Below are 72,089 nucleotides of genomic sequence, written 5' to 3'. Positions count from 1 at the left end.
ATTTTTTTTAATCTACAAGGGGAGCCAATATCTTTATATAAAGAAGTCAATCCATCCATCTAGGCTTTTTACAACAAATCCAAAGCATATCCAATCTTCAGCAAATTAAATATTTCCAAAAACAAATCATGCCAATTTTGTAGCAAATTAAATCTCTATTAAAGAAATATTTTCAAAACAAATCATGGATATTCTAAACGAACTAAATCTATCAAAAAATAATCAAGCGATAATTGGAATTTAGAATCATAAATCAAGCAGAGTCTTTCCAAAAATAGTGCACCAATGGATAACGGAGCCAAAAGGTCTTAGAAATTTTTGTGGCATATTGCTTATCATTTTTCAATAAAAATAAGTCAATTCATATCTAATAACAAATTTCCCCTTTATCTATTTTTAGGCAAAATAAGATTTTGCACTTTTAGCATAGAGAAATCAACAGATAAAGCTAACAATAAGATTCAGGAAATCAATTAAGAAAAAACAATTCATCATACAATTTACTGAACCATAAGATTCATAAAATCAATTAAGAAAAAACAATTCATCATACAATTTACTGAACCATAAAGTGCCAATACCATGAATGTCTTTTCTCCCTCTATTTGCCTCAAGAGAGCCAAGGGAAAAACAAAATACTAGTAGTATAAACATTCAAACCACCAATATAGGAACAAATTCAACCAAAGTGATAAAAAATAATCTACAAAACAAAAACCAACAAACCATATAAACAACCAAACCAAATCAAAACAACAGAGTAGCATAGCCACTGTTAGATACATCTTCATGTATAGCAACATCAAATTTTTCATTTATATAGTTGCACACATCCTCATAGTCAAAATATCATTTCCATTTCTAGGAACAATAGGTTAAGATTAATTAGGAAGCTCTAATAGACCGAGGAGCTAAAATATTGATAATTCCTTTTCACGCATTCTTCCTTGAAATGGACTTGTGGATGATCTCTTGTAAAGCCTTTGCCTCATGAATTAAAGCTAAGAATATGGTTTCTCACATGCCAAAATCAAATACATCATGAGTTCCTAATTGGCATAAAAGACCAACAAGACTATGGATGATACCTAATCCATGAGAAGATGGAGGTAAGTTAGTCACTCCAATATTGTATAGGATAACATGCTTCACACCCATGTTGGAAGCCACTAAAATACCTTTTGAAGGCCAGTCTTCATGAACATTACTAATAATTTCTCGAGCTATGATCTTCAAAGAGGAAATATGATTAATATTTATTAGTTTTCCATGACCAAGATACTCATTTATGACTGTAGGTGAGAATGCAAAACAATGACCTCTAAAAACTAAGACAGAGATTTTATGACTAGTTTATCTCATGAAGCAAACTCAACCTCTCAAGAGTATCACACTCTTACGAATTAAGCAACCAACACAACAACTTACAAACTCTTCCTCGCAAGTAAAATTTCACTAAAAGAACTAAGGCAACTTAAGTGACAAAGAAATATTTCTAGATAAAGAAAGATAGAAAATAAATATTGTTCTGGACTCGCCCAATGGCTGAAAATTGCCCAATCCACTTCGGAGTCAAGGGCGACGTAAAAGACTCTGCCCAATCGGTGGGAACAACGAAGGGCGTATTTCCCCTTCTGCCCTTACGAGGGGCACGCGTGGTCGGTTGGCCCCGAGGCTAACTAAACCACTGCTGCCCTTGGACTGTATCTCTGTCCGCACCAACGACTAGTTTTCACTCTGCCCGGGCAGCCTTCCAAGATGACGGGAATGGTCTGCCCGTTCCTGATTTCACGCAGAATTCTTGGCAGTTACCTATTTTTGGGCCTAGATCCTGGATGACTAACCTAAAAATAGGGACCAATGGCCATGCGCTGGGGGTACTATAAATACCATCTCATTTAAGAGAGTCAGGAAACTCAAATCTTATCCTCTAAAACACTCACGTATCTGTGCAATCTTATTGGCTTTAGCATCAGAGTGCCTTGTAGATACGCCCCTCCTCCTCGATTCCAGCATAGCATTGTAGACGAAGTCTCTAGCCACTTCAGGTTCTAATCAACCGGTAAGATCTGTTATATAAATTCCAAAGGAAATGTAAAGCTTTGGAAAGTGTTGTGTAATGAAGAGGAGGCAAGCCTCATTTATTTAGGAGATGTAAAAACTTGAAAATGAAATGATTTGTGGGCTGAGTTGATGAGCCAAATGATTGGCATAACGCTTTAATCAATTGAATGGCTTATTTTTAATCAATCTCCTTGCTTAATATGGAAATATTTGATAGATCTGTTTCAGGTCATTAAGGTGTTGTCCCAATTGACTGGATAAATGTTTGACCCATCTCTAATCAATTGGCTTAATGACTTAATTGATTTACTAGCTCAGAAAAGTTTTTATCATCGATAGGCTTCTGTTCTCAATTGATTGGCTAGTTTAAAAAATCTATTTTAAAGATATGGGACCGTTTATTAATCACTTGGCTTGATTTTGAAAACATTTTGAAGTTGTAAAAATTTGGAAAACGACTTTTTTAAGTGTGTGTGTGTGTGTGTGTGTTACTTGCCTTAGAATTTAGGAGCTACTCCCTTACTTTTACAAAATCTGGCCACTCAAATAAACATAACCTGGCGAGCTTTCACACTTCCTCTCTTTCATTTTTTTTAGGCTTGAAGATTATTTGTCATATGTAATGATCATATAATCACTTCAATCTTGAATCTCTTTTCGTGATGAGGCTTGAGATGTTTTTCTAGTTGGGTCACCATCATCAAAGAGTTGAAAGCTATTATCACCAACTTCGTCATAATAGTTGACGTTGTCATCATCAAAAATTTAGAGGGCATCTTTTGCGTGATTATCAACTTTATACATGCAAGCATATAGATAATCAAGAACAAGCTTTCATACTTTATTCATCTCAAATTGGACAAGAACTTCCTTCATAGCATTGACCTATAACCCATCATTGAAGGATTCTTTCACATATATGGGTTCAATTTTTGAAATAAAACACATATTAGATATCATCTCTCTATAATTAACTTGTTCTTTTCTTCATCCCTTAACTTCTTCATCCAGGTTTCCTATGATGACGTCGATAAGATGATTCTTTTTTACCCTTGATGATTGTTCTTTTCTTTTAGAAAGAATATTCTTATCATTATCTGAATCATCATTCTATTTGGCATATTGTAAGTTGTTTTTCATATTTTGTGGCACATATTTCTTGTTTTTTGAATAGTAAGCCCATAATCTTCATCTTCATCAGTGATCACTTCAGATTGCTCTTCATTGACATTAACATATATATGGACTCCATCATTGATTTTGTATGGTTTTTAAATACCAATATGACCTAATGTTAATGTAATATCCTATAAAAATGCATTCATCGCTCTTTGGATAAAATTTTCTTCTCTATTTACGATCGATAAGAAGATAGAATGCACTACCAAACACATGAAAATATTTAACATTAGGATTCCCACCCTTTTTGTAACTCATAATGATTGACCACGACACCCGACTAGATTATTACTCAATTGTGAATATGACAAGCAATATTCATTTCTTTATCCCAAAAGTGATATGGATTATAACTCTCGCCATTTCTTGCAAGGTACGGTTCTTCCTTTCCATAATCTTATTCTGCTAAGGTGTGATGGGGGTAAATAATTCATGAGAAATCCCTTCACTAGTGCAGAAATAAGAGAAGTTAAAGTTCTTAAATTCTTTGCCATGATCTCTTCAAATACGAATGATCTTTCTAATCTCTCATCCCTTTATGAATTTTAAATGACAACACAGAGTTTCAAAAACAATGAAGGTGTCATACTTCTCACAAATAAGCGCAACCGTAGTGTATCTAAGTAGTCCCTAACACAGACAAAAACATATCTCATCCTTCCAAGACTCTCAACTTATATTGTTCATATAATATCCATATGAAGTAATTTAAGAACATAAGTAGTTGTAGGATGTTGCACCTTCTTGTGAGAATTCTTGATTTACTTCCTAACCTAACAGTTTCCACATATTTTATCTTCTTAGATCTTGAGATCAAGTATGCCAAAAATAGCCTTTCCAACGATAATTTTCCCCATACTTCTCAGATTCAGATGCCCAACCTTCCTGTGCCACAACTTAGTTTCTCTAACTTATGAGATAGACAAGATTGAGGCTAATTCTCATCAAAGGGTGACTACATGTAGAAGCTGTTAGTGGATCTAGAACCCTTCATGAGTTGAATGTGTTGTTTATCTTTAGAATTACAGTCTTTAATAGTAAAATTGACACTCAATTCTTGGTCACATAATTGTCTAATACTGATGAGATTAGCAGTAAGGCATTCAACTAACAACATATCATTAAGAAAATGAAGACTAAGACATCCCAATTGATCATTTGCAACGTTTTTTACTCTAGCACCATCACCAAAAGTAACATAGATGTTGGAATAGGGTTTGATATTCTTCAAAAAAATTCTTTCACCAATCATGTGCCTAAAACAACCACTATTGAGTTACAACTCTCGTCTAGATGAAACTTTGAGAGAGGTGCAATCAATATTGACTTGATGCTTAGACTTGACACACCAAAATTTTTTAGGATGGGTGTGAGAATACATACTCCATTATGGTTATAATTAATTTTGATGAAGATTTTTCCCATACATTCTATAGCAGAAAGAACGGATGTGAAGACATTAAGCGCATTAATGACATACCCAAGAGGGTTCGTTGATATGAGTCCTGACATAGGCATAAGAATGTTGGTAGTAATATGTAGTAGGTTTTTGATACATCATATCAGATATCTTGGTTTCCACTTTCTGTGTATGAGGAAAAAACTTAGTCTTTAGAGTGGATGATTCGTCAATATATCTAAGTCCCTTCGTGTTCTTTGCAAGTTTTCTAACATTCAAAATAACAGTGAGATTATCAGCTCCAGAATTTAGCGTGCGCACATATCCAGCTTCAACTAAGATATAATGAACACGTGTCTGGTTTTATCTTGAAGAAGAGTTTCAATTGTTTCCTTCTACTTTTCAATCACTTAGGATTATTGAGTCCATTTCAAATAAAGAGTTTTATGCGATTCAACAAGTGCATTATCATATATCTTATCTTCATCACTTATATTCCTATTATCATTAAGAAATACATTATCACTAGGTAACTCAATATTAAAAATCTCAATGGTGCGAGTAGTAAGTGCCCCAAAACTACTTGTTTGGTCGAATTCACTTCCTTCATCAGACTTATCATCTGAAATGGTGGCATTCTATCTTTTCCTTGTTTTCTTAGAAAATTAGGACATTCAACTTGGATATGCCCAAATCATTCATATTCACGACATTGAATTCCTTTAGATCTATTAGGATATCTAAAATGTTTCTTTCACCATCTCTACCTTGACGTTGAAGGTTACCACTTTTTGGAACTTAATGGAGATTGTCTTTGAAATTTGAAGATATATTGTTCCTATAACTTCTATCAAGTCTTATCATAACCTTGCTAACTTTTTTTTAACAAGCATAACAATATATTCAATAATATTTTCATTAGTGGTGTTGGATACTTGGTCTTTATGATTAGCAGTATTGAATTTAAACATTACTCCTTTACTATTCTTTTATATTTTTTTCATCAATAGGCATCTAAGAGGTGAGTAAGGAGTCAAACAATTTATCAAATTTAATTGTGGAAATATCTTTGCTTTCTCAATGGCCCTAACCTTTATGTCAAACCTCTTCAATAGAGATCTTAAAATATTTCTCACAAGATTTTATTTCTATGAAATATTTTCATTGAGAGCATATTATTTATTAGAAATGTCACGGAGACGACCATTGAACTCAATAATAATTTCCTCCTTTATCTCAATTCCAAAAACATGTCTAACTTGAACAAATTTTCTACTCTGATGCCAATTAAAACTTAGTATAATCATAAATAAGATGTCACACACAATGTTGAAACAATACTTGAGACAGTGATTTGAATTAAGAGATAAACAATTAAGAAAATAGTAATTAAAATACACAAGGAATAGATAACCTAATTCGATGTAATTGTCACCTACGTTTGGAGGGAATTAGCCAAGTGGAAAGGAAATTCACTAATAATAAATAATCAATAGTATACAAAAATCTTAGCTGAACTCCCCCAATTAATACTCTTTCCTAATACTACTTGTGAATTTCAATTCAGACTCCCCCTGAATCCGAGACCCCCTCTCTTCCACTAAAAAACTCTCCCAAGTGTTTGTAAGAATAAATGATATGAACTTAAAAAATTTCACGTATACAAATCAAAACTAATTTTTTTCCTAAGTAGAGATGAATAACAATGGACATATTTTTACGCAAGTAAAACACATTTCAAGACTTGATGTTTGATCTCTCATAATGTATGCATTTTTTTCTTATCTTGTTAATTAATAAAGGGAATCAATATCTTTATATAGAGAAGTCAATCCAGCTAGAAAATCCATTAAGGGGGTCACGGCAAATCTAAAGCATATCCAATCTTCAATAACTTAAATTTTTTTTAAAGAAATATTTCCTAAAACAAATCATGCAATTTATGTAGCAAATTAAATATTTCTAAAATAAATCTTTTCAAAACAAATCATGCATATTGTGTACAAACTAAATCTTTCTAAAATAAATTTTTTCAAAACAAATCATGCATGTGTCCAAATTAAATCTTTCAAAAAATAACCACTTAGCAACTGGAACACAAAACTGAGAATCAAAATAAATCTTTCAAAAATAGCGCAGCAATGGATAACAGAGCCAAAATGTCTTAATAATTTTTGTGACATCTTGCTAATAATCTTTCTAATAAAATAAGTCAATCGATAGGTAATAAAACTTTTGAGGTTGTCACTATAAGAGACACAATATCCCCTTTTAAGAGTGAAAACAAAGAGGATGTTCTTGTCTCTAGTCATGTGCTTTGAACAACTTTTGTTAAGACACTATTTTGAGTTTGGGACTATAAAGCACGCCTGCATCAAAATTTTAAGCATTAACCTTTGATATCCAAATCATTTTGGACCCTCTAGTGTTAGTGTAACGCATGTTACCTTTTTAAATCTATTTTCTTGAGACATTTGTTTCATATTATTTTCTTATATAACATAACGAAGAAGCGTGACAAAGTTTACCATGATAAAAACATTTGGTTGCATTATTATTAGAGGTTCTATTTCGGAAACATAATTTTCTAAAAGATTTAGCATTAGTTTTTGTGATATCCCAAACCGGATTCAGTATAAGTGTCTCTTTGATTATCTAAAATAATGTTCAAATTTATCTCCCTTTTGTAAACTTACCAAGAGTGTCATGCAAGTGTTCAATTTCATTTTTTATGACTTTGCATTCATCACACTTGATATATTTTTCTTGAACACTTTTAGAAGGAGTGGAATGAGTGTTTTTACTTAAGAATCTCTCTCTCTCTCTCTCTCTCTCTCTCTCTCTCTCTCTCTCTCTCTCTCTCTCTCTCTCTCTCTCTCTCTCTTCTCTCTCTCTCTCTCTCTCTCTCTCTCTCTCTCTCTCTCTCTCAAGTTATATTTCCTTGACCAAATTTTTATTTTCCATTTTAAGAGTGGAAATAGATTTTTTTAGAGTGGAACCGATATTTCTTAATTTACTTGATACATGAAAGAACTCTTTCGTACCAACAATAACTGTTATTAAATTATTTTTCTTCTATAGTCCAAAGAGATATAGTTTTATTCACCACTTTATTATTTATAGAATGAGTCGGAATATATGGATCATTTTATTCAGAGTTCCACAAATCAATATCAACAACATTAAGAAATTTTTCATTCTTTCTTTCCAATAACCATGCCTTTCACCACTAAAAGGCGAGGGTCTGATTATAGAATATGTCCTATTATAAAAAAAATTGAAGTCATCATTCCTTTTGAGAAAATTAGTCTATACAAACTATTTAGGTTCTGATGTCACTTGTTTATCAAATGACTTCAAATACAAGAGGGAATAAGTGAATTGTGATTTAGAAGTTTTTTTCAAAAATTTAAAGATAAAAATAGATTTTCAAGTTAAGTTTTAAGAAGTAGAAGAAGAAGAAGATGATGATGATGATGATGATGATAATGATGATGATGATGATAATGATGATGATGATGATGATTATAACAAAAAATGAACAAAATAAATAACATAGTCTAAGGATAAAGGAAAGTACTCACCAAAATCATGAGGCCTACGTCTAGTCATACGATAGCACAATGAGATTGTTCACTGTCAATCAAATTTTTAATAGAGGTTCAACTCACAACCTTTACACCAAGCTTTTATCATGGGATAAGCTTGCAACATTTATACTAATACTTTATTAGTAGTTAAGCCTGCAACCTTTATATTTTACAATGTTCAAGGTAATAAGTCACTTTTGGTTTTACAATGATATCAAAATAACATCAACAATTATAAAGTATTATATATAGTGGTTTTTCTCTCAACATTAAGATATATTTCCGAAGTGTATGAAAATAAAAAAAATGTGAGGGAAGAAAATAAGACTTTTGAAAGGTTTTTGGATTTTTAGTATATTTTCAAATGAGCACCAGAACCCTTTATATAGTAAATCATTCATAAAGATTCACAGAAAAGAAACAATGGAAAAAGTACGAAATCAATTTATAATCGATTATGGCAAGGCTATAATAGACTATGCCAAGGCATTTTAGAAATTTTTTGCTTAGATTCGAACCATAATCAATTATACTCAATCCAAAATTAATCATGTTGTGAAAAACGATACCAATAACAAAGTATAATAGGGAATTATAGGGGAGAATAAGAACACAAGAATTGGTTATAACTGCTATTCTTTCACTTTCTCTTAAAACAAGATTACAAGTTTACAAGAATAACAAATAACCTCTCTCACCCTAAATTAGGATTTGCAGCTTAGCAATGATGAGAGACTAGTATGCTATTTATAATAAAACCTAACATACTAACTAATGGGCTTTTTCCACAGGGCCCATTACACAAGTCAACTTAATAAACAAGCTAACTTAACAAATTAGGGTTTAAACACTAAAACCTAATTTAACATGCTAACAACCCTAGCATCTTCGACACAAGCATGTGAATAACCTTCGACTTCATGCTTAACCCTGTCGAACCAAGAAGCTACCCTTCGGCCATACTAGAGTTCGATCCAAAATCTCACAAATCTCCACCTTGGATCTAACTCTACAACATCAAGGGAACAAACTAGCTTTCTTCATGCAGCTTTATCAACTGCATACAGTGGAAAAACTTGCAACTCGGCAATGTCTTGGTGATCATATCAGCAGCATTGTCTTCAGTCGAAACCTTCAGCACTTGGACTTCTCCACGCTCGATTACTCCTCTGACGAAATGCAGCCTCACATCAATGTGCTTAGTTCGCTCATGATAGGCTGAATTCTTCGACAGGTGTATTGCACTTTGACTATCACATTTAACAGTGATACCTCGACCTTGAAGTTTCAGCTCCTTCGCAAAACCTTCAAGCCACAATGCTTCTTTCACAGCTTCAGTTAATGCAATGTACTCCGCTTCAGTGGTTGATAGAGCAACAACCTTCTGAAGTGTTGCTTTCCAACTAATTGTTGTGCCAAACATAGTGAAAACATATCCAGAAATAGATTTCCTGGAATCCATACAACCTGCATAATCAGAGTCGACATATCCTTCGATTACTGCTTTACCATCTTCACCCAAGGCTCCACCATAAATTAGGACTCTATTCAGAGACCCATTTATGTACCTTAAAATCCACTTCAATGCTTGCCAGTGAGCCTTTCCAGGATTCGCCATGTACCTGCTTACAAGACTTACTGCGTATGCTATGTCGGGTCTAGTACAAACCATAGCATACATCAAAGAACCAACTATATTAGCATATGGGATGCTATTCATATAGGCTCTTTCCACATCAGTACTGGGACACTGATCAATACTCAGCTTGAATTGAGGGTTTGTTGGAGTCACAACTGGCTTCGAATTCGACATACCAAACTTTTCAAGAATCTTCCGTAGATATGCCTCTTGAGATAGGCATAACTTCGACTTCTTTCTATCTCTTCGAATGTCAATTCCAAGAATCCTGGAAGCAGCTCCCAGATCCTTCATATCGAACTCCTTATTGAGTTCAGCCTTCACCCTCATCACATCTTCGACACTGTTGCTTGCTATGAGAATATCATCCACATAAAGCAACAAAATAACAAATGAATTACCAGGTCGAAATCTGAAGTAAACACAGTGGTCGAACTGACTTCTAATGAAACTTACGCGTGCCATGAACTTGTCGAATCTCCTATTCCACTGTCGAGGAGATTGTTTCAGCCCATACAAGGATCTCTTTAACTTACACACATAATCATCCTTCCCCTTTTCGACATACCCTTCAGGTTGCCTCATCAGGATCGTTTCATCTAGATCACCATACAAGAACGCAGTTTTCACATCCATCTGTTCCAGTTCAAGATCGAACTGTGCCACCATGGCAAGCAGCATTCGAATGGACCTATGTTTCACAACAGGAGAAAACACATCATTGAAGTCGACACCTTCTTTCTGAGTGAAACCCCTTGCGACTAACCTTGCCTTATATCTTTTCGACGTCACTCCTTCAATTCCTTCCTTAACTTTGAAAATCCATTTACAGCTGACTAACCTTGCCCCAACAGGTTTCTTGATCAGTTCCCAAGTGTGATTATCATGAAGAGATTTCATCTCATCATCCATGGCCTTCAGCCATTCAGTCTTATTTTGACTCCTCATAACTTCCTTGTAATCTCTAGGTTCATCATCAAGAACCTCACTGGCAGAGATTAATGCATAAGCTATAAGATCTGCATACCCAAGTCTCTGAGGTGGTTTGATGACTCTTCTCGACCTATCTCTCGACAATAGGTAGTCATCGTCAGTTTCCTCAACTTCCTCAGCATCTTCTGCTTCTTCTTCGACTTCATCAGGGGCATGTAATTCAGCATCAACATGCTCCACCTCAACAGGAATCTCTACCTGTTCCAGCTCTTCGTCAGATGTTTCTGTACTTCGATCAACATCATCAGTTTTCTTAAAAGCCATTTCAGCTTCATTGAAAACAACATCTCGACTGGTGATACACCTCCTATGACCTGGCTCTAGGCACCATAGCCTATAAGCTTTGACTCCTTCTGGGTATCCCATGAACATGCATTTCAGAGCTCTAGGTTCGACCTTGTCTTGCCTAATATGAGCATAGGCTATGCAGCCAAATACTCTCAGTTTGTCGAGATCTGGTGGATGTCCCGACCAAACTTCTTCAGGTGTCTTCATATCTAACGCTGTCGAAGGACATCTGTTTATCAGATATGTTGCTGTCGCAACAGCCTCAGCCTAGAACACCTTCTTTAACCCCGCACTAGTCAACATACATCTAACTCTCTCCAAAATAGTTCGATTAAACCTTTCAGCCAAACCATTTTGTTGTGGAGTACCTGCAGTAGTTCTATGCCTTGCAATACCTGAGGTAGCACAAAAACTGTCGAATGCCTCATTGCAAAATTCAAGGCCATTGTCGGTTCTCAACCTCTTGACCTTTCTGCCAGTCTGATTTTCAACCAGAGTCTTCCAACTTTTGAAATTCTCAAACGTTTCATCCTTAGTCTTCTGGATGAATACCCATAATTTTCTGGAATAATCATCTACTATGGATAGGAAATACCTTGCCCCAGAATGTGATGCACACCTTGCAGGCCCCCAAAGATCAGCATGGATGTAATCAAGGGATCCATGTGTTCTTGATTTGCCTTTGTTGAACTTCACTCTGCAAGATTTTCCAAGTACACAGGGTTCACAAAACTTCAGCTTTTCGACTTTGTCTCCACCAAGCAGATTTTGTTTCCCTAATTCGACCAGACCCCTTTCACTGACATGGCCCAATCTCATGTGCTAGATTTCAGTTTTCGACAAAGGTTTCGTGGATGCAACATTTGTCGAACCACTTACAACTTCAGCCTCAAGGGTATACAAGCCTTGTTTCTTCACGCCTCTCAAGACTTCCTTCGAACCCTTCATGACTCTTAGGATACTTTTCTCTCCTTGGAAAACATATCCTTTCTTGTCGAATTCACCAAGAGAAAGCAGATTTCTCTTCAAATCAGGAACATACCTGACTTCAGTCAACAACCTTATTGACTCATCATGGAGCTTGAATCTAACAGATCCAATACCTGCAATCTTGCAAGTGTTGAAAGTATTTGTGGGTAAATATTTTCTGTAATATATCGTATCCACAGGGATTGGTTAATATCACTGCCGTTCTATAGTTGTTTATTTTGAGTTAAGAAATTTGGTTTGGTTTGTTTTATACTAATAATAATATCAAAAGCAAATAATAAAATAAAAGCAAGTAAAGGACTTTGTGTTAACAAATAAAGAAAGATGTTGAGTCTTTAGGGTTCATCAACCTAATCCTATACAATTATCAATTAATTCACAATAGAACAATCCTTTGAATCATTATCTTCACTTATCCTCAAATAAGATTCCATGTCTGCAAATCAAATTAGATAACTTTTACCGGTATGAGATTCGATCTCTCCAAATCACAATAACGATAATAGTAATTAAGAACGATAATTATGAAAACCCAATTACAATTCCATCTCTGCAAATTGCAATTGAATCAATATAGTAACCTAGGGCAAAAGTTAAATCCTTTCTTTCGATCAAAGATTCAACAATGATGTACATTAAAAGCAAGGTTTCTTATTGATAATAAATTCAAACAATTGTTCACAGGGATTAATCAATGGTAATGTATATTCATAGGTTAACTACTACCTTAGACTCAACAAGAGGGATTTAGCTCTCCATAGACATGAAGAACATACAAGAATCAATGGAGGAATTCATCTTCATCAATAGAATGCCTTCAATTGGTAAAGAATCCACCTTCTATTGTTATTCTCAGCTTCAGAATCAGATAGCTCTCCTAATTTCGCTCCCCCAAAGTATCCCTAACCACTTGGAAACTAGGGCTTTAAAACAGAACTTTTGGGCTTTTAACGCCGAGGCCGCGGCGCGGCAACGGGCTGGCGCGGCGCGCCCCTCAAACAGAGATATCTTCGCGGCGCGCCTAGGAACTCTCGCGGCGCGCCCTTTGTACTTTCCATCTTTTTCTTCAGCCTTTGAGACTTCCAGCTTTCTTTCCTCCTCATGTTCTTCTTAAGTTCTTATTCAGCTCAAAACCTGCAACAATAACACCCACAAGTGATTCGATTTGCTTTACGCACGAACTAAACTTATTCAGTTCAATTCTTAATAAAAACCTATGGATTCATCACATTTTTGCATTGGTTTAGAGAAGAAATCACTTATATTAACACATGAACTTACCATTAATTTACTCCTAACAAACTCTCCCAACTTAGAGTTTTGTTTGTCCCTAAACAAAATTACTTACCTCCAACAAAGTCTACCGACAATCATGCAACAAGTTTTTCAACACGTTTTTCTTAAGTGGTTCAATCCAGTAACTAAGTCAAATACTCCTCTTCCACCTGCAAACTCAGAACATACACATGAAACAAACTTTGAAAGCAAATCACCTCCAGAAGTTCAAAACACTACACAATTGTAATTGAATCAGCACTAATCACTCTCATCAAAAAGCATGATGAATAAACGAGGGGTTAAACACTCATCCACACAATTAAATCAACAAAAATCCATATCATACGTTTACCGACTTGCTAGCATCAAGTCCTGTGAAATCTGAGAATCAGAAGGTCTTTCTCGGGTTGTAATGCGGTTTAGATTCAAAGAAGAGAAGATAATCAAGGGTTGTTCCTAATCTAGGGAAGCATCCAAATCATAACTCATTCCTTCTTTTCTATAACTTTAATTCTCTCACCCGTTCATCCTTTTCCATTCGTAGCTTGGTTTTTCTCTCTCACTTTTTTTTCAACAACTATTATATTCAAACGTTGTTCTTTTTCCATCAATTTTCTCTTTTTTTTTTCAAGCTACGAATTCTTTAGCCTTTCACCAATTACCACATATACTTACTCTTCTTTTGAGAGTGAATCTCCCCAACTTGGAGATCAACCTGTATTTAGATTATATGAATGCTCCCCTACTTTCTAAAAAAAGTCAAAGAGAAAACACATCACCAAATTTTATGGTTGATGGTCCAAAACAAAACTTTTTATTGAGATCAAACTCACCAGGTATTTCCTTGGTGCATATTATGATACTTACCTTGACCTCAGGCTCAAAGAATGGTTAGCAAAGGATCACACTCTCACAGAAGAAGATAATTTTTACGGTGGAGTCGGCTCAAAGAACTCTCAAATTCAAACAATTGCCTAAATCACTTCCACAAATTTCCACAGACGATGCAACAACCGGTTTAGCATGATACGAACACGTCAAAAATAATTGATGGTCTTCCTGCATATAGTAAACAATGGAAAGCTTTCCTCACAATGGTTAAGGCTAAGCTGATCCAATAAACAATGTACCATAAAGAACTTCTGTTAAGAATTTACTAACACCTTAAGTTTCATTGCACACATTAAGAGTTTGAGTTTGAAATTTCATACCTGCTTTGTTACTTATTGAAAAAAGAGAGTGAAACTCAAAAATTTTGAACATTCACTTACTACCACTTTCATACATGTTGCTTCATTGTTGATACTTCGCTTGAGGTTCTCGCTTTGTTATGGGACTACTTACTCTAACTGGGAGTACATAACAGACATAAAAACATAAAATTGAGCAAAAAAAATGCAAAGAGTAAATCCACCCCCAAACTTAAACTAAACATTGACCTCAATGTTTCGTAACAAGCCCGAGAGGGTTGACTCACAGAGGGTATTACAATATTACTTGCCTCTTCCTAGCTTTCACCAGAAAGGTTCCCTTATTATTTCCTGAAATAAAAATAGACAAAAATAAAACATTAGAAGTGTGGGTTACCTCCCACAAAGTGCTTCGTTTAACGTCGCATGGCTCGACGGTCCATTACCTCTTGTTTTATGGAGGGTATTTCCTTTTCCAACACTCGCTACTTTGTACTTCCATACCCACAAACTCATGAAGATAAAAAGCATGGATAGCTTTTCTCTTCACTTTATCTTCCCCATTCTTATCACTCTCCTTAGCCCTCTTAGGACTTTTGACATCATCATAATTTGGTTTCATTGGAGAAGATATGTTAGAGACTTTTTCTTGGAGGTTTTTGAGATTTTTGTTTTCTTGTGCACCTTCCGGTATACCAGTTGAATTTTTCTCATTTACCCCTGACCTGTGTTTCTTGACTCCCAGCATCTTCAAGGTTACTTCTTCATCAAATGATTTTAGCGTTAGCGTCCCCTTTTCAATGTCAAGATTACAGCGTCCTGTCGACAAAAAGGGTCTCCCAAGAAGGATCGGAGTTTCTTCATCTTCCGGAATGTCCATGATGTGGAAGTCAACAGGGAAAACAAACTTATCAACTTCTACTAGTACATCTTCCGCTACTCCATAAGATTTCTTAATAGTGTGATCGGCGAACCGTAATTGCGACTTACTTTCACTAATCTTGTCTAATTCAAGCCTTTTGAAAATGGATAACGGCATTAGACTCACACTAGAGCCAGAATCGAGAAGTACCTTTTTAAATGATATATTCTTGATAGTGCATGGTATCGCCACCGCCCCAGGGTCTCTTCTCTTAATTGGGATTTTTCTTGCTGCAGCGACTATACTACATTTTTCGATTGCCATTTTTGGTTCTCCCTCTAGTGATCTTTTTTTCGCCGATACCTCCTTCATAAATTTCTTATACACAGGTACGTGTTCCAGTGCTTCAAAGAAAGGTAAATTCACTTCTAACTTTTTGAACAAGGACGTAAATTTCCGAACGTCTTTCTCTTTTGAATCCTTCTTTGTTACTCGCAAAGGGAGGGGTGGTTTAATCACCTGTTCAACATCTTTCTTATTTTTTTCTTCAACTGGTTTCATTGGTAGTATTACAACTTCTGGCTCTTTTAGGTCCTCTCTTATTTCCAGATCTACCTCCATCGCCATAGGGTCACCTATCTCTTCTTTCTCTTTTTCCGATTCTGAACCCCTTTAACTCCTTGTTGTAACAGCATTAATTTTCTCCTGGTCTTGCGGTTTTTTTCCGGTTGAGTTTGGTAAGGCTCCTTGTGCCTGTAGAGTAAGTTGATGTGTTATTTGTCCCACTTGAGTTTGCAGGTTTTTAATTGCCGCTTCCTGGTTCTTCTGATTTATTACTGATGTTTGAATGAACTGATTCACTGTCTCCTCCAACTTGGATTGTCCTCCTTGCTGTTGTTGTGGTGGTTGAGTGTATGGTTGGAATGCTTGTTGTTGATACCCTTGATTCGGTGGTCTTTGTTGGTACCCTTGGTTGTTGTATCTTGGTGGATAACCTTGTTGGTATGGCTGATTCTGATATTGATTCTGCCTTTGTCCTTGGTTATTATTCATGTAATTCACTTCTTCTTCTTGCACTGGTGGACAGAATCCTGTTTGATGATCTCCCTTGCACAATTCGCACCTAGCAACTTGATATGAATTAGATACCCCGTTCAGCTCCTTGATTTGTTGTGGTGGTTTAGACATTTGTTGTGTCAAAAGTTCCACTTGTGAAGTTAGCAATTTGTTCTGAGCAAGTAGAGCATCACTGTTGTTCAACTCTAACATTCCGGGTTTCTTATCTCTTACCGTTCGATCATGATTGCCTTGACGATCATTTAGAGCCATTCGCTCTATTATCTGAGTAGCTTCTTCAGGTGTTTTGGACATGAGAGAACCACCAGCTGTGGCGTCCAAAAGTGTCTTGTTTGTAGCTGTGAGACCGTTACGGAACATATGGATTTGGTCAACGTCTGAAAAACCGTGTCCTTTGCACTTTCTCAACATAGCTTTATACCTTTCCCATGCTTCATTCAAAGATTCATTACTACCTTGAGAAAATACTGCTATTGCTGTTTTTGCTTCGAAGAATCGGTTTTGAGAGTAAAACCTTTCCAGAAATTTTTCTTCCAATGTGTTCCAATTTGTCATCACTACCTCGGGTTGATCCAGATACCAATCCTTTGCCTTAGATAGCAAAGAGTGTGGGAACAACCTCTTAAATAATGCTTCCTCATCAGCTTGAGCGACACCCGTAGTACCCGCTAACTCATAGAATCGAGTAAGATGCGTGTACGGGTCTTCATGGTCCAATCCGGCGAAAGGACTTGCACAAATCAATTGTATGATACCGGTCTTCAGTTCTGTCGGTTGCCCGTTGGCGGCAGTTCTCGCGAATTGAGGATTGAGTCTTGGACTATTAGCACATGGACCATTAGCAGCCATGTTGCCAACAGTAGGTTGTATAAAAACTTTCGGTTCTTCCTCCGTGAATAATTCGTGAAAGAAGAATCCTTCTTGCGACTCGTCAATGGTTTCAAGTTGTTGTGACGATGTCGCGGTTGCGTTGTCTCTTGCTTTTGCTATGTTCGCTCTTTTTCGTGCTTTGCTATTTAACCTCCTAGCGGTCCTTTCGATCTCGGGATCAAAAAGAAGTTGATCGCTAGAAACTTTGCTGCGCATACACAATCTTCTGCAAAACTAGCAAACACGTGAAACAACCAAATAGAGAAAATAAAAATTAAAACTCAAAATAAGAACTATTGCAATGCATGCAATATTGACACCAATCCCCGGCAACGGCGCCAATTTGTTGAAAGTATTTGTGGGTAAATATTTTCTGTAATATATCGTATCCACAGGGATTGGTTAATATCACTGCCGTTCTATAGTTGTTTATTTTGAGTTAAGAAATTTGGTTTGGTTTGTTTTATACTAATAATAATATCAAAAGCAAATAATAAAATAAAAGCAAGTAAAGGACTTTGTGTTAACAAATAAAGAAAGATGTTGAGTCTTTAGGGTTCATCAACCTAATCCTATACAATTATCAATTAATTCACAATAGAACAATCCTTTGAATCATTATCTTCACTTATCCTCAAATAAGATTCCATGTCTGCAAATCAAATTAGATAACTTTTACCGGTATGAGATTCGATCTCTCCAAATCACAATAACGATAATAGTAATTTAGAACGATAATTATGAAAACCCAATTACAATTCCATCTCTGCAAATTGCAATTGAATCAATATAGTAACCTAGGGCAAAAGTTAAATCCTTTCTTTCGATCAAAGATTCAACAATGATGTACATTAAAAGCAAGGTTTCTTATTGATAATAAATTCAAACAATTGTTCACAGGGATTAATCAATGGTAATGTATATTCATAGGTTAACTACTACCTTAGACTCAACAAGAGGGATTTAGCTCTCCATAGACATGAAGAACATACAAGAATCAATGGAGGAATTCATCTTCATCAATAGAATGCCTTCAATTGGTAAAGAATCCACCTTCTATTGTTATTCTCAGCTTCAGAATCAGATAGCTCTCCTAATTTCGCTCCCCCAAAGTATCCCTAACCACTTGGAAACTAGGGCTTTAAAACAGAACTTTTGGGCTTTTAACGCCGAGGCCGCGGCGCGGCGCGCCCCTCAAACAGAGATATCTTCGCGGCGCGCCTAGGAACTCTCGCGGCGCGCCCTTTGTACTTTCCATCTTTTTCTTCAGCCTTTGAGACTTCCAGCTTTCTTTCCTCCTCATGTTCTTCTTAAGTTCTTATTCAGCTCAAAACCTGCAACAATAACACCCACAAGTGATTCGATTTGCTTTACGCACGAACTAAACTTATTCAGTTCAATTCTTAATAAAAACCTATGGATTCATCACATTTTTGCATTGGTTTAGAGAAGAAATCACTTATATTAACACATGAATTTACCATTAATTTACTCCTAACAGCAAGCCTTGTTGTTTCCCAGCAATACTGATCCACCATCTTGATCACATAATTCCTCGAACAAGTCTTTGTTTGGAGTCATGTGCCAAGTGCAACCTGAATCCATAATCCACTCTCTCTTAGAGTCACTGCTTGAAACCACAAGAACATCAGATGATTCGAAATCATCTTGAACAATGGCAGCGTTGCCATTATCCTTACCTCCATGATATTTCAGGCGTTCAGGGCACACCTTTCTTGTGTGACCCTCCTTTTTACAATGGTAGCATCGAATGCCAGATGCTTCGCCACTGTAAGACTTCGACTGGCTTTTGCCTTTCTTCTTGTCGAACTTACCATCCTTTCGTAAGAGTTTTCCTTTAACGGCCAAACCTTCGCCAACAGTCGAAGGTTTATGCTCCTTTCGTTCATTCAAGTCCTTAGAGTACAAGGCTGATTGAACTTCTTCAAACGTCAGGGACTCCCTTCCATACAAGAGAGTTTCTTTGAAGTGAGCATGTGATCTAGGCAAAGCACACAATAGTAACAGCGTTTGATCTTCATCATCGATCTTCACATCAATATTTTCAAGATCAAGAATCAGCTTGTTGAACATATCCAACTGCTCAGCCAATACTTTGTCTTCAATCATCTTGAATGAATACAAAGCTTGCTTCAGGTAGAGTCGATTTACCAGCGATTTGGTCATATACAAACTTTCAAGTTTCACCCATAACCCTGATGCCGTCGTCTCCTTTGATACCTGTCGGAGAACCTTATCACCAAGGCTCAACAAAATTGCGCTGTGTGCTTTCTCGATCATAGTTGTCTTCTCCGCTGCCGTTAATTCAGCATTCATGGCTGCCTCTCCCTTCAACGCTTCCAAACAACCCTGCTGAACCAGTAGGGCTTTCATCTTCAAGCGCCACAGACCGAAATCATTCACTCCGGTGAATTTTTCAATCTCATACTTTGTTGACGGCATCTTCTCCACGCTCACCGCACCAATTTGTTGTGAAAAATGATACCAATAACAAAGTATAATAGGGAATTATAGGGGAGAATAAGAACACAAGAATTGGTTATAACTGCTATTCTTTCACTTTCTCTTAAAACAAGATTACAAGTTTACAAGAATAACAAATAACCTCTCTCACCCTAAATTAGGATTTGCAGCTTAGCAATGATGAGAGACTAGTATGCTATTTATAATAAAACCTAACATACTAACTAATGGGCTTTTTCCACAGGGCCCATTACACAAGTCAACTTAATAAACAAGCTAACTTAACAAATTAGGGTTTAAACACTAAAACCTAATTTAACATGCTAACAACCCTAGCATCTTCGACACAAGCATGTGAACAACCTTCGACTTCATGCTTAACCCTGTCGAACCAAGAAGCTACCCTTCGGCCATACTAGAGTTCGATCCAAAATCTCACAAATCACTTAGCTTGACACACCTCATAATCGATTATACCACAATCATAATCTACTAAAGGGGAAATTCTTTATAATCGATTATCTATACACCATAATTGGTTGTGCTCTGTTAAAAAAGTTTTTGGCTTTTCCAAAGAAGTTTCTAAAAGATTTTTTAAAAGGATGAAGTTGGAAAACCGTTTTTGTGAATGTGAGTATATATTTTAGAACTAAGAGAGCTACACACTATTTTAAAATATGATTCTAATAAGATAGGTTCACTTATGCTTTGGATCACATACACACTTTAAGATTCAGGTTCATTATTTTATCGATATTCATAATATTTGATGTTTGTTAAGTTAATCACTAGAAATTCATCTCACACTTTTTCGTTCATGTCCATTATTTTATAATGTTCATAAATATTTGATCTTTCTATGTCAATTATTAAATCATGTTTACACATATAATCACCAATTCCACTTAATCATACACTGGATATTTAACACCACATTATAGGGTAATAAACAAGTGACAAAGATGCTCTACAGGCTCACCACACAACCCACTCGAAAGACCGTAAAGGTTAAGTAAGACTCGATGCTTAAACATATTATTTTCCATAGAGATTTATTTTGAATGAGTTGCTAATAGAGGATCGCCACTTTAAAAGGGGTCATTTGCACCAAATTGAAGGAAAATATGTTCCAGACTATTAGCGGAGGTATTGGCACCGAGATCTGCCTAAATAAGAGCATTGTAAAAAGTAGACATAATCCTTCCCATGACATCAACTCCAGTAATTTCTCTTAGACATAAGATAGTTCTCTTAATTGTCATCCAAATACCCATCCTCATGCTCGAACTCATGCTCATAAACTAAAAGAGATCTTCTCCACTAAATGTCCAAACCAGAAATCCATCCTCCCAAAAACTAACCTCACTCACTTTTCCACCTTGTTAGTTGAAAGTAAGATAAATTCTATGAAGGGGGCATCAATTTTAGAACCTAAAAGAGAGACCCCTTTCCACTAGGTAGAAAAAGACTAGAGAGTAGAAATCACACCCCTTTTGAAAGAAGAAACAATCAAATTTTCATATCTAACGAACAAGATATCCCTCCACTAACTAAAAGCATTAAAGATCAGCCTCCTCTGTCACCTACCTAACAAAGTTAGATTAACTAAGTGGAGATCACAAACACCAATGTCACTTCTTTGCTTAGGTTTGCAGACATCAACCATCTAACTCGAGAAATCTTAACATCACCTTTTACCCACCACCATCCACCACAAGAACCTTATCTGAATCTTAATTATCCTCTTCCACACCTTAATAGACATTTTAAAAAACAAAAGATAATAAGGATTACATTAATAACCGAATATTGAGAAAAATGACTCTACCAAGAAAGTTAAAATATGTGACTCCAAGATTGTAAACACCTAAAAAGAATAGTAATTAAGGGCTTCCACATGATCTCAAGGATGAGTTAGCACCCACGGAAAGGTCAAGGTATTTGAAGGGAAGGGTTTGATGGTAATAATGAAGTAAATTTCTAACTAAATCTAGAAAAGTTGGGTCGATATTAATCTCAACGAGACTACTCTTTACAAAGTTAACACGGTGCCTTGAAGCAACCTCAAATTCGCCAAAGATATCTTTAATAGTCTAAAAATTCTCTATCGCTTTGCTAAGAATAAAGTATCATTAACATACTGCTAATAAGAAATGATTGAGTCAAAAGAACTAACTTTAAAATAAGAAGATAAGTCCAACTCTAGTTCATGTATAATTAATTAACTTTATGGTTACAGTGGTATTTCCTAGAATAAGTAAAAATAACGTTTTTATAACGAAGGTTGTGAAAATATATGTAGTCATTATTTTTTCCTTAAATACCACATTTTATCATAAGAATGATTGTTGAATATTAAAAAGAAACTGATGTTGAATATCAACCAAGAAGAGTTGTCCTTATACAAGTTTTCAATTTTCTATTTCATTTAGGCAATAACTATTTATATAGAGAAAACTTAGAACGATTAATGACCTACTAGATACATGCATATGGAACCACTAGTATATGTTTGAGCTTGACTTATAAGAATTGTATAAAAAATTTGGCCGTTTTATGCACCATGCATATGCATATTATATGCTAACATGTCTCTTATCATTGTTGTATTTAGATTATCCTAAACTTCAATAAATATCAATATCACAAATTAAGGAGTGATGTAATACTTCGCTACACTTTGTAAGTTTATATGCCACACATCCATAATAATAATAATAATAATAATTGAAAACCAATAAAAAAATGGAAGCTTATGATGAACTAGTCACGTCGTTGCCAGCTAGTTTCTAACGATAAGAATATAATTAGTTTTTTTTTTTTTACAATAATTTAAGGCTAATTTTAAAACATTATTTTAATTTTAGTTTTGTTTTTAGGAAAGTGGATGACCTGCATGGCATGACGGATAGTCTTTTCAATTATTTAATTGTTCTTACCTAGTTTTGTTTTGAAGAAAATTTAATTAATAGGCTTTGATAATATAATTTACAGGATGTAATGTGGTATCAAATTTTACACACAAAGTCAAACAAGAATTCGAACTATGGCCAGGCTAGATATTTAACCACCATATCACTTTACATTTTTGAATTTAATTTACAAATTAAATATATATTGAAATCTTGATTATTAGTAAAAAGAAAATATTCAACCCAACTAATACTAAACCCAGAAACATTTCCATCTCCATCGCTTCCATCTTCTTCCAAACCCCAAAAACCCCAACAACAACAACAACTACAACGATCTCAACCTCATAAACCCTTATCCCCATTCAAATCCCCAAACCTCCAAGACACTAAAACCCTTTTCAATTTCATCATTAACAACGCTTATGTCCCTAACGATTTCTTCTTCCATCTCTACGAATTGGGATTAGGGTTTATCTTAATGCCCCTAACGATTAGTATATTCAAGGTAATTACAGTTCTGAAGTTGATAATGTTGAAGAAACTCCAACAGATTCTTCATTCATTTGTTAACTGTAAATTCCTTTTTGAACTTCAATTTTGTGATGTTCATTGATATGTATTGTTGAATTTTTTAATGTAGAAGCCGTGAAGGATCTGTATGATAAAATGCTCCGGTCTGTGAATGTTAAACGATCCATGCCTCCAAATGCTTGGTTGTGGTGGTGGATGATTGTGAATTGTAAACACAGTCAGGATATTAGTCTTCTCTTTGACGTGTTGTAGAACCTCCGCAGATTCGTTAGTTTCTATTCTTTTGTAAAATCTCTATCTGTATATTGATTCAACTTCTTTGCTATGGTGATACTGCATTCATCTTTCCATCAATCAAACGAAGAAGAAAAGGCTTTTAGCAAAGTCAAAAGGTAGCGTTAATTTTGTTCTCTGGTTTTTTATTACTTGAAGTTACATATTTCCAGTGTTTGTGCTTTAAGATTTGATAGTTAATTAAATATGAGAGTTACTTAATTAATTGATAATAAACATGAATGAAATAATGAACTTCAATTGTGAAGTAGTGTAGTGGTAAATTGCTATTGCTTGCAAGCAAGATGCCCTGGGTCCGAATCAAGACTAAAGCAAAAATTTTAGAATGTTTTTTTAATATATTATGACCTTAAAGATGAATGTTGCCAATTCACGTGCCACGCGTACAAACATGTACCACGTCATATGCCACCCAAGCAAAAGTTGATGTCGTTACAAAAAAATTGGACGGAAAGGACTAACGTGGACCTTTTTGAACAATTAAAGGACCACTTTGACACTTTTTTAAGATAAGGGACCAGAATGTACCTTGGGGTATACTTAAGGGACCAAAAAGGGTATTTTGCCATTAAAAAACTATAACTTCATAGGTTAAACGATTTTTTTATGTTGATAGTCCTCTTCAAGAACTCTATATGAAACTGTTAAAGGAGGAGTTGATTGTGATTGTCGAGTAATTCTTGATGATGGTATTTGATCAAGAAGAACATATTGTGAATCTCATCAGTCATATGATCCAAAGTTTCAATTAAAGAGTTAATCAATGTTAAATCGAGTTAAGGAACTTAAAGTCTTAAAGATTAGGAAAGTGAGAAACTGTGAAAGTTTGTCTAGTTATGCACTTAGCGCTTTAGAGTTATGAGTTTATTGTAAAAAAGCAAGCACAAGTCTTAAGGTACTAAGACAATAACACGCGTATACAAACAAGCTTTTTTCAAACCTCTTATATTTTTATTAAACAAAATCATTCTAGACAAGTGTGAAATCGATTAAGAAATGTTTATAATCAATTAGGAAAACAAACTTACCTCCTAATTGATTAAGACCCTGGTCCAATCGATTAAAGAAAAGAGAAACATATTCTAATCAATTAGAAAAGATATTAATCGATTGAAGTATATAGTTGATTTAGGGCTTTATATTTTGGATCAGGGTTGCCCTTTTTGAAGATTTTTTAATCGATTAACTTATGTATTTGACCCATGAATTATTTTCTTATTGTTGATAAATTTTTTTCTATATTTTTTTCGGTAAGCAATTGAAACAATCAATAAAAAGAGTATAAGCGGTATTCAATCCTATTTACAAATAGAAAGCAACAAAAAGAAGAAGCAATATTTCATATCAACTACACTTGAGGAAAACAACTAAGAGGGACAATACAAAAAATCATAAAAGTTGCAGTTAGAGTTTGAAATTTCATTTATCACTCTCCAATTCCAAACTTCCATCTTAATGAACCACATTAAATCCAAAAAATTACACACTGAGTTGTTAAAAAGAATTTCATTCTTGTGTTTCCATATGCACCACATAGAAGTCAACCAGAAAATTCCTTCCTTCTCAACCTTAATCTTCCCCTTAAAATTACTTCTACTAGAAGAAAAGTTCCCCCAAGAAGATCCACCCTTGCTAAATTGCACACCCATCCACTTCTCTACCTCTAACCATACCTTATGAGCAAAATGACAACTAAAAAACAAGTGATCCAAACCCTCGTTATGAGTGAAACAAAACACGCAGGCTTGCTCCCTGATATGACCAATAACCTATTGTAAAACATCCTCCAGGAAAAAGTTTTAACTTTAACAAAGACATGAGCTTGCCACAAACCCCTAAATGCTTAGGCTTTTTCTTCTTCTAAATTTTCCCAGTTCCTATCCAAATATTAAGCTTTGTAAAAATAACTTAATGTAAGAGATTTGTTGCTCTCAGCCTTCCAAACAAAGTTGTTAACAACTCCGTCTTTCGAAGCCAGTCATTGATAGAACTTGCTAGCTTTGTCCAAGCATTGACCACGTTGTTCCCCCTATTAACAGCTGGCTGGCTCTAAACAGCTCCAGACCTACACCATTGATCCAAGACCCTTGTTGATTCAATGAGCAATCTTGGTTCCTGCAAGTGAGAAACAAGTCCAAATAAACATGCTTTAAAAGAGATCCACCACACCAGGTAGCATTTGAGAATAGAATGTAGTTTCCGTCTCCAAACCTGCAAAAAATATTGCCAGAAAAACCAAGAGCAGCATTGAAATTACTATTGTAGATTTTAACAATATCCTGCCACCATATCGACTTTTTCCGCCTACATCTGCCTAAAACACCATTCAAAATTTCCAGCTCAATATTACCATATATTGACCTCAATAAATTTTACCCCACGACTTCTTTGTCATGCAAAATCCTCCACTTCCACTTGCAAGGTGGGCTTTATTAAAGTCCTCAATATTCTTCAAACGTAAGCCCCCTTGAGGTTTAGGCTTGCATACTTGAGACCACTAGACCCAATGAACCTTTCTTTTGACCCCGGGACTACCACAAAGAAAGTGTTGTTGAATTTTATCTATCTCTCGCAAAATCTTTACGGGGAGCCTTGTAAAAAGAGAGGCGGAAAATAGGAAGACTATTTAAGGTTGAATTAATCAAAGTGACTCTTTATCATTTTATTTTACACTAAATTTGTGAATTAAAACTTTTCTATCATTTTTCCACTCTCTTTCTTTCTAAAATTCTTTTTCACTAAAGTTGTTGTAGTGCCGAAAGACTAAAAAAGACTTTTTGAGAGTTAAGTTGTATTGGTGTTGTGTTTAAACTGTTTTATTTAAAAGTGTGATTCTTTTGGGAAATATCTTTGTAAAGGATTTAAAGGTTGCAAGCTAAACCTGAAAAATTTAGAGTGAAAGTTCTTGAGTTGAACCTGTTTAAATTTTTTTATTGTTGGTTCTTAAGCTAAGCCAATGTAAAAGTTGTGTTTGTTGTTAGATGGTCTATGGGTTGATCTTATGTAAAAGCTTCAAGTGTTATTGAAGGTTGTTTGGGTTGATCCTGTAAAGGCTCAAGATTTATTTTAATGGAACTTTCAAGAGAAAAATCTTAGGGATATGAGTAGGTCAAGTGGTTAGACTGAATATGTATAAATCTCTTGGTGTAATCTCTCAATCTCTTCTCTCTTTATGTTTATTATGTATTTTCTTTTTGATGTGTATCTCTCTTCTTCTTTATTTTGCTATTATCTTTCCGCCCAATTCAATCGTTTGGACCAAAAATCGAACCTGGTCCATTTAACTCTAAAAATCGAAATGTTATAAAATAGGGCAATAAACCAAAAAACTGGCCCAATCGATCAAAACTCACAGTTTGAGCGATTTCTTTGGTTTGACTGTGTTTTCTACTTTTCTTTCCTCTTCATTCCTATTTACCAAACAAAGATGAATTGAATCCCAAATTTATGAAAAAAATGCTCGAAGAAAGCAAGATTTTAGATATATGAGATATATGAAAGGAAGAAAATGGCAGGGGATGAAGAAAATTAAAAGTTAAAAGAAATAAGGAAATACAAAAATGAGAGGAAGAAAAAAAATAATACACTACAGTATATTTCAGTTTAGAAAACAACAGAAGAATGCTTTACTTTATCAAAAAGTATATTGAAAAAGGAGAGTGAAGTGAAGACGATTTATTTTAGTTTAATAATTTAGAACTTCAGTTTAGTAATGAGTTTGGGTAAAAAATTATAAACTTAAAATAAAAAATTTGGTAATGAGACCCAAGGCTTAACCTAACTTATTAATAGCATATATAATTTTTTGAAAACATTACATGCATAAAAAAATAGAAATTAGTTATTTGTTAAAATTAAGCATAGTAATTATTTAATTATAAACTATTCAATTAAAACTCACAGTAAGATTATAAAACTTTGAATATTGAGAAAATATCTTTGAAATACATACGTACTACATGGATGAATAACAATTTAAATTAATTAATTGAAAACATATTTTAAATTTAATATTTTAAATACTAATATTATATTTTAAGTTCTTTCTTGGATGAATAACAATTTAAATTAATTAATTGAATTTTTTTAAATTTAATATTTAAAATACTAATATTATATTTTAAGTTCTTTCTTATATTTCAATTGGTATGATATTTAAAAATGTAATCAAGATATTATTTAATAACTATCGATCTGACTTCGGTTCGACTCCGATCGAATCTTAAAACCTTAAATCTCGGTACACACCGGTTCAATATTTGGTTCATTTTAATTACCTTGGTTTATATATATATATATATATATATATATATATATATATATATATATATAACTATATATATATATATATATATATATATATATATATATATATATATATATATATATATATATATATATATATATATATATATATATATTGTTTTCTAAAAGATTTCTAAAATAAATGTTATAAATTGTTTTCAATTTTCAAATATCACAATTCAACATCCTATTGTGTTAGTGTTGGGGGAGTTACTAAGAGCATTTATACAAAGTTGAGAATTATGCATCTTTGTGAGAGACACAGCACTTATCCACACCCTATAATCTAAGTTGTTGAACATACTCTAAAAATAGTCAATCTGAACTATTCCTAATTTCTTTCTTAAATTTATGAATGTGTCGATTTTTAATCCTTTGGTGAAAATGTCGGCCAATTGTGCTTCACTTGAGCAATGTCTAACTTCAAGTTCACATCGATTTACCTTTTTCCTCAAGAAGTGAAGTCTAGCTTCGATATGGTTACTCCTTCCATGCAGAACTGGATTCTTCGCCAGATTTATGGCTGACTTGTTGTTGATTTGCAACACAAGAGATTTCTTTACTTCGACCTCTGTTTTTTCAAGTATCGATCTGATTCAAATTGCTTGACATGCAGCATAGGATCCTGCTATATATTCAGCTTCACACGATGATAATGCCACCACATGTTGTTTCTTCGAACACCATGAAATTGGGGCACCAAATACTTGAAAAAATATCCATATATGCTTCTTTGATCTTCCTTATCTCCACACCAATCACCATCTGAAAAACAAGTAACTAATGCTTCTTTGCCTTCAGAATTTTGTCGAAATAGAATTTCATACTCTATCGATCTTTTGTGAGTGGGTTCTCCCACTTATAAATGTTCAAGTCATCACATTCCTATCCAATGTGGAACTATTTCTCCTCTTGCATTATTATTTTCAACAGTTTGGAGTCAATTAGTAAAAGATTTGGATGTTTTGTGGCTAGTCATTTCATTTATTATTGTTACCAATTGAGTCCTTTGAAATAAGTTTGATGCACATCTCTTAGAAAATAGTTGTTTTTTATGCATAAGATTTTTTTAGTACATAAATAAGCTTTTGACTAAAAATCAATACAATATGATTGGAACCGGAAAATTTGTGATTAGAATCAACAAAATTTAGCATGCTGATTCGAATCGTGCAAGTTTCTAATTCAAATCATAAAGTTTTTCTTTTTCAACAATTTTGACTTATACAAACATGATTTGAGTCATGAAAATCCTTAATTCAAATCACACCATCACTTGACTCAAATCATGAGGTGTTTATATTCGAATCGTGGCTTGGTTTGGTTCAAATCATGAATGAATTTTTTTCTTCCAAATGGTTTCTAGAAATATGATCTGGATTATAATTGACTGTGATTTGAATCACATGACTCAAATCAATATTACCCAAACAAAATTTTGAGTTTTCTTTTCTTAATTCAAATTATTCTCTCACTAGATTTGAATCGATCCTTTTGTCCTTAACTCATATCAAATGACCATGTTTACACTATTTGTATGTCTTATCTCTAGCACATACAGAAACCCCCTCTCTCTACACTATTTAGTGTTCATTATTCACACAAAAATACCTCTTAGAAAAACCTTGAAGAAATTGTTTCTAAGTGTTAATCTCTTGCGTGAAAAAAATTATTTTTGAGTGAAATTTTATGAAACTTCATTTTCCACTTCAAACTAAAACATAATTGATGAGTGTTGCTCAAACTCTAAGAGAGAGTGTGAGTTTTTGTTGTGAATCGATTCATTAAGTGTTCTAATATTTTTATGAAGGTTTTTCAGATAATATAATCCGATTGTGGATTTCTAGAAATTCAATTATAGTCAAGAAAAATAAGATGTCTTATCCAAGAGTTTTTGAAGTTTATAATATTTGCCAACATATCAAGACTAGTATAAGAAAATCTCGGTAGAATTGAGTGAATATTGTTGCGTACATAATCTTGGAGTGCTAGAAGATCTGTAAAAATGTGTAAACGCACAAGATCATGGGTCTTGGAGGAGTTATGACCTTGTGAGTTGTGTGCAATTAAAAGAAAGTCAAGAAAAAGAAGTTTTCAACTTTGATTTGTGATTATCATCTATATAAAAGAACATTGTAATAAAATTCATAGTGGAGGAAAAAATAAAAAATTTATGACTTGTCATTGAAGATTGAATTAAGTGTAAGAAATGATATGCACTGAACCAATATAAATCTAGTGTATAATCTCTTTTACTTGATCCTTTTAATTTATATTTATGTATAGATTTACATGCTCTAGGTTTATTGCTTTTTTAGGAGTGTGCATGCAGGGCCGGCCCAAAGGCCAAGTTACGGCTTTAGGCCTCAAAAGTTTGGGTCTAAAAAAGGCCTCAAATTTTTTTCTTTTAATTATAAAAATATATATTGATACTTGAGTTACATATATTATTGTAGTTGATTTGATAAAATATAGACCTCTTTTCCTTTTGGTCTTGACTCAACTCTTAGCAACCACAAAATTAATATTTTAAAAGCCTCATTTTAAAAAAACAGATTGGGCCGACCCTGTGTGCATGTAATTAGGTGTAATTTCTATTAGGGTGTTGCTAACCCCTGCCCTCTGGGCAATGGTTAAACATTCCTAAAAAAGAATATATTTTATAAAAATTTTAATATTTCAATTTTAAAGTTTTAACCATTGCTCTTAGGGCACTGATTAGCATTTCCTTTTTTATTAATAGTGATTGAATGTTTAAGCGTATGGATGTGTTCAGTAGAAGATTCAGAAATTATCTTCGGCGGGAGCTAAAAAATAATGTACATATTTTAATTGAAGAAAAAAGTTACAAATTTTTACAAAATACATAATTTAAATGATAAAAATAACTCAAAATATATAAAAGTTTTTATCATAGAAATGATTTTTGGGTGGTCTAGAATTATCAAATATGCCCTCTTTATTTACATAATTATAAATTTTTTCAAGACAAAAAACATAAAAGTCAATACAATTAGTTAAGAAAAACATCTTAATAACTATTTTTCTTAATAGCTAAGAAAAATTACTTGTCTTAATAGCTAAGCAATCAATATTTAAAATTTTAAATGTTTTAGACATGATTAATTTATTTTATTAACAAAACTTACTAAAATATTTAATTTTTTAATAAAACATTTAAAAATTTATTTCTATAATATTGTAATTTTTTAAGAGAAATAGAAATAAACAAAAACTTGATTTTAAAAAATTATATATTTAATATTGGTTGTAAATTAATGTATTAGTAGACAAAAATTAATTGACATTAATTTTGAAGAGAAGTTATAAAAAAGAAACAACAAATAATAATTTATGGGGGCTAAAAAATTCAATCTTATATTGTTCTTTTAGTTAATCAAGTTATATTTAATTATCTCTGTTTGAATATGGTTAGAAAAACTCTTACACTATTGTTTAAATGAATTTATCATTGTTGTACATTCCTTTAAAATTCTCCGCACATTGATATAAAATGTGTACTCTCTTCTAAAAGGTCTTTAAATTTCTGCTGTCAAACTTTGTTTTCAAATTAATTTTTAAGAAGGGAAAGGTCTATTCAACCCCCTCTTTATTAAGACTGCATTTGGTGGGATTTGACAATTGTGAGAAATTAGAACTATCAATATTAACCGTCGGATTTATTTAATACTTAAGATTTATTAATTCTATATTAAGTGTACATTACTGAATTTTTGCCTATTTTAGTCAATATTTAAAAATTCCATAAAAAGAAAATTTTTTCAAAAATATTTTTTATTTATTTTAATTATTAAAATATTATCACAATTGAAGAATATTTTTGGAAATATTATGCTTAATATTTAAATATTGTCACAATTTTTTTATCGTCACTATTATTCTAAGTCCTAAACTATTGATTTTAATTTGATTTATAATCTATTTTTATTGGAAATTTATTTATAACATATTTATTTTATATTTTAGAATTTATATAATTTTATTCATTATTTAACTTTAAACAATACTATGAATATAATCTTTAATTTATGTCTTTAATTAAAACTTTAGAATTTGTTGAGTTTTATTCATTACATAATTATAAATATAACACTTTATCACCTATAGTTTTTTAAATTAAAATTAATGAAGAATGTAAACTTATTATCTAAAATTATTACCTATATTTTAATTTGGTTGATTTATTTATTTGCAAGTTTAAATTTTTTTATTTTTGCATGTTCTATTACTATGAACTTTATAAATAAAATACATTTTTTTTATTACTCATATTTTTATTTGATTAAAAATATTGCATAAATAGAAATTATTACTTATATTTTAATTTAGTTGATTTATTTCTTTGCAAATTCATTTTCTTTCAAATTTTACTATTATGATAATTTTAAATTAAAACATATTATGATTTATCACCTATATTTTAATTTTATTTATCACTCATAAGATTTATTAATCCTATATAAAGAACATATTATTATATTTTCTCTTTTGTGCTCAATGTTTAAAATTTTAACAAAAAGACAATCTTTCCGAAAATATTTTCTATTTGCAATGATAATTATCATTAGAATTAGAATATTATCACAATAGTATACTTTATTTTAAAAAATACTAATAGTAATAATTATCAAACTTGCAAATTAATAAATTAACCAAATTTAAATATAGGTAATAATTTCACACTCTTAATATTTTTAATCAAATTATAATATATAACATAAATTAATAATTTTGTTTTAATTTTAAATGGTCACAATACAAAAACTTGCAAAATTAAAAAAAAATCCGAACTTAAAAATACATAAATCAACAAAATTAAAGTATAAGTAATAATATAACTATATGAGGTTAAAGTTAAAGGTAGTGCACTGACAGTGTAACAAAATTTTACACTGTCATCCAATAGAAACAAATCGTTTTGCAATGTCATATCATTTTTTAAAAAATTAAAATCTCATTTATACTGATTCATGGTTGTGATTGGTTGACAGTGTAAAACTTTTTTACACTGTCAGTGCATCACCCATTTTCTCTAACTATATTCAATATCTTTAATTAAATAAAAATGTAGGTCATAAAGTAATTATATGGCATTTATGATTATGTCATGAATAAAATTATATGAGTTCTAAAGTATACCTTAAAGATTATATGTATTATTCAAAATTAAGTAATGAATAAAAATATATCAATTCTAAAGTATAAAATAAATAAAACATAAATAAAATTATTTTTTTCAATCAAAATAGATTTTTGATCAAATTAAAATCAATATTTTAGGAGTTAGAATTATAACGAGAATAAAATATATTGTGATAATATTTTCAAAAATATTATTCTATTTTGATAATATTCTAATAATTAAAACAAATAGAAAATATTGCTAGAAAGAAATATTTAATATTGACCATAATAGAAAAAAATTGTTAATATTTGTTTAATATAGAATTAATAAATCTTAAGATTAATTAGATTTGATGGTTGATATTGATAGTTCTCATTTCTCACTAGATATACTCATATATATATATATATATATATATATATATATATATATATATATATATATATATATATATATATATATATATATATATATATATATATATATATATATATATATATATATATATATATATATATATATATAATATGAGAATAACAACAATTGAATTTATATTTAATGATTGAAATTAAAATATATATTTTTAAAATTTGATTAATGATTTTTTTCCTTGATGGCACATGATTTAGTGAAAACAACAATTTGTGTAAACTTAAAAAAAAAAAATTCATAAAAGTTTCAAATAAAAATTTGGTTTGAATAATTATTCTTAAAATGTTATTTTAGGAATTTCATCATTTTATCAAAACTTTTTTTGGATATCAAAATTTCAAAAAATCACTTAATTTTGAAGCTATTTCAAATAGTTTTTTTATAAAAATCATTTTTGAAATACAACTATTTGAAATAATTGTGATTTCGACTATATTTTGATCTTCAATAATGTAAGTTTATGTTATAAAATGTCAGAATTAGTTTTTTAATTCAGAAAAAACAAATATAAAAAAATTTAATTGATCTTATTGGGATCAAAAGATCTTTGTGGTCTGCAACACTTGACTATGATCGGTCCAAAGAGGATGAGGGGGTGTACATGCAAGACACTTCGATGCCAAAGTGAGGTTCAAAGTGAGAAAGCAAGCACGAAGTAGGGAATGGAAGTGAATATTGGACCCTCTTATGGAAGAGGGTATTTATAGTCCCAGCGCTGGGCCGAGATCCCTTATTTTGGGTTGGATTTACATGCCCAAAACAGGATCCTACGTGGGCAGGGAAAAATCAGCGCGTGACCTGCGTCCTAGCTCAACACCCCGTGAATATCAGAAGGTGCATGACTGGTTCTTTTGGAAGGCAATTGGCCACGTGCCCTTGGATGTGCACGTGGGTGAGAACGAAGCTCCCCAACGGCTACTGCTGTTTAGATCGCTCTTGTTGGACCTTCATCGCGGTATGTTGGACTGGGCTCTGCCCGACGGTAGGTCAGACATAGGCCTAATCCAAAACAACAATATTAAAAAAACAAGAGTGAAGGTCCATTTTAGTCTCTCGCAAAAACTGCAGAGGTCAGATAAGTCCCTGAGAAAAAAAAGTCTCTATTAAATCTCTTATAAAATTTAACCGAGTCATATTAGTCCCTGTACTAATATTTTTTTAAATTGTTTTTTTTAAGTTTTGAACCGTGACTAGACTGTCATTGAAGATCCATTTTAGTCCCTTACAAAAAAGGGAGGGTCCAAATTAGTCCATGAGAAAAAAGATCTCTATTTAATCCCTTACAAAATTTAATCAAGCCATGTTAGTCCCTCTTTTAATATTTTTTTCAAATCGATTTTTTCTTATTTTTAAACTGTAACTGGACTCCTATTTTATGATTGTTGATTTGAAATTATTTATGAAGGGATTGTAGATAAATTATTATGATACCATAACATTTTTTCTTTGTTGGGTTTATTATCAGGCTTATAGGTGGGTGACTATGGTTTTTTATGTATTATTGTGTATTAGGTGTTGTTATTGTTTCAGTTGTTCATGATCTTTTAGGAAGGTTTAGTTCCGCTACTAGAGTGATTTAGGATAATTTCTTACTTTTGTAAATAATACTTGAGGTGAAAATAATACACATGATATGTTGGAAGAAAATTGGTTTATACAATTTCCCTGTGATGATAACAAAGTATTTAATGAACAATTAGGTATACTAACATATGTTCAATGTCTTATAACTAGGTAACTCAACTTCTGGTGGAAATTCGAACTCTGAAGACCATGTGCAAAGGAACTCAACCTTTGACTTGGTACTAAATTTTTGAAAGCAGATCTATCTTGTCAAGTCCAGACACTGTTTAAAAATAAGAAAAATCGATTTGGAAAAATATTAAAAGAGGAACTAACATGACTTGATTAAATTTTGTGAGGAATTAAATAGAGCTTTTTTTCTCGGGGACTAATTTGGACTCTCCCTTTATTGTGAGAGACTAAAGTGGGTCTTCACTAGCAGTCCAGTCACGGTTCAAAAGTAAAAAAAAAAATTTTAAAAAAATATTAGTAGAGGGACTAACATGTCTTAGTTAAATTTTATAAGGATTTAATAGAGACCTTTTTTTCTCATGGTCTAATCTGACCTCTGTGAATTTTGTGAGGGATTAAAATGGGTCTTCACTCAAAAAAACAATTTTATAAAATCTATTTTCAAAAATATAAAAAAAAAATCTAAAAAGCTGAAACAAACTCGTTCTTAAAATACCCATAGTTTATAATATTAAGATTATAAATTTTCCGCTTTTATCAAATATATTAGAAAGAAAAACAAGATATTTATTCGACATTAAAATTCAAAAATATTCTTTCCTTTTAATTTAAAGAAAAAGAAAATCTAAAATTAATTAATTGTTCATCTCCCCCCACAACAACAAAAAAAACTACAAAAAGAATAAAAATTTATTTGCTCATGTCGTTAACAAGCCGTCTATTCTGACACACCCCAGTCCAAACCAACATAGGACCCTCTTTCTCTCTCTTTCTCTTTCTCTTTCTCTTTCTCTTTCTCTCTATATATACAATCCATAACCTTACATAATAGTGTATATAACCCCGTCACCCTCATGAACGAGTAACGTTCATGGTTTCGTAACTCTCTCTCACCATTTTCTTTTTCTTTCTCACCGTTTCTCTTCAACCAAACAATACATGGCGAATTCATTGGGATCAAATCTTTTTCACAATTTCACCAACAAGAAAACCAATAAATCTCTCCCAAGACTCTACTTTTTCACCTTCACCATCTTTCTCTGCACTTTCTTTTACCTCCTCGGCCTCTGGCAAAACTCCCCCGCCACCACCACCGCCGCCATCTCCGGCAAAAACCTCTTCTCACCTACCAGTACCACCACCATCCGCCCCAACTGTCCACAAACCAACTCCACCTCTATCCCAATATCATCTTCCACCACCGCTCTTGATTTCTCCATTCACCACCAGAATCCCGAACCATCCGAAACCACAGCGCGTGTAATCCACGCTCCGGTATGTGACGCAAAACTCTCAGAGTACACTCCATGCGAGGACGTAAAGAGATCATTAAAATTCCCTCGGGAGAATTTAGTCTATCGGGAGAGACACTGTCCGGAAAAGAACGAAATTCTCCAGTGTCGTATTCCGGCGCCGTTTGGCTACCGTGTTCCGCCGCGGTGGCCGGAGAGCCGTGAATGGGCTTGGTATGCTAACGTACCGCATAAGGAATTGACGATCGAGAAAAAGAACCAGAATTGGGTCCGGTTCGAAGGGGACCGGTTCATGTTTCCCGGCGGTGGGACCATGTTTCCACGTGGCGCGGGTGCATACATTGATGATATAGGAAAACTCATTAATCTGAAAGATGGGTCCATCCGAACCGCTATAGATACCGGTTGTGGGGTACGTTTTTCTTGAACCGGGTTTTTTTAACTATTTTGTTCTTCTAGTGTTATGCATGCATATATGATATATGGTCAATATTTATGAACCGGGTGGTTCACCAAGATAAAAAAAGTGATTGGTCCTTATTTAAAGTTAGAGCTAACAAATCCAAAATTTTCCTTTGATTTTTTTTCCAACTTTTTTAGGTAGACTTTGATTTTAGTAATAAATGATTTTTGATTTTGCCTTTATTTAGAATTCAAGAATAAAAAAGTGAATATAGGTTAATTGGAATCTAAATCAATAAATATTAGATATTTCATTTGTATAATATACCATACCTTTTGAGGAATAATTATTTATGGAAAATATATATTTATGATTTTGATAACTTTGAGAAAAGAACATGGTATATGATTTTGGTAATAATTATGCAAAACAGGTGGAATCCATTGATTTTATATTTCACCATGTTGTCACTAGTTTTGCAAATATTTATTTATATCATTTTATATAAATTTCTTACATTTGACTTTTTAAGTATTTTTTATTGGCATTTTCTAGTTGTTTGTGAATATATGCGTAAATCATGCTCTCCATACGTCAGTATTTATAAATTTTCTACATTTGACTTTTTTGTTTGTTTGTATTTTTGATATTTTCTAATTGATTGTGAATATACATAAATCAGGCTTCTATGTCACTATTTTATTTTATTTTTTTAGTGTATTATTGTGACTGAGTTGTCTATCTTATCCTAAAGACGTGAAGGAATTTTCTCAGACTCTAAACTAAAAATGGATATGGCATAATTCAATGCTTTAAAATTGAAATATATGTAGTTAGAGTATATTAGTCACATCATAGACTCAACTATGAAATTGTCCTTTTCGTAGAGAGAAAAAAAGTGTATAATATAGGGTCCACTTTAGAACTATAACTAGATTGCAAAACAATTTTCTTAAATTCTTCAAATTGAAGTAAAGTTTCACGTAAACCAAACTTAAAAAAAGGTACAATTTTTTATTGTTTTACTTAGTTGAAATCCTAGAGTTTTTGCTCAAAGACTATTAAACTATTACTTAACAATTTTAATATTGTGTTTTGAATTCACTTAGTGCTAATCATAACGATAACTAACTTTTGGATTATGTTGTTTGTTGAGAAGTCTCAATCATGTATACTCTCGCCTAATTTCTAAGTTACTTCGAGTTGTGGTAATATTTGTATAGTCACATCACATGTGTGATTAATTATGTGCCCAATTTTAGAGAAACATGGAATGTGTTACTTAATTGAAGCAAAGTACAAATCAATTTAATTAGCATAAGTTAATTAATGTGACAAATGTTTAATTAATCAGGTTGCAAGTTGGGGAGCTTATCTTTTGCCTCGTGACATAATAGCAGTGTCATTTGCACCAAGAGATACACATGAAGCTCAAGTTCAATTTGCTCTTGAACGAGGAGTTCCTGCATTGATTGGTGTTATTGCCTCAATTAGGCTTCCTTACCCTTCAAGATCCTTTGACATGGCTCATTGTTCGCGTTGCCTCATTCCGTGGGGGAAAAATGGTAACTATCCGCCGACACTTCATATTGAAAATGTATCTGGTGTTAATATTAGTACGTGTTTGTGTCAGACACGTATGTGTGAGATGTGTTCATATGTATATGGTATCTAATACATGTTCAGATATGTTTACATGTCTATGATATCTAATATGTGTCTGGGTCCGATACCTAAGTGTCAACTTGATATTTTTGTTTTGTAGATGGAATTTATTTGACTGAAGTTGATAGAGTTCTACGTCCGGGAGGGTATTGGATTCTATCAGGGCCGCCGATTAATTGGGAGGTCCATTGGAAAGGTTGGGAGAGAACTCGCGAGAGTCTCAATGACGAACAGGTTTCAATTGAGAGAGTGGCGAAAAGTCTATGTTGGAAAAAACTTGTACAGAAAGGTGACATTGCAATATGGCAAAAACCAACTAATCATATACATTGCAAAATAACAAGAAAGGTCTTCAAGAATAGACCCTTTTGTAATGCAGAGGATCCTGATTCAGCATGGTATTATACCTTTTTCTATGGTTACTTGTTCTACTGATTTTGATTTTGCTTTTGCAGTTTCTCTTTTCAGAGTGAAAAATGAAAAGTAAATTATGCTTGCTGCCAAATAGAGTTTGGCAGTGATACCAAAACCACTAATATGATAAAGAGTTTGAGTTGTATAATCTTATTTCTTTGTCAAAAGTGGAGATTCTTTTGGACCCTTCTAAATGAATTTTTATACTCATGTTTCTCTATGGTTCCTTTCTTGTTCATGAACATTTATCTTTTTCCATTTCAGGTACACCAAAATGAATACATGTTTGACACCACTTCCTGACGTAACCAACGTAAAAGATGTCAGTGGTGGAGGATTAACTAACTGGCCTGCTAGACTAACAGCAATTCCACCAAGGATTAGCAGTGGAAGTTTGAAAGGAATCACAGCTGAGATGTTCAAAGAAAATACCGAGTTATGGAAAAAGAGAGTTGCATACTACAAGACACTTGATTATCAGCTAGCCGAACCCGGGAGATTCCGTAATTTGCTTGATATGAATGCTTACTTGGGAGGCTTTGCAGCTGCCATGATTGATGATCCAGTTTGGGTCATGAATGTTGCTCCCGTCGAGGCCGAGATCAACACACTCGGCATCGTTTTTGAACGCGGATTGATCGGAACATATCAGAACTGGTATATTTTTCTTTCATTTACCAGCCCATTTTCATAATTGAGCTAAGAAATAACTGTTACATACATAATTGAGTACAAAGTAGCTTTTATTTTGTTAGAGTGGAAAGTAGCTTTTTATTTGCCTAACTAGATTTGCAGCATGAATCTTTTCAAAAGTGAGTGCATTATATGTAAAGTGCATAAGTTTTGTGTCCACCATTAACTTAATCTAAAGTGCATCCTAATCTTAGCTCACTAAAATTTATAGTTGGATAATTTGATACCTTTATAATTGTGCACTTTTATATTAGCTTTTTTTCTCTAGGACTTCCCACTAATAGTAGCTTTTGTAACTACTTTTGTCTCCATTTAGGTGTGAAGCCATGTCTACATATCCTCGAACCTATGACTTCATACATGCTGCTTCTGTTTTTAGCCTCTATGAGAACAGATGTAAAATAGAGGACATTCTTCTTGAGATGGATAGGATTTTGAGGCCACAAGGGAGTGTCATTATCCGCGACGACGTTGATATGTTGTTGAAAGTAAAGAGATTTTTGGATGCAATGCAATGGGATGGTAGAATTGTAGATCATGAAAATGGGCCACTTGAAAGAGAAAAGATATTGATAGCAGTTAAGAAGTATTGGACAGCACCAGCACCTGATAAAAATCAACACAGAAAGCTCTAATTTGATTTTCCTTTTGGATGTCTGTGTTTTTTTTTTCTTCATGTCAACATAATTTCAGCAACTTTAATTATTCTTTTCCAACCCAGTTTATGGGGTTTTTGCAAAGTGAAAATTTCATTATAGCAATTATTGCCTCCAAAAAATTGTTTGGGGGCTTATCTATCTATCTAATCTATATAGTTTGCAAAGTGAAAACTGTTTTGGGACAGCAAGAGTGAAACAACACATAGTCTGATGTCATTGACCAATATGTCAAAAGATAAATCTATTGTCAGTTTCAATCTTGAAAGGTGCTTATGTGGAGCTAGAGGTGTTTGGATTCTTCATTCTGTTGCAACTCGTCACATGACGGTTGATTTATTTTGAAGTATACCTCTCTTTCCAGCATTGCTTATGTTATGTTATTGTTGCACATGATTCTCAAACTTGTGTTGGTGTTGATGGTTGCGGAGACATTGACCTTCAATCTTTTAAATTGAAAAATGTGTTTCATTTTCTTGATCTTTGGAAAAAATGTATCAGTAAGTTTATAAAGTATAATAATTGGAGAGAAATATTTTTCATTCTCATTGTACTTCTTAGAACATTGCAACAAAAAATAAAATTGGAGTTGCTGATGAATAGTGAATGAATGTTATAGTATACTATCTTCATTTATTTATATTTATAAGTAATTTTTAATTTTCATATTCATTAAATAAATAATGGATATATTTCTGATATATAAAATGGAAAATGGTTAAAAGGTGTCATCTTCTGCCTTCATTAAATAAACAATTTTTTTATGAAACTTTTTTAAAATTCTTTTAATTATAAATATTTATCTCTGTATTTAATTCTAATCAATTAACTTCTCCATTAACTAATTCATAAAAAAAAATTAAAATTCAATGCGTACTAGTACTAATTAAACTATTTTACATGAATATTAAATTAAATAAATATAATGCGTAATTTTAACGTTAATATTAAGTTAATTATAAACAAGGTCATGTCTGAGCATCATATTTTTTTTAAGGAGAAAACAAACTTCTCTGCATATTAAATTAGGTACTGTAGTATATATATATATATATATATATATATATATATATATATATATATATATATATATATATATATATATATATATATATATATATATATATATATATATATATATATATATATATATATATATATATATATTTGATGTATAGCATACAAGTACATAGTTATTGACGTAAAAAAAATGTTAAGAAATTATTTAATTTTAAGTTTTTATTTAGTAAAAAATTAATTCAATTAATAATAAATTAAAATTTATTGGATTTATAAAATGAGATGGATGGATTGAATCCATCTAGATAGTTTTATGGATGGATTGAACCAATCCATTAAATTTTATTTTTGTTTAATGGATGGATCGGATAGATAAATTATAGGATGAATTGAATGGATATTCTCTTAATGGATTTTATTGTCACCCCTACATGAAATGAAATGTCAAATTTTTAAGTATTATCCAAATTCTGTCAAAAATTCATGTTTCATTCTTATGTCTTACAATGGATTCAACACAAGTGTCTCGGTCATTCTCATTTTTCATTAATGAAATGTGTACTTTCATTATTTTTAAACAATCTATTTAGCCGATTAACTATCACATATGTCAAATTATTTTTCCTTCTAGTGTTCTCTAATCATATTTATTTATATGTGACACACTGGAATATAAAATGACTTAATAAAAAAAATATTTTTAATAAACATTTTACTCTATTTTTAATAAAAATATAAAATAATAATTTTAGTAAATATATAATATAATGTGTTTTCAAAATTATGTTGTTTTTTAATAAATATATAATATATTGTTTTTAATAAATAGATAATATACTGTTTTTAATATATATTATAATATATATTTTATTTTTATTAATAATATAATATAATTTGGATTTTTAATAAACAAATAATACTCTATTTTTAATAAACATATAATATACTATTTTTCATAACAAATAATATATTATTTTTAATAAACATATAATATATTGCTTTGTGTTAAAAATATAAAATATTTTGAATAAAAATATATAGTATATTGTTTTTAATGAAAATTATATTATATTCTTTTTCATAATATATAAATATATTCTTTTTCTTAATAATAAAAAATATATTCTGTTTTCAAAAATAAAAATAAAATATATCCTACTTTTATAAACCTAATATATTATACCATTAATATATTTTTTCGGACTTATATCATTAATTCGCAGAAGATGTTTAAATATATTATAAATATATGTTATCATAAAATATCATATTCAAAATGACAAACTCATTTATGTGGCATTACTTTGATTTTGTTGGTCATATATTTGTGAAGGGGACAACTTCTCTAGCTATCCATCTTAAAAAGTTGGGTAGTATAAATTCAACCAATCACATCATTCCATCTCATTTAACACATTTAATTATTTATTAAAATACTACAAATATTTGTTGTTTTCAAAACATTTTATAAATGAGGTAACCTTACCCAACTTTTAGAATTGGGTAGATAAGAATTCACAGATGTTTAAATTAAAATATTTTCGTTTCTAATTTTAAACACACTACATAAGGAAAAGTCATTTATGTGACAATACTTTAAACGTTTCTTTTCATCTGGATTAACCTATCACCAATAAATTTAATTTAAATCACACACGGCAACAAGAAAATTATTATTTTGGTTTTTTAAAAACAATATATAATATATTATGTTGTTTAATTATATTTTGTTTATACTATTTTTAATATATATTATAATATAAATAAATATATAAAATGACTTGAATAAAAATAAAAAATTAACAATATAATTGTACTTTTAATAAACAAGTTACACTATTTTTAATAAAAATATAATATAATATTATTAGTAAACATATAATATAATCTGTTTTTAATATTATATTGTTTTTTAAAAAACATATAATATATTGTTTTTGATAAATATATAATATACATTTTTAATATATATCATAATATAATATAAATAAAGTATATTCAAATTTTCAATAAACAAATAATATACTGTTGTTAATAAACATATAATATACTTTTTTTATAATATATTGTTTTGAATAAAAAAGCATAAATAATTTTAAATCAAAATATATATTGTTTTCTATGAAAATAAAAATTTATTATGTTTTTAATATGATATTAAATATATTCTTTTTTTAATAATATATGATTTTTCTTAAAAAATAAAAATAGCATATATCCTACTTTTATAAATCTAATATATATTTTCATTAGAGAAAAAAGGATATGCACTGACAGTGTAAAATATTTTTACGCTGTTAACCAATCACAATCATGTATCCAATTAAAACACAATTTTAATTAAAAAATACTAATATGACATGACAAGTATAAGGATTTTGATTGATTGTATGTGTAAAGTTAGTTTACACTTTGAGCACTACCTTTAAACTCTTTTCATTAATATATATTTTTGAATTTATACCATTAATTTGTGGAAGATGTTTACATTTATTATAAGTATATGCTACATGGTATATTTGACTAAGTAAGATTATAAAATAATATATTCAAAAGAATGTAGATATTTGATATATTATCACTAAAAATATCAATTAGTATATTTTATAATTTTAATAAAATTATTAATTTATTTTATCACAAAATTTGCTTTCCATCTCACGGGCCACTATATCATATTACCTATTTTATTTTACCCAACAATTATCTTTATTTGAGAGATAAAATTTATAATTTTATTACAGACAAATAATAATGTTAACAATCCAATTTAAGAAGTATACATTCTTTTACTTTGTATCTCGAAACATATTTTAATTATTATTCATTGACATTAAATAATTTTTTTTAGTATTATATATTGATATCAAATTTTTAAATAATAAAATATTTTAACTCACGTGTCACTGTCAATACAATACATATTTTATTTTAATCAATTAAATTTATATGAACATGGTTCATTTTACAATTAAGAAACTCATTTTAAAATACGTATATATCTAAATATATTTTATATTTTATCAAAATGAATTTACCCGTGCGAGCGCATGAATATCTTACTAGTTACAAGAATATGTTTTGACATTGGTAAAAAAAAGGTCAATCAATAAGCTTCACCACAAAACATGAAATCATCCAAAACATGAAATCATCCATAAATATGTAAGATAATGGAATGTTTGTGTTTCTCATTCATGTGAATAATATAAATATACATTAATGTGTAACATTTGATCAACTATCTAATTATGATACAACATAATTACAGGAAACTAATTATGACAAAATATTATATTCTATCACACCTCCGCAGTTGAAGCGGGAGGTTCACAGACACTTATACTGGTTCAAAAATCATCAAAGAGAACACGAGTAAGTCATTTGGTGAAAATATCTACAATCTGGTGTCTGGAGGGAACATGAAGAACGCGTGCATGAGCACGAGCTACCTCTTCAGAATTCAAACGATATATAATGGGGTGATAGACTAATTTGTAACAAAATCATGATTATGCATACCACAAATCACATCCAATGTATGTGTATTATTCTCCTTGAGGTACCCGCGCAACTTAAAAGGACACTTACATTTCCTTGTTCTTATGTCATCGCATTTCAACTCTCCAATAATTGTTTATACTTGCCACTTATTTTACATCTCATCATTACAAATTCTTGTATTCTATCATAACAAGAATCCAACCTCTCAATTACAATGGTGAACCTTAACTTCATAGCCTTTGTGTGAATCCATTGAAGCATATGTTCACATATAACAAATCCTGTTTATTTGTAAATTATTTTCTAACTTCTAAATGAACATTACCTAGTTTAACATCCACAGATAAAGTAGTGTCTAAAATAACATTTGGATGCACCATAACTACAACCAATCATAACAACATAAAACTCCATAACAGAATAATCAAAATTTCACTTTCCTGACATAGTTTGAACATAATTCAGATTTTGAATTCTGGACGTAACGCTCGTTTTTTAGCTCAAAAACCAAATGATCTAAATCGATTAGCAATGTAATACATTACCTGAAATTTCAGCATCTTTTGTTAAATTATTTTATGCCAAAATACAGAAGAATGTTATTTTTGAAGTAAAAATCTTAACAATGAAATGAGATTTTTGTAGCTTTTTCAAAATAAGGTTGTTTGATCATGAAAAGCATGAATATATATATATATATATATATATATATATATATATATATATATATATATATATATATATATATATATATATATATATGCAAGGTGATAATCAAATTCGTTTTCCCGCTTACAATACTAGAGAATTAAATCTGAAATATATCAAGAGAATACATGAGGTTAGTATGGCAACGGGGGTAGGGCGGGAAGGAGAGGTTTTAAGCAATACCTGCCCTGTAACACCCGTTAATTGAATTAATTATTTAATTAAATTATTTCGATTTATTTTTCGACGTTGCAAAATGTTGTTAATTGCCGAATAGTTGTTATTAGTATTTTAGCTGATTAATTAGTTGATTAATAATATATTAATAATAATAGAGTGAAGTTTATTTAATTATTGGGCTTGTTTCGATGGTTAAAATAGAAAATATGGGGTGTGGAAGTTAGGCCCATTGAAAATAATTAATTATGAGGTTTAGTTATATAAGAATTAAGTTAATTAGAAAGTAGAAAGAGAAAGAAGGGAAGAAAAGTTGGAACGTGAGAAGCTGCAAGGATGAGAGAAGAGGCAAAAAGCTAGGTTTCAACCGGTAGATCATAGAGCAACCTTAAATCTAAGGTAAGGGTGAGGTTCTGACTATATAATAGAATTATGATGATTGGTATGTGGGAATTTAGTTCTATTTATATAATTGCAGTTATTACGTTGTGTTGAGTTGATGACTCTGTTGTATGATTGTGATTATGTTGTGTTGATCCATGAATTTCTATGATAAGAATGTTGCCCTGATATTTGAGTTAAATTCAATTTAATAATTTGATACTGATATAGGAAAATTATAAGTTGTTGTGTGGTTGTAGGAATTAATTGGAAAATTTAGGTAAACTATAAGTGAATAGTTTATCCTGTGATGTTTCGAACTTGGCATGATTAATCAAGGGGAAAATCCATTGAAGAATCGACTGAGTTTTGGATGAAAACGGTGAATTTCTTATACACATTATAGCAGGGACGAGTGCCACAATATTAAGTGGCGAGCTCCATAGTGATTTGATTTAAAAAAATTAAGTGTGTAAGATAGGAAGGGGCATCTGCCACCATGAAGAGGGGCGGATGCCCCTATAAAAGTGTGAGGGAGGGGCGCTCACCCCCTGGTGTAGAAGAGGATAGGGGCTTTGGCCCCTAGTGATGATGAGTGCCACCATAATATTTTTATGCTTTTATTTTAATAAGTCCCTGAAACATGTAGTAGCTAGCAATGTTAATTAAATTATAAACATGCTTAGTAGTAGCACATGTAGGTGAATGAAAGGAAAACAAGATCTATTTAGTTGGACATGTTAGCAACATTAGAAAAAGATATTTAGCAGACAATCATAACAGAAATTAATATAGTAAATTAATAGTGGAAAGGGTATGGCTATCAGGTAGTACTAATTAGCAATGAACAATGAGTAGGTAAATTACAGAAAATAGTGGAGGCTAATTGACAGTAGAACAATACCATTATCAATATACATTTGTTGACAGCTGTACTAACTGATATAACAGAGCAGAAAATATTAGTAGTTGTACCAGAGAATTATCTGGCTGAATATAGTCTAATTGTCGGAATAAATTAGGCGGAGTGTTTGCGAATATCTCAGTTGAAACCGAGAATTGTACAAAGTTGTTGTAATGTAAATATTGTTGATGTGGATTTGCAGGTAGTGATGGATGTTGTTGTGTTGCCTCCATTAATTGGCAAAATCAAGTTATAGGCTTATGCCAAAGTCGATTTGTGTTGTGTTGTTGTTGTGTTGTTGTTGCATTCATACGTGGTTGCATTTATAGCTTAAAAATTGAGAGCTTATGCTCTGTAAGTTGTCATAGACCGGAAAAAGTTGTAAGTTGAAGGCTTATGCATTGTTGATGCCTTTATTTAATTGGCAATTATTAAGTTGGGGGCATTTCTTCGTTGGTACCACATGCATGTTCATCGTAACGAGTCGCATTCCAAGTTGCATTTTGAGTTGTTGTGATGATAAAATAGTTGTTATAGTATGTTGATGATTTTGTTGTGATAAACGTTGTTTAAAAGTTGTGAAGCGGTGACTTGCATGAACTGATTCTAGCATAGTAATCATCATACATCCGATTATATTATTTGATATCTCATCCCTTTTGTATGAATGCCCTATGTTGGTAATGTACAGGTAACCCAGAAGGAAGGTTGTCTACCTTCATATGCGATTAAATGTTGTTGACGTAGTAAATGTGACATCCTGTTTATATATTGGAATTTTTGTAACTCTGTTTTTAAATATATTCGTTGGGTAAAATGATGTGGTACACTGCCACCAACTAATTTAGGTTTTCATTATTAAATTTGGGGCACGGGAGTCAGGGTGGATTTAAGAATATGGATGGAGTATAGGAAGGACATTTTAGAATTTTCATTGGGTGTATGATCACTACACGAGGTGTAGTGATCACCACCCAAAAATAATATTATAGCTCACATAATAGAAAAACGCCTCTCATAATGAGAGAATTTATCATGCCACCCCTAAATTTAACGTGACACCCCCAAATATTATGATACTACCATATTAACCTTGCCAAATATAAAAATCCCTTCACTATTCTACTGTAACATTTTGAGTTTTTTTTTTTGAAAAACTCTTATTCATATTGGAATTTTAATTCAAACTACCAAACTTTTGACTAGTGAGTATCCAATTTTATCGATTTTTTTGGGAAAAAACATGCAACTTTACCTATTTTTTGAAATGTTTGGTAAAACTCATGCTTCTCATGCATATTTTTACCGAATATTTTGAAAATTTCGATAAAAATGCATATTTTCTACTGAATATTTTGTAAACATCGGTAAAATTATATGTGTTTCTACCATAATTTATTAAAAACTTGGTAAAAATGCAAGTATTTATACCGGAGATTTTGAAAAAACTGGCAATGAACAAATGTTGCTTAGGTTAATCGAACATTTAATTTTTTAGGAAAACTGTAAAGTTTTCTGAATTTTTTTAAAATTTTGGTAGTCTAAGTTACATTGTTTTTTGTATATGCAATAAGGACCAGAGGATTAGACAACACGATTGCTTCTAGGCAGCGTGATATAGCTGGAATTGCTGCAACGATAGCTTCTGCAAAGGTAGATGATGTTGAGGACTCACATATTCTGGTAGGAAGACTGCCCGACTAGTTATTATAAGAGGCAGATGGCGGCCGAGCAATTTCGTGCACCCCACAATATTCGATGTAGAGGATCTAGAAATGCTAAGGGATGAACCAGAGATCCTGATAATCAGTCGTTTCTTGAGGATGTCTATGCAACACATAAGGACTACAAGTGGATGGTGGTTGAGATAGAGGTGCCCCATCACTATGAGACTAGTGCTACAAATGATAAAAAGGTTACTCCTCGGTCGAATATTAAGGAGCCTGCTATGGGTGATATGGAGATTACTTTGCCTGCTATAGGTAATACAGAGGTTACTCCTCCGGTTGATGTAGAGGTTACCACTTTGGCTTCGACGGAGCTATCAGTACACGCAGATGAATGGTTTCTTGGAGGGCCTAATGTCCGTTTGGTGCTCATTGTATATGCCAATCATGTGGCATTCATATTATGACATATAGAGATATGTATATGTTATGTTGAACTTGACTTTATTATTAGTGATACGTTGAAAATAACTGATGTTTTTTTACTTTGTTTATTACAGGACCGAATGCCGCTGAAAGTGCCCACCTATGGAAGGAGCTGAAAAAGTTCTTAGATACCTCGATGTTCGCTGACGATGCTCGACAGTGAACTATTGACAACCTTTAACGAGCGATGGCATGGTAAGACATATTTCTTCCATCTTATGTTTGGCAAGATGATGATTACCTTGGATGATGTCTCCTCTCTATTCCACATTCTTCTGGAAGATAATTTCTTCATTGCTTCTCACACTAGCCAATAGCTAGCATGTATTACTGCTATATAAGGGTGGCAAAATGTCCCGACCTGCGGGTAAAGCCCGTTTTCCCCGCACTTTTTTATAAGGCGGGACAAGGTTTCAGGCCCGCTCTCTTTAATGTGTCTGCCCCATCCCGTCTTGTTTATTGCGGGCTTTGGCGGGCATGAGTTTTTATACAATTTTACTATTTTTATGCCTAAAAATTTCAATTCCCGAAATGCCTTTCTCGTCCCGCCCTCACTTTTTTGCGGGGCGGGACAAGCTTTTAGACCCGCACTCTCAAATATGCCCGCCCAACCTCGTTTTTTCGCGGGCTTTTGCGGGGAGGGCCTAAACGTGAAGGCATGTCCGTTTGCCACCCCTACTGCTATATATGACTTAACATTTATTGAGGAGCACATGATAAAGGAATGTGTGGTTAACAGGGTTACTCACTTTCGCCTATTTTGGCCATGGGATATGTACGGTGATTTAGTGCATTTGTCAATGTATTAGGCAACCGCTAGGGTATACAATCTACATCTTGTAGGATATACTATAATAGTGGATACATCTCATGTACATATCGATCTTAAGTATATGTGGCTGCTTAGTAGCCTTGTCCATGACAGTTGAGCATGAGGACATGTTACACCAATTGCGTTATATTCTAAACTTGGAGAGGCAATTGTCTTTGAGACTATGAAGCTTGCAAATTATATAAGTCTATTTCAAGTATGATTTTTTACTTATTAATTTGGTTCTTATTTATGACTTTTTTTTTTATTTGCAGATGTTCGTGAGGTTAATGTTGGATACACGAGCATTTCCCTTCTATTTATGATAGAAAAGTTATTCCTACCATTGTTGACTCCACATGGTCCAAGAGATAGAAGTGAAAGCACACTCACCTAGGCAATGTTCTGGAGTACAAGAAGAGGATTGATGCGTTGACTGTAGATTATGTCATCTGGACACCATACACAGATCATAGAGTACATCAGGATTTCAATGACACCTTACTTTTCTGGTTATTGTCGATAAGAGACCTTAGTAGCTAGACACTTACCTAAGAGGTGTCTGCGCTACTTTGGTATATCAAGGATACCCTATGAGCAATCCCTTCTATTCCATCAGAGGGCATTGAAAGATGTTTTTTTGGGTAACATCTTGATTATATCGTCCATAAATCTATAAATTGTCGCATCAAACTCGACCAGTCCTTTTGTTAGTTTACAGTGATATGTTCTCCACATAACCTTAAAGTCATCATCATTGTTCAACTCCATACGATCACATTTCACCCTTCCATCAATATCAATCCATGGTGTAAGAAACTCGATCTTACTCACCTTTCTATTCTCGATGTCGAGAAACATATTATTCAATTTGGATATCAGAACAGCGGGACATGTAATTTTCTCCGGGAGCCCAAAATCAACTAGAGGTTTCACTCTATTGAAGTACACACATGCCATAAACTAATACTGAGGCATTTTAAGATATTTTTTTTGTTAATAACACATGATATCTATTTATATAATTTTGGATTTATTATGAACCACACACAACTGTCAGTAAAATCTCAACCCATAAAATTACACTACCGAATTTTTTGCAGCTCCTTTAAAAGTCTGGTAAGTACATGAGGTGTTAAAAAACCCGATAAGTTTACTACCGAATTTTTCAAAGTTTTACAAAAATCCAGTACAACATGGTGGTTTTTTTAAAAATTGGTAAGTTTTTCCACACACCGATTTTAAAAAAACGGTATAAATGCATACCAAGCTTTATCCATACACTACTGAATTTTTGATAATTTTATTTGTTCTACCAGATTTTCCGTTCACACTTTTTTACTAAAATTTTGTCAAAAATAATATAGATATTATCAAAAATGGGGAGGGGGAGTAGGAAGTTAAATTTAGAGGTGACATGAAAAACTCTCTCATAATGAAGATATGGAGGAATCTACATGCCACCCTTATTTTTATACATGACACCCCATTTTCTTTTATTCCAAATTTACCCTTGGCGAGATACAAGTAATTTCCGATAAAGGCTGCAAATTTTCCGGTAAAGGCTGCAAAATTTCCGGTACAAGATACTAGATTTTTCAGTTATACTGAAATTTCCGGTGAAACATACAGGAAATTTTTGTTATAATGAAATTTCCGGTATACCGTATATTTCAAATTTCTATGGAGTACCGGAAATTTCATTCTAACTGAAATTTTCGGTATGTTTCAATATTAGTTTTTTTCAACGGTTGAGATTTTGCCAACAATTTTCAAGGGTCCTGGTTGCACCGACACATATGTGTGGTCTAGAATTCACCACCATTTGTATAAATAGAATTCATAACGGGAGGTGGAGATGAAGGCCTTGGAACATTATATGTTGCGCCAGGTGGTATGACCCAAGAGTGTGACACACTGTGGAACCACTCCAGGTATCCATCATGGCATTGGCCAGGCTGCTAAACCTCAACGGCTGTATCTGTGATCTCACGGAGGAGCTGATGATGTGACTCTAAAACCACCGATCAATGCTATCTACTAGAGCCTCTAGGATTGAACGTGGGATGCCCTGTCTATAACCATACTATAATAGACACCTCTCAGGTAAGTGTCTAGCCACATGGCTCTCCCATCTGACATACCCTTAATATAAGGAAGATACATCTAAAGGACGATGACGATGATGACCTGTATACGGTGTCCATATGACATCATCCAGCGTCAGAGGGTCCAACCTCCATTTGTACTCGATCAACCTTCCTGGAATGGCCTGCTTGGCCTTCCACCTCTTTGCACAAGGGTCAGCAGCCGTAACACGCTGGATCTTCCGCTCACAAATGTGAGGGAAGTGCTCGTATATCCAACACTGCATAAATTAACATCATCAAGCTCATATAAATTATAATAAAACACAAAAAACCATGTAAAAATTATAATATACCTATAACAAGCTCAGGTAACCAGCAAGTTGTCTGGTGTCAAGACGAGATGCAACATCAAGCACCGTGTACAACATCGTCGAAGCCGCCACTCCCCAAGCCCAACACGGTGTGTCAAAGGCGCTGAATAGAGAAAGATATCATACATCTATATAAACTCCAGACTTGTCCCAAAGAGAGTATACGCCACTAGATGTAGCATGTACGCCCTAGTGGAAGCCTGGTACCTCCCTGCATCCACAAGCTTATGATAAATCCTCCTCAACCAAGACATCCTAAGGTGAAAGCCCTGAATCTCACCAAACTCAGTCAACACCTTTGCCTCATCAACCTCCAACGTATCCACAACCATCTACATCGCCGTCGCATGAACTGGTGTGAAAAACGTACCCACAATTGGAAGGTGAAATAAGGTATCCACATCATCCAGAGTCACCGTTATTTCCCCATATGGAAGATGGAAGAATGATGTCTCCGGGTGCCACGTCTCAACAAAAGCTGATAACAGTGAGGCGTCCAACATCGTCAGGGAGCATCCAGCAAAGTCCATCAGATGGAAGTCCTCAACTATCTTCCTCACCTGCTCAGGCATCGGTCTCTCAGGGAAGTTTTTCAACTTCGACCTATGAGAAGCGACCTTCAACTCTGATCGTTTTTCACAAAAAATTACAATTAAAACAAATTATCAAAAGTCAAATTGCGTAAAAAAATTAATCACTTAAGCAATGTTACATACCTTGCCTTGCCATATCCTATAAGCGACATGGTCAGCGTATCCCGTCAACAACGACCTGTCAGAAGGTCCTTTGGGGAAAGCTCCACCAATGTGTATTGATGGCTCTGTAGATGCACCGGTGGTGGTGTCTGTCTCCTGCATCACCGCTCCTAACCTATCTGATCTTCAGCCACCTCAACCTCTACCTCAGCTACCGACTCCTCTACCTCAGTCACCGGCTCCCGAACCACAGCTACCGACTCCTCTACCTCGATCATCGACTCCCGAACCACTGCCACCTGCTCCCCAACCTCAGGCACCACATCCACAACCTCAACAACCTCACCTTGAACCACCTGCTCCTCCACAGTAGTGGATGCTCTACCAGTTCGACAGTGAGGTGTGCTGAACCCCCTCATTGCATGCTGCTCTGCCATCCGTTTCCGTTTAGAACTGGTTGGAGGAAGGCGTCCAACTCGTAACTCTGAGGCGGGCGCCTCATCAGCAGCTCTATCCGTGGTCTGTCTCGCAATAGAACCATCCTTGCCTCTGGTCCTCACTGCGAAATTTTAAAAATATAAAGAAATTAGCAATTTAAAAAAAAAAACAGAAATACCAAAAATTTCGAAATTTCCAGTATTATTATGGGTACCGGAAATTTTAAAATCCGGTATGAATATTAGTAAATGAATATACCAGAAATTTAGAAATTTCCAGTATATTCTACCGATTTTTTTTGAAATTTACGGTAGAATATACCAGAAATTTCACAAAAAATATCGTAAAACTTACTTGATTTCGCATGTATTATTATGGGTACCAGAAATTTAAAAATCCGGTATGAATATTAGTAAATGAATATATCAGAAATTTAGAAATTTTCGGTGTATTCTACCAGAAAATTTGAAATATACGGTATAATATACAGGAAATTTCACAAAAAATACCATAATACTTACTTGGTTTTGCAAAAATATGGTAATGATATTTGGTTGGGTATTTTGGTCTTTTGATAGATTAGTTTTACATCATCATCCAATAAAATTATAACATTCTACCATATCATATCAATCTTTTTAAATTAAAAATGTGACTTGGTTGGATACACGCGTCTAATTGATTAAGAGTGTAAAAGTATTTTATTTTACACGGTAAGTGCATACTCTATTTTCTCTTATAAATTATAGTTTTTAAAAAAATTAATTTTTTAATTATTACTTAGCAATGATAAATTTAACTGGAGTTTAACAACAATTACACATGTCACACAACTATTTGCAATTACAAGACTCTGTCACCATCATTTGATTTTTTATTTTATTTTAATTTTAAATTCCTTCCGTAGAGCTAACACTCTAACAGCGATTGAGTATTTGGTTCCGCACTCTTCTCACACTACACAGAACACACTCACTTCTCTCGCCACCGCAAAAAACCCCAAACCCCCACTTCCTCCGCTAGGGTTCCTCCCCTAACCAACATGAACACCGACGACGACATCTCCGCTCTCATCGACGACGAAATCTACGCCAATGGCGGCGACGACGAAAATCGCCCTAACCACCGTCAGATCATCAGCGCAGACCAATTCGACATCGAGGCCTACGCTAGCCTCTACTCCGGCCGCACCAAGATCTCCCGACTCCTCTTCATTGCCAAACACTGCGGCGAAAATTTGACGATGCAGTTGGACGCGCTTCGTATGGCCTTCGACGAAATCAAACAGGGAGAGGATACGTCACTCATGAGGGAAGTCGTTAACAAGATTAGTGGCCGTTTGGGACCTGACTATGCCGTAGACGACGCTTGGTATCTGAACATTAATAAAAAAGCAGAGCTGAAGAAGGAGAAACTCGAGACTGAGCTTAATTCCTTCAGGGTATACATTTTCTTCTATAGTTGTACATTTCTCAATTTTAGGTTTTTAGGTTTTGTTGTTTTCAATCTCTTAGGTCTAGTTCATTGTGCAATATGTATCTTTAATATTATTGATATTGGTTTTTTTGTTTGCTGTATTTTATTATATTTTTTTGAGTTTGATTTGAGATTATAGGTATTATATTTTTATTCATGTTGATTTCATTTTATTGTTTGCAGACTAACTTGATTAAAGAGAGTATAAGAATGGGGTACAATGATTTTGGAGATTTTTACTATGCTCATGGGCAATTAACGGAAGCTCTTAAGAATTACATTCGGACCCGAGATTATTGCACTACAATGAAGCACTGTATTCAGACGTGTATGTGTGCGATTCTGGTCAGCATTGAGATGGGTCAGTTTTCCCATATTAACAGCTATATTAGCAAGGCGGAACAGACAGTGGAACCCCTTGACACGGTAACAGTTGCAAAGCTGCGTTGTGCTGCGGGGTTATCAAATCTGTTTTCCAAAAAGTATAAGCTTGCTGCTCGAAAGGTTTGTTCAATGCTAGTATTTGTTTATTTCAATTGTGATTGTGACTGCATTTTCTTATGATAACATTTTGGTTTAAAGTTTCAAAGGCTGATGTATATTTTGAGCTAATGGGTTAGATCAGTGTTGCCATTGTGGGATGGTGGACTATGGCAGTGAGCCAATCCACATTATTCATGGTGTAACAAACAGCCTATTATGGCGGATGCATGGTAGGCAAGTTAAAACTTAAAGTAATTAAACATAATTTAAGCAAATGAAGGAAACATAGAAAAAGATGAAAACAAAGAATACATAATTAGAACAGAAAATGGTAGCATAAAAAAGTAAGAGAGCGGGCAGATGTTGTTACCCTAATTATTTTAGGGTTGGGTTTTAGTTTTAGCTCATTTTTTTACTGAGTAATTAGTTTGGGTCAGTAATACTAATCATAAAGCACTGAGGATTGAGAGCATTAGAAGAGACATTGGGGCTGTTCAGAAAGGTCCTGTCCACATGCAGAAGGTTTCCTTTCCAATGCTTCATTATGAAGCAAGCACTGTTGTTCTGAAGAAAGTGAAATAAAACTTGAGTCTTTATGCTGACAGAAACCCAGGTCTATTTCTATAGCCATCCATGGGGTCTCCTTTAACATGTTATATGACAAGTGTCTATATCCTGTTCAGTCCACTATATTGTTATGACTAACTGGCATCATCCTCTGGCCGTGGAGAGGAGGGACAAGAAAATTATTTGCTCTGCTATAGTTGGGGGCAATGAAAGAGTGAGTTACTTGGTAAAAGTTTGATCAAGCTGCGTGAGGATAATGCATTACTTGATTTTGATTATGGTTTGTTATGAATTACATATGTCTAGGATGTTAATTCTTCAATATATCTCATTTATTCAATATTATGACGCTGGTTTTGTCCCTGCTTGTGGTAGAAGTATACGGTGCAATGGTAATGATTGTGTGAATAGAGGTGGCATCTCATTCTCGTGTGGAAAATGTCCTGCGCTAATTGTTGCTAATTGTTATTTATTAAAAGTTAAGTCATTTTGATATTAGTGACCAGGACTATAATTGACCAAAAAAGAGAATACTGATTTTCACATTGTTCAAAGTCTCCTAATCTGTATAATCTATCATTTTCATTTTACATGTGATTGAAATCATTATGATCACTCGTATTAGTTATTGCATGAGATATACATTCTTTAAATAATATTAATTGTTGCACAAGGTATACAATCTCCCAATAGTTGAGGATTCAATATTATTTATCAATGATTGAATAGTGATAAAATGTTCACATTATTGTTTATAACTTTTTGGTGACTGTTTTCATTATCTAATTCAGTTTATAGAGACTAGCCCCGAACTAGGGAGTCACTATAATGAAGTGATTTCATCTCAAGATGTTGCTATGTATGGAGGACTTTGCGCACTTGCTACATTTGATCGGACAGAGTTAAAGGCATGTTCTCAGTTTATATTCTGCTTGTAAATGGCAATTATTAGACATTGATTATGTTGCCTCTCTGATTTAGTTTTCTTTTATTTGCAGAACAAAGTTATAGACAATACCGTCTTCAGGAATTTCTTAGAGTTAGTGCCTGAAGTAAGAGAACTTATAAATAATTTTTACGCAAGGTAAGTTGTTGCACTTTCTTTTTTCTCTGCTGAGTTATCTCCACTCATCACCTTCCTTTTTTCTTGCTTAAATGAATTAAAAATAGATTTATCAGTACCCTTCGCTTGGTAGAATTGGATTGCCTAGGATATGTAGTTTGTAATAATATATTGTGCCTAGCTTTATTTTTGTGAAAATGAGCATGGAATTAAGAATAATGAATTGAAGTGTATGCATGGAGAATAGTATTACACTATTACTTGACATTTGTTATGTGCTGCAATAAATTGACAAGTGTTATTTGTATGTTACGGACATCTTTAAATATAACAAGCGACATTATAGAACTGCAGATCCAAACTTAAAATTGTTTTTGCTGGTTGGCTATTTTTAATGATTGATTATTAGTGTAATACATTTATCCATGTCCTATGTAATTAGTGGGAATCTCTTGTGTTATTGAAGGGGTGGGGGTGGTGGTTATGGAAAATGCCGTTACTTGAACTTCATATCTGAACCCTGCGAGTTTGATTTGTATATCTTTTTTTCAAAGTATATTCTATGGTAGTATTGTTTTGGTGAAAAGGGGTTGGCTTCTTTTAAGATTTAGAAGTACATTATTTCACCACTTATAAATGACATGCTATTCAAACTGTTTTTTGTGCTTATCTCTCATCCAACTAATACCTTTTCTTCCTTTTTGGCAGCCGTTATGCAGTGTGTCTGGAGTACCTAGGGAACTTAAAATCAAACTTGTTACTGGACATACATTTGCATTCCCATGTTGAGACACTTTATGATCTAATCCGTCAGAAAGCTCTTATCCAGTATACACTCCCATTTGTGTCTGTTGATTTGAACATGATGGCTGATGCATTCAAGACAACTGCTGCTGGACTTCAAAAAGAACTCGGGACTTTGATTACTGATAATCAGATACAGGTTCTTTGGTTTCCTCAATTTTCCGTTGTCCAACCCAGTTTAATTATTAGTGAAATGCCTTTTAGTCTAAAAATTGCAGGTACCAGATAAGCATTGCTTATGTATCTAATTATGGTCTTGCAGGCGCGAATTGATTCACACAACAAGGTTATGTATGCACGACATGCAGATCAAAGGAAGGCCACCTTTCAAAGGGTTCTAGAAACTGGAAGAGAATTTGATCGAGATCTTCAGTCGATGTTCCTGAGATCCAGTATCCTCAAGTACGAAGCGAGTAGGTCAAGAGGTGGTAGGAGGCTGTGATCGTGAATTTATCTTATTAGGCCCAAGGTTTTTAGTTTTTTCATAGGCATTGACATAGATGAAGGTTCTATACTGAATTTAAAAGAATATTGCTTTGCATTCTTTGATTGTCCAGGCGGCAAACGTACATTTGTGCAGAACGTTAGACAATAGTATGGCGTACTTTTGTTTTGATTCACTTGGTGTACGCACACCTTTTGAGAATGGGTTGATATATATATATATATATATATATATATATATATATATATATATATATATATATATATATATATATTAAACTGAAAATATCATTAAAATAAAAGAGGAAAACATGTTACACAAGGGGGACCAAGCCAATACTCCTTAATAGCGAAGCCTAGGGGTACCATCCTTGTCTAAGAGGTAATCTTTAACTATAACAGAATGAACGTATGAAAATCAAGAGAATCTACCAATGGACAATCCTAAATCGTGAGAGTATACGCACTACAACAGAGCCAACGAGATCTAATCTTCTAAGGGATCATGCTTGAATCAGAAAATGCTTTCTTAAGGCCCAATTGTTTTGCTTTTTCAATGGCAACAATCGCTGCAAATAACTCGGCCATGGCTGCATCACCTTCTCCCAAGAAGTGGCAGAAACTTCCTATATGCACAACATCCTTATTATGGAAAATGCCACCACAAGCAATCAACGACGGTGTGCCTCTAGCAAGACCGTCCACATTTACCTTAATCCATCCTTTTGGGGGAGGACTCCAAAAAACATCCATCGTACGCAACAGCTTGCTCGGACTAATAGAAACATCAAAGCCCTTAAGGATAGTAAAGCTGATCATACTACTATTTGAACAACTATGAGTTGTGTTTCCCGCCATCCTGGCCCTTGAAATGATACTACTGATGCTTGATTTCCAGTGCAGAATTTTGTCATTGAATTTGCTCGAATTTCTCGCCCGCCAGACATAATAAAACACGTTGCAGATGCAAGACAAAGCGACATCTTTACCTTGAGGTGACCAACATGGTTTAATCAATTTCAAGCAGTCCTGCAAACCATTTATCATGCCATTGAAGTGAAGTTTCTGAACCAGCCAATTCCAAATGTTAGTGACATATTTGCATTGAAAGAAAATATGTGAAGTAGTTTCAATGTTATCTTGGCATAAAGAACACATAGAAGGAAGATGGAATCCTCTAACAGCCAAATGCTCATCAGTGAGCATTTTATCATAAGCTATTCTCCAAACGATCATGGACTGGGTTGGAGGCACACATTTATTCCAAGGAAAAGAGAAAAGAACCCTCGCAGGAAGATGTGTCTGGTAGAAATCATAGGCCAGCTTCAAGCTTAGATATCCATTTTCCACATTTTGCCAAATAATAGAATCTTCAATCTTTATATCTGGAATGACCATAGTCTCCACAAGAGTCCCCAAAATTGGATAAGCGGCAAGGACATTATCAGGTATGCACCATCTTTTGTCAACAATCCAGTCATTGACCATAACAGTCATGTTCTTGTGAAAAGTTTCTGGGATTTTGAATAAATTTGCCAAAGGAGCCTCTAACCAATGATCCAGCCAGAAGTTGATTTGTTTACCATCACCAATGATCCATTTTGAGTTATCTATCACAGTCTGATATTTGTCCTTGATACTGTTCCAAATTGAGGAGCTTATACGATAAGAAATTGGTCTTCTGCCTCGAAAACCCGAGCTGCTAACAGGAGAGACCAACATTTGTTTCCCTTTGCAAATTTCCAGAATAGATGTAACTTGGTGGCAGAGTTGAAGACCTCAAGAGATTTTAGACCAAGACCTCCTTCTTTCAAATTCTTACAACATTATTTCCAAGCAACAATCACTATTTTTTTCTGCTCCAAATTTCCACTCCAGATGAAGTTTCTTATCCAAGTTGTTATCTGCTTCATAAGGGTCCCAGGCCATCTATATACTGTAATGCAGTGCACCATCATGCTTTGAACAACTGATTTCACCAACTGAAGCCTTCCAGCCATGGATAGAAGACTAGCTTTCCAACTGGCCATTTTCAGCTTTATTTTATCTGCAACAAAAAGGAAGTGCACAGGTTTAGGTCTACTAACAAAAATAGGGGCCCCTAGATAAATGAAAGGAGGGCTGGCCATATTGAATCCTATTAAATCAGCTAAAGATTTAAATCTCTCCAAAGACATGCCACCTGTATAAATGAGATACTTGGCATTGTTACAAAATTGCCCAGAACAGTTGGCATATTCTTTTAAGAGATTAGCAATGGCATTTAGAGTTTATGACCCCCTCTACAAAATATCATTATATCATCAGCATACAAGGTGTGTGAAGGAACAAACACAGTCCTAGAGGCCTTTATGAGATTGATTTGATTGGTATTCACAAGATGAGATATGTCTATACTCAACACCTCTTTAGCCCGGCCGAAAAGTAGAGGATACAAAGGGCCCCCCTGCCTAACACCATTACTACATTTAAAATACCCAGCTTGCCTGCCATTAAATCCAATAGAAAGATTTGCAGAGTGTAAAATAGTGTGTCACACTATTTTACAACTAAGAGTGAATCCTATTGCAGAGTGTAAAATAGTGTGAATCCACCCACAAAAGCCTTAGATATGTCTATTTTCAGGGCAATATTACCACTGTAGCATTTATTATTTAGAATATTAATGGCCTCAGAAGTGAGGCAAATGCTATCTTTAATATCTCTACCAAGAACAAAACCATATTCAAACAAACTGCAAATTGAATTAATAAAGTTAAAAAAAAAACTGCACCAAATTAAATGTCTTTGAATAACTCTGCATTAATACTAATCGAATTTTAAATTCTTTTTAAAAAACCAAACTAAATTATGTATCTAAATTTGGGAACTTCCTACTCCCTCCCTTCCAAAATGATTCTTGTTTTAGCAAATAAAATTCATCTCTTTCAAAATGATTGTTTTTTTAGCAAATAAAATTTGTTTTAAAATGATTGTCATTTTCACTTTTCAACATTGTAATTTGTTAATTATTCTCACTTTTCAATATAGAATGTAGAAGTGATTACTTTTTCAATTATGTTTTTTAATTATTACTCTTTACACTACTCTCAACATTTTAATATAACTAATGGGTAACGCTAATTTGTGCCCCAAAGGCACAAGTTAAGAAATCCACTTTTTTTTTAAACCAAAAGAAAGTATATATTAAAACAAAAAGGGATTACAAGAACACAAGGGGGAACCAAACCAAAACCCCTTAATGAAGAAATCTAAGTCTAGGGGTACCATCCTTGTCAAGAAAGAATTTCCTACGAATATTCGGAACAATGTGAGAGAACCAAGTAAAATTTATAAGTTTAAGACCTAAACTAGTCAAGATATCGACACAAAAATTGGCTTCTCTATAAATATGAGTGATCATGAAATCTATTGAAAGCGTGTAAGACCGACACTTAAGCCAATGAGACTTGATAATCCAAGGCACTAAGTTAGAGTTAGAGAATGCATTAACAACAATGATGAAATCCGATTCAAGCCATACCTTCTGTCATCCGTAGTCTTGGGCTTTCTCAATAGCCACCATAACAGCACCAAACTCCGCCAACTCCGCTATCCATTCCCCCAAGAAATTGCAAAAGCTTCCAAGATGATCACCCCTGTGGTCTCTAAATATACCCACACAAGAGCTAAGAGAGGGGGAACCGGTAGCCACCCCATCAATGTTTCCTTTTATCCATCCCACCGGCGGAGGAGACCTTAACACCTCAATGTAACGGATAGTTCTAGACGGATTTATCCTGATATCAAATCTTTTGAGTAGAGAGAAATTTATCATAGAAGAGTTAGAGGATTTTTTCGTATTATTACCAACCATCTTGGCCATCGCACGGATATTAATAATACAGATTTTCCAATGTGTGACCTTATCTTCAAACCTCGCCAGGTTTCTAGCTTTCCAAACTTGCACGAAAACATTGATAATGCAAGCCGTAAGAACCACCCCTGCCTGAGGATAGCTGCTGGAAGTGACCATGTCATAGCAGTCCTTAATAGATAGGAACTACATATGAGTGTCAATAACTCCTTTAAGCCAGTCCCATATTTTTCGAACATAAACGCAATCAAAGAAAATGTGCTGAGAAGTTTCCTGGTTTGAATTACAGAGATGGCAGATAGAGGGAAAAGCAAAACCATGAATCGACATATTCTCATCCGTCGAGATTTTGTTATTGATAAGACACCACATAATCATAGATTGAGAAGGAGGAACATTCGGATTCCATTGAAATATTTTCCACAAGGCTGCCGGCGTTGAAGATTGAAAGAACCTGTAAGCAGTTTTGGGATTTAAATGACCATGAGCTAGCTCCTTCCAGATCAGATCGTCCTCCGCCACAATAAGGGGAAGATTAATATTTTTTATCCTCTCAAGGAGACTAGGAAAAGCTGTGATTACATTATCATGAAAGCTCCAATTATTATTATTATCAACATAGTCGCAGATTTTCGAGGTGAGGTGTCGGTGGAAGACCTTTGGAATATTGAAAATATTCACCAATGAGTCTCCGAGCCAATTATCCAGCCAAAAGAAAGTGGATTTTCCATTGCCGATAACCCGCTGGGAGTTCTCCAACACAATATTAACAGAGCCTTTGATGCTACTCCAGATGGAGGAACTGGTGAAATAATTGATGAAATTGTTGTTTCTTCAAACTTTGGAAGCCAATAACAGAGCCCAGTCTTGTTTGTTTCTCAAGAAATTCCAACAAAGAAGAGCATTAGAAGCTGTATTAAAATTCCTAAGAGATTTAATACCTAAACCTCCCTCTTTAAGATCTTTGCAACAAATTTTCCAAGCTACCGTAACTAACTTTTTCTTATCCAAATTACCACTCCAAATGAAATTGCGCATCCATGTATCGATATTTTTGATAATGCTAGCCGGCCAATTGTATACAGTCATACAATGAATCATCATATTGTGAATGACGACTTTCACCAATTGGACTCTTCCCGCCATGGATAACAAACTGGCTTTCCAAGCCGCAAGCTTCATACGAATTATGTCCGCCACAAATTGAAAATGAGAAGCATTCGGCCGGCCAATGAAGATTGGAGCCCCGAGATATATGAACGGGGGAAAGACAATAGAGAATCCCAGCAAATCCGCTAATCTTTGATGTCTAGCAAGAGGTATCCCACCTGCAAAAATAAGGGATTTAGCAAAGTTACAAAATTGTCCAGAATAAGAAGCATAATCATGTAAGTGTTGGTGCACAATGAATAAAGATGATGACAAAGAGAATAATAGAATAACGGCGCAAAAGAGATGAGAGAATAAATGTTGTATTCTACTATTAATGATATCTATTACAAGGCTATTTATAGAAAAAGAAAATCTTGCCACATAAGCCCTAAAACAGTAAACTTAGTGAACAAGTCTAAGGTACAAACAGTACAGTACTACAAAATACTAAAGTACCTTTACTACTAAACAGCTAAGCTAATGGGACCCAAAAGATAAAATCTTCTGGTCAACAACATCTTCTGAGTAACCATCAGAAGATCAGCTCACATCAGAACTTCTGATGCTCATCTTCTGAATATTGAATTACTCTTCAATAGTAAGAAAGCATCAATGGCGGTTAGAGATTTATGGTCCCCTCGAAAAAAAATCATAATGTCATCCGCATGTAGTCCTTAATATTTCTACCATGAACGAATCCTTTTTGCTCAGGAGAAATTAAGGAAGAAAGGATGGAAGAAAGTCTGTTAGCGAGAATCTTAGTGATGATCTTGTGTTTAAAATTTGCCAGCGCTATAGGCCTAAACTAATTCAAAGAACACGCAGAGTTAGTGTTAGGAATAAGAACAATGGTGTTCGTATTGTAGTTAGAAGGAATCCAGCTCTGCAATAAGAATGAACAAACTGCATTAATGACATCAATTTTTATAACATCCCACTTATTCAAACTTTGTTTTGAAAAAATAATTAAAAAAAAAAATAAAATTATGAGACGGAGGGAGTACTATTTCTTAACTTGTGCTCCTAGGACACAAGTTAGCATTATCTTATGACTAATTTAGTAAAACTGAAATATTTTATATTATATTTTTTAATTTGTGTGAAATTTTTTTAAGCAGCAGTCATTTTAAAACGGATGTAATAAAATATAAATTTGTATGAAAATTATTTAAACTACAGTGATATTTAAACGGGATAGTATGATATATAAGGCTTCTTTCACCCTCAGTGTCAAATTCATCTTCATGAGAAAGTTTTTCAATGATGTGAACATCTCTTTGATTCATAAACTCTTCTCTCAATGAATTCATTTGAGTGTTCAATCATTCTTGAGTATGCAATATTTCTGAGTGTTATAAAAGAAACGGTTCTAGGGGAAGGTGGGTTTATTTCACTTTTACTCATGATTTCAACAATAGTTCAAGTGTCACAATAATCAAACAAATAAGAAGAAAACCATAATAATAATAATAATAATAATAATAATAATAATAATAATAATAATAATAATAATAATAATATTAATAAGATAATTAAAAAAAAACCTCACCACTTATTAAGTGTTTACATTCGAAAAATATATCACCTATATATATCACTCAATGATGACCTTTTCTATAATATTCACATTTTGTCTTTTTCCACTCACTAATGCAACTCTTTAGGTTTTTAAAATAATCAAATAAATCTCAATTAAATATGTGATAAACCTCTAACAAATGGGACAAAACACAGGTGAAAGTTATAATTCAAGAGGTCAAACTCAAACAAGACAAGAGAAATTTACAGGACAAAGCCAAATAATTTAAAAGATAATCAAGAGAAGAAGAAAATAAAATAAAATAAAATAAAGAAAGACAGACTCAAATAGATTATTGAGGAAACAACTCAATAAATATTGAAATTAATGACACATATACATAGATTATAATCTGATATATGTTTAATTAATTTTATATAAATTTAAGTTGAACATTAAATTTAAATTTAAAAATAATATTTAAAATTAGAAATCAGTATAAAATAATTCTAGATCTTTAAAATTGATTTTCCCTTTTAAAAAGCTAAATTAACAACTCATTCTTTTAAACCCAACATGAATCTTGTCATAGTTATGATTAGAATAATCCAAAACCAGATCAGGAGGATAACCAGATCCTGCACCGTCCTCTCTATTCTTTCACATCTCACTCTTAAATCCTGTCTCATTCCCGCATCCAAAAACAAAACCACCAACAACAACACTTCATAACAAAAAAAATCACACTCATACACACTGAAATCAATCTATAAACTCTGCATTATTCAATCACAGAATTTCATAAACACCCTTTTGATTCCCTCCATAAAAAAAAAAAAAAAACCGATTTTGACATCAAAACCGAATACCCAAATGGCTTATTAATCAGATCCATCTTCTTCCTCAAAATGGGTCACCCCAATTTCCCACCTTGGAAGCGCACAAACACGCGTCAATGGCGTCTCCTAGACCTCATTTCTATTGCTTTCTTTTCCTTACTCTTTCTCTTCTTTGTTCTCTTTTACACCACCCTTGGTGGCCGCCGGGTAGTCGGTCCATCCACCGTCGACCCGCAACAGCACATTCGCCTTGTGGTGGCGATTGAGGAGGGGATGGCGAACGGGCAGATCATCGAGGCTTGTCCTGCAAGTGAGGCGGACCACATGCCGTGTGAGGATCCTAGGAGGAATAGTCAGCTCAGTAGGGAGATGAATTACTATAGGGAGAGACATTGTCCTCTGCCGGAGGAGACAGCGCTATGCTTGATTCCGCCGCCTAAGGGGTACCGGATCCCTGTGCCGTGGCCAGAAAGCATGCATAAGGTTTAGTGTTAATTCATTGCTTTGTTTAGATATTGTTAAAAGTATGTAAAGTTGCTAATGTTTGTTTGCTTGTTATGTTTGGATGAACCATGAGTTTTGCAAAATGACAATGGCATTGTGATTATCTATCTCTATTAAAGTACTTATAATCTATGAAGCACAGACACAAGAAACACGACAATAACATTGAGACTGATCCATAGACACCAGTAATAATTTTAATAAATGAATAAATTAAACGTAATCACAAGTATCAGTATTGATTTCGGACACTAACACTACAACGACACCTTTTTTCAGATGTGTCTATGTTATGTACAGAGCTAATAATATATTTTGTGCAGATTTGGCATAGCAACATGCCACACAACAAGATTGCTGACAGGAAAGGTCACCAAGGATGGATGAAACGAGAAGGTCAACACTTTTTATTCCCTGGCGGTGGTACGATGTTTCCAGATGGAGCAGAGCAATATATCCAAAAACTCAGTCAATACATTCCCATAAAGGGAGGTTCTCTGAGGACTGCACTTGACATGGGGTGTGGGGTAAGAGATGTTTTCCTGTTTCCCTTTTAGACCTTACCACAGTTTTATCCAGTGTCCGTTTCTTGATTCATGCTTCGTAGGAATTTATCACCGCTTAACAATCAAATGCATACCATTTTTATACAGGTTGCTAGTTTTGGAGGATATTTACTAGCTCAAAACATTTTAGCCATGTCTTTTGCTCCAAGAGATTCACATAAATCACAGATACAATTTGCCTTGGAAAGAGGCATACCGGCTTTTGTTGCTATGCTTGGCACTCGAAGACTACCATTTCCTGCATTTGGGTTTGACTTAGTTCACTGTTCTCGGTGTTTGATCCCGTTTACGGCTTACAGTAAGTTCTACATCATGGCTCATTTATGTGTATATCCTCAAATATTCTATGCTTGTCACCTCATTATGCAAAAATTTACCATGCAGATGCAACTTATTTCCTTGAAGTGGATAGATTACTTCGTCCTGGTGGATATCTAGTCATCTCCGGTCCGCCTGTTCGGTGGGCCAAACAGGAAAAAGAATGGTCAGATCTTCAGGCTGTTGCAAAAGCCTTGTGTTATGAACAGATTACTGTAGATGGTAACACTGCAATCTGGAAGAAACCGTCCGGAGATTCGTGTCTTCCCAACAAAAATGAATTTGGTCTCGAGTTATGTGATGATTCCGGTGACTTAAGTCAAGCTTGGTAATTTCCAGCATACTATTGCTAGTTCGAGTTATTTTTCTGTTTATTATCTTTGCATCTCTTCTTGTCTAGTTAATTCTAACATTGTTAAAATATCTCTTATTAATTACTTTGAATTGTGAAACTAAGTTGATCAATTTTGTAGGTATTTTAAATTGAAGAAATGTGTAAGTAGTTCATCGTCTATCAAAGGAGATTATGCAGTTGGAACAATTCCAAAATGGCCAAAGAGGCTAACTGCCGCACCTTCAAGATCCACTCTCCTGAAAACCGGTGTTGATGTATACGAGGGTGACACTAAGCAGTGGGCGAGGAGGGTTGCACACTATAAAAGCTCTCTGAACATAAAGTTGGGGACTTCATCGATACGCAACGTCATGGACATGAATGCATTGTACGGGGGTTTTGCAGCTGCCTTAAAATCTGATCCTGTGTGGGTAATGAATGTAGTTCCAGCTCAAATGCCACCTACTCTTGATGCGATCTTTGACAGAGGCCTTATTGGGGTCTATCATGATTGGTGAGTTTTTGCCTAAAGTTCCCCTTTTTCTTTGTTGGCATGATTTAAAAATAAGACATGTTGTGGAAATTTCATATATTGCAATGATAATGGATATATTTTTTCGGTTATAATGTTCGCAGGTGTGAACCTTTTTCAACATACCCTCGAACTTATGATTTGATCCATGTGGCTAGCATTGAGTCACTTATTAACGATCCAGCTTCTGGTAAAAGCAGGTATTTTTCTTTTTTAACTGCTAATCTGATATCACATCCACCGGTATCCTAAGCTCTTAATCTATCGATTTAAGAAATCTTTTTACTGGATCAAAACCTGTTACTTTACAGATCTCGATGAATTGATCGAATTCCTAGATAAAAATCTTTACCCATTTTCACAACTTCATTTCAGATGTAACATTGTTGATTTGATGGTGGAAATTGACCGCATATTGCGGCCAGAGGGAACTGTTGTGGTGAGCGATGCACCTGAAGTAATCGACAAAGTAGCTCGCATAGCTCATTCAGTGAGGTGGAAGCCGACCATTTACGATAAAGAACCTGACTCACAAGGCAGAGAGAAAATTCTAGTTTTGACCAAGACCTTTTGGAAGCTCTAATTCGCCATTCCAGTGACAGATGTATAATTTGGTAAATTCCCTTCATTGTTCAGTGATGGTGTCAAAGATATACCTTTCTTTGCATCAAAGAGAAGCAGTTTTCTAACTTGTTCAATATCCATATAAAGAAGACATTAAGGTTAGAATTGGTAAAAATGGGAAAAAACTTGTGCAGTTTTAAGTGGAGAGCATAAATCAGTGTTAATTATATTTTCTCTTAGCTTCATGGATGAATTGTAATTCAATTTTTTTTTATATATAACATTACTTATTCATTGAGAAACAGAGTTATCCATGAATCTAATCCAGTTATATATTTCACAGTTTTTGTTCTTTCTATTTTTCCCCCCTTAGTGTACATGATCCCATAGTTTTATTCTCTCTAACCATTACAGATCAAGTGAAGTTTTAGTAATTTATCAAAAAAATAAAGAAGTGAAGTTTTTTTGTAAATATTTAATATTGGGTGAGTTTTATGTGAGTATCACTACTTAAGGAACTCACATGATTTAGTTATTTCCTCATGAATTTTATGTGTACATTTTCCCGTTACATTACGTCTCTTTCTGCCACTCACACATTAGAGTACACACTTCGATTGGGCCATTTGAAACATAATGACTACATTTTTCAAAAAGGGATTGTTCAATGCACTCATGAATTACTTCCATTCTGGCGAAATTCCAAAAATAATTCTCAAATCCGGATGCATTTAACACACAACAATTAAAATTTCAAAAATAATTCTCAAATCCGGATGCATTTAATACGCAACTATCCATCTTTGGAGCACACCAAAACTAGATACTCAGAATAGCTAGTAGCACACCAAAGCTAGATACTCAGAGGCCTAACATATATGGTCAAATTCAGGACCACATAATTTAAAACTATTATGGATTTCGAATTCTGAATTTTCTAATTTTCTAAGGAGATTGAAATCCAAACGCTCCTGTTTAAGTAAATTTGCATCTTTCCCCCTTCCTTCCCATTTTCATTTATGCAAAAGAGTAAAAATAGAGAAACATAGAGCTTCTCCTCATTTCGTTTATAAAACATGTTCTTCTCATTTTCAAGTATTCTCAGAGCTTCCATCCATTGCATTGAAGTTTATCACGTCTATACTCCACTGCAATGCACGTACATGAAGTTATACTCCATTATTTTGGTAAGTTGCTCATTCTCTTTCCTGTTTTGATTTCACATGCATGCATTTCCTAAATAATTTATAGGTATGATTTTAGGCTTAAATGCAATAAATATGTCATTTTTGTTTGTACTGAATTACATTGGTTTGAGTTTTTGAACACTAGAGTTTAGGATTCGTGCATGCCCTGTTCTTTGGTTCCCTGATCAGTGATATGTCCATCACACTCGATGACGTGTTATGCCTCCTACATCTTCTGATCTCGAAAAAATTATTTAACTACTCCAAAACCAAGAGATTTGAGGCACTGGACATGATGATGACATATTTGAGTGCCGACATGGAAAAAATGCAACAAGAGCTGGATGACACAAGAGCATGTCATGCTAGGATTTAATTCTTGGTCGATCTATATGAGCACCACATGGCTACAGCTGTGGATGCTGATGATGATGATGCACGAGTTGCATACCACATAGCATGTGCATTGAGATCGTACCTCTTATTTTTGGTCGACATGTCCATTTTTGTGGGCAAAAGTGGGACCTATGTCAATATTATCCACCTCTGATATTTCATCCTAATATAAGTTCTTCTATTCTGTATAATTGGGCCCAACATGTATTGCTCTAAGCTCATATGTTTCTAGCTTGTCTTAGCCCTATATATTGTGTAGCTGTAACTTTTATAATCAACTAGTAACAAACCCGTGCGTACGCACGGGTTCTGGTACGGGACGCGCATTTGTTTCAGATGTATATTTTTTAATAGAAAAATATTTGATATCAGAAAAAAATTAATAATTAAATGTATAGTAAAAAATCTAGAACCCGTGAAAAAATAATAATTGAATATGTATAGAAAAATGTTCGGTACCCGTGAAAAAATAATTGAATGTATAGAAAAATGTCTTGTACCCATAAAAACATTTAGATCAATTCAATAAGATCGTTTAATAAAAAAACTTAGAAATTTAACTAAAATGACATATATTTTTATAAACACGTTAAGATATCTATGAAGTGTGCATTTTTTATATATATGCATCAATTATACAAATAATTATTAATAATTAATTTCTATTTATACTTATCATACAAGTTGGTATCCAACTACCATCACTATCATAATTCATCCTAGAGTATTGTTTTTTATCCCACACATATTATGGCTTGTTTACCCGTGCGTTCACACGGTACTGCTGTGTTATCCGTGTGTTCAAAGGGATTTTGGTCTGATTACTCGTGCTTTCACACGGTATTTGTTGTGTTACTCGTGCGTATGCATGAGTACTGGTATGATACACACATTTATTTTAAAATGTAGTAAAAATAAAATAATAGAAAGACAAAAAGAATTTACCAACAAAGTTTATTATTTAAAAAAAAAACTAATAAATCGGTGTCTATAATTTTTATATATCAAAATAGTTGAATCAACAACATCATTTATGTTCCGTCATTATTTATAAAAATATTGGAATCAATAGTAAATTTGTTTTTATTATTAGTCAATATTTTGATCAATAACTTTGTGTTTCCGTTATTATTCAATATTTTTATCAGTAATTTTGTGTTCCCGATATTATTTAATATTATGATTAGTAACTTCATATTTTTCGTTATTACTTAATATTTTAATTAATAATTTTATTTTTTCATCATTATTAATTAATATAATTTTTTATAATTTTTTAATTTTAAAAGTGAAGAGGTTGTGGCCCGTGGGCCTCCCCACCCCAACCTAATTTTATTTGTGAGGCAGATCAATATTTTTGACGCGTGCCATACACAATATCTACCATGTTCTATTTTTTGTGCGACCCCTATTAAGATATATATATTTTTCATATTTATATTAGTAATTCACTTTTTTATGTCAATATTTGATATTTTATTAAATATATAATTAAAATTTTTAATATTATATTAAATATGTGCACTTCCTCTTATTACTAACACCCATAGTTATTTATAAATATTTTTTAAAGAAAAGTGGTCAATAGATTTATTTTATTTAATGATTTTTAAAAAATATCATATATATATATATATATATATATATATATATATATATATATATATATATATATATATATATATATATATATATATATATATATATATATATATATATATATATATATATATATATATATATATATATATATATATATATATATATACTTTCATATTTTATATATTAAATAATTTAGTAGTATTAATAAGAAATCTTATTAAATAGGTCCAATCCTATTTTACAAAGAAAATATAAAATAGCAGTTG

The 72,089-nt window shown here is 33.2% G+C and overlaps 3 protein-coding genes across 3 annotated transcripts; all 3 read left to right on the top strand.

Annotated features, from left to right (window-relative positions):
* Positions 1-36,053: 36,053 nt before the first annotated feature.
* LOC131609556 (probable methyltransferase PMT15) lies at positions 36,054-40,967 on the top strand. Its single transcript, XM_058881271.1, has 5 exons — positions 36,054-36,946; positions 38,292-38,502; positions 38,703-39,000; positions 39,281-39,673; positions 40,026-40,967. The coding sequence occupies exons 1-5, from the start codon at positions 36,221-36,223 to the stop codon at positions 40,342-40,344; spliced, it is 1,947 nt and encodes a 648-aa protein (XP_058737254.1). The 5' UTR covers positions 36,054-36,220; the 3' UTR covers positions 40,345-40,967.
* A 13,573-nt stretch (positions 40,968-54,540) lies between these two features.
* On the top strand, positions 54,541-58,646 carry LOC131609555 (COP9 signalosome complex subunit 1-like). Its single transcript, XM_058881270.1, has 6 exons — positions 54,541-55,058; positions 55,277-55,597; positions 56,935-57,051; positions 57,142-57,227; positions 57,915-58,149; positions 58,273-58,646. The coding sequence occupies exons 1-6, from the start codon at positions 54,660-54,662 to the stop codon at positions 58,450-58,452; spliced, it is 1,338 nt and encodes a 445-aa protein (XP_058737253.1). The 5' UTR covers positions 54,541-54,659; the 3' UTR covers positions 58,453-58,646.
* A 6,892-nt stretch (positions 58,647-65,538) lies between these two features.
* LOC131612072 (probable pectin methyltransferase QUA3) lies at positions 65,539-68,985 on the top strand. The gene is made up of 7 exons (XM_058883887.1): positions 65,539-66,303; positions 66,648-66,851; positions 66,978-67,188; positions 67,275-67,536; positions 67,682-68,056; positions 68,179-68,274; positions 68,450-68,985. The coding sequence occupies exons 1-7, from the start codon at positions 65,890-65,892 to the stop codon at positions 68,655-68,657; spliced, it is 1,770 nt and encodes a 589-aa protein (XP_058739870.1). The 5' UTR covers positions 65,539-65,889; the 3' UTR covers positions 68,658-68,985.
* Positions 68,986-72,089: the final 3,104 nt, after the last annotated feature.

Source organism: Vicia villosa, linkage group LG6 (genome assembly GCF_029867415.1).
Source record: "Vicia villosa cultivar HV-30 ecotype Madison, WI linkage group LG6, Vvil1.0, whole genome shotgun sequence".
Classification (NCBI taxonomy): domain Eukaryota; kingdom Viridiplantae; phylum Streptophyta; class Magnoliopsida; order Fabales; family Fabaceae; genus Vicia; species Vicia villosa.
Note: the sequence above shows the minus strand (reverse complement) of the source record. Positions and strands in the feature narration are given on the sequence as shown.

What these genes read in the sequence shown, in the direction of transcription:
- LOC131609556 (XM_058881271.1), top strand. Translation starts at nt 36,221, where the DNA reads ATGGCGAATTCATTGGGATCAAATCTTTTTCACAATTTCACCAACAAG. An exon ending in GAGGATCCTGATTCAGCATG is followed by an intron (nt 39,001 to 39,280) that starts GTATTATACCTT and finishes TTTCCATTTCAG; the next exon opens with GTACACCAAAATGAATACAT. An exon ending in ATCGGAACATATCAGAACTG is followed by an intron (nt 39,674 to 40,025) that starts GTATATTTTTCT and finishes GTCTCCATTTAG; the next exon opens with GTGTGAAGCCATGTCTACAT.
- LOC131609555 (XM_058881270.1), top strand. Translation starts at nt 54,660, where the DNA reads ATGAACACCGACGACGACATCTCCGCTCTCATCGACGACGAAATCTAC. An exon ending in CTGAGCTTAATTCCTTCAGG is followed by an intron (nt 55,059 to 55,276) that starts GTATACATTTTC and finishes TATTGTTTGCAG; the next exon opens with ACTAACTTGATTAAAGAGAG. An exon ending in ATAAATAATTTTTACGCAAG is followed by an intron (nt 57,228 to 57,914) that starts GTAAGTTGTTGC and finishes CCTTTTTGGCAG; the next exon opens with CCGTTATGCAGTGTGTCTGG.
- LOC131612072 (XM_058883887.1), top strand. Translation starts at nt 65,890, where the DNA reads ATGGGTCACCCCAATTTCCCACCTTGGAAGCGCACAAACACGCGTCAA. An exon ending in GGCCAGAAAGCATGCATAAG is followed by an intron (nt 66,304 to 66,647) that starts GTTTAGTGTTAA and finishes TATTTTGTGCAG; the next exon opens with ATTTGGCATAGCAACATGCC. An exon ending in GATCCCGTTTACGGCTTACA is followed by an intron (nt 67,189 to 67,274) that starts GTAAGTTCTACA and finishes TTTACCATGCAG; the next exon opens with ATGCAACTTATTTCCTTGAA.